The following is a 68,724-nucleotide window of genomic DNA, read 5'->3' as shown; positions in this document are numbered from 1 at the left end:
TTTTTTTTTTTCTTTATTTTATATCAAAAATTAAAAACAATTACATTCAGGTAATAATACATGTACATTATATAAAGCCATTTGAACATATATATTCCCACATAAAAAGTCTTTTTCAAATACATCAATCTTGTCATTCGTGTTACAATAATAGAAAAGAGCATTAAGCAGTACAGACATTTTTCTTTCAAACAATTTACACACAGATATTTTGCCATTCTTTGTTTAACAGCATTCCTTCTATTCCATATGCACAATTCTTGCAACTGTTAAAATGAAATTATGAACCTTGTATTTTTACCTTCTGTTTTACAACCAAATAAAAATAATGTTTCCCATTCCTCATCAACAACCTGTTTTTCAATCCCCATTTCATTTATCATTTCTTTAATTTTTCCAATAAAACATTCTAACTCTTTGCATTTGAAAAACAAATGTAGTATACCTTCATCTTCTTCATTACAAACTTTACATCTTGCATCATTTGCCAAACCTATTTTACACAATCTCATTTCACTTAATAAACAGTTTTGCCTTAAAATGTAATCAAAATTCTCTAAAATTGGACTTTTCCACCAAGCTCTCAGATTTTGCCATATTTCCTTTGTTTCTATATTGGGATATAATCTTCTCCAGTACTCTTCTGCTTTGGGTATAACAAACACTTCTTTACATAAACATGAATAAAACATCTTCAGTATACCATCTTTGAAAGCATATTGATTTTCTTTAAAGTTAATCACCCTTCCTTCATCGCTGTGCATATCCAGATTATTTTCTATCATTTCTTTCCATTCTTTTGGTATATTGTTTTTCAAGTTATTCAATTGATTTTCAATAACTCCTTTAGTTTCGTTTTCATAGTTTTCTATTATTGCATCTTTTATGACTTGCACCTGTACATAACCAGGTATCACTTCATATAAGATATCTTTAATTTGCTTTATTCCTGCATAATACCATTTCTTATAAAAAATAGTGTAATTCCCTTTTTTAATGTAATCATTTAAAAACAGCGGTTGCTTTAAAATCTCTTCTTTACTAAAAGTACAATCAATATGCTTTCTAAAATCTCCCCATGCCTTGATAACTTCTTTATAGAATTCTGGAATCCCATTCATCATATTCTCTTTGGGCTTCATCCATAATATATATTCTTGCATTTCCCCACATTTATTTAAAAAATATGTCATCGCATCTTTCCATACGTGTTTTTCTTCTTTCCAGTATTTATTTACAGTTTTTATTCGTATGCTTTTCATTCTGATAAGTGGATCGATTAAACCTAACCCCCCTTCTTCTACTTTACCAATTATGGTATTATAAGCTATCTTGGAAGGTTTCCCGTCCCATATAAAATCTAAAACAATAGCTTTTATCTTCTTATAAACACTCATTGGCAAACTCACTGTACCTAAAACATACCACATTTTTGATAAAAATAAGGAATTTAAAACTAAAACTTTCCCCTTTAAAAACAAACCTCTTAATTTCCAGAAATGTAATCTTTTTTCCATTCCTTTTAAAACTTCCTCCCACACTAAATCCCTTGTTTCATTTTCATTTTCACCAACCCTTATACCTAAAATCTTCATATTGGTTTTCTCCTCTTTAAATTGGATTTTTTCTGGTAAAGCCTTTGTTTTTCCTATTCTCATGTATTTCGTTTTTTCCTTATTAATTTTTGCTCCTGTTCCTTTACAATATCTGTTTAAAATTTCCTCTGCTTTCTCAATACTTTTAATATCTTTTACTATTAAAGTGGTATCATCAGCATATTGAAATATTTTTTGTTCTGACTCTGTTCCTTTTATACATAATCCTCGTATTTGCTTTTCATTATTAATTGCTAACCCCAATGTTTCAGATACAAGTGTGTATAGTAGTGCTGACATTGGACACCCTTGTCTTATCGATCTTGTTACTTTAAAATCTTTAGTTAAAAAACCATTTACTTTTATACAGCTTGTTATATCTGTATATAAACATTTTATCCATTGTAGATATCTTTTTCCAAAACCAAATCTCTCCATTACATTCATCATATATTTGTGTTCCACTCTATCAAAAGCTTTTTCCAAATCTACACTAATTATATATCCTGTTTCTTTTTCCTCTCTCATATACCAGATTATGTCTCTTATATTGTTTATGACATCCGTTATGTCTCTTTTTAGAACCGCATATGCTTGATTTGTTTGGATTATGTTTGGTACCACTACTTTTAATCTGTTAGCTAAGACTTTCGCTAAAATTTTATAGTCTGTGTTCAGCATACTTAAGGGTCTATAATTTTTTAAGTCTTCCTTGTCTCCATTTTGTTTATAAATCATTTTAACCATTCCTTTTTTCATACTATTAGTTAACTCCCCTTTTTCATAAATATCACTGTATATTATATTTAAAATAGGACTTAAAACATTTTTAAAAACTTTATAAAACTCAACTGGTAGTCCATCTATTCCTGGACTTTTCCCATTTCTCAACTGATCAATAGCTGTTTCTATTTCTAAATCTGTTATCTCACTCTCGCACATTTCCTCGTCCTCTTTATTTAATTTTACTGTTATTTTTTCTAATAAGAAATTTTCATCAATTAAAACTACTCCATTTTCTGTAAATAATTCCTCATAAAATCGTCTAGTTTCCTTTAAAATTCCCTCTTTGTCCTCTACAGTTTTCCCATCTTGTGTTTTTATACATTTGATTATAGCTGCTCTCTGTCTTGTTTTTTCTAATTCATAAAAGTATTTTGTACTTCTTTCTCCTTCTACAATGTCTTTAGCTCTGCTTCTAATAATTACTCCTTTACACTTTTCTTCTTCGATTTTCTTCAGCTTTTCCTGTAATTCTATTATTTTGTCAACATTTATCCCATTTACTTTACTCATTTCTTCATCCCATTCTTTTCTAATTTGATTTTCCTTGAATTTTTTTGCCTTTTGTCTTTTTTCTGATATATTTATTGAGTATTCTTTTATTCTATTTTTCAGATTATCCCACCATAAACTTGTTTCTGTTTCAAACATTTCATCATTCACACTATTGATTATTATATTTTCTATTTCCATTTTATACATTTCTATTTTGAACAACTCAGTGTTGAGTATCCACACTCCTGGTCCTTTTTCAATCTCATTAAAATTCATCGTTATCCATATAAAATCGTGATCACTCTCACTATAGGTTTTGTAGAAAACTTTGTTAACATATTGTACTTCTTTCTTCTTACATAAAAACAAGTCAATTCTACTTTGCTTTAAAATCCTATTTACAATTTGTCTTCTTGAATATTCTCTTTTCATACCATTTTGCTCTCTCCATACATCTACCAAATCACATTTCCTCATTAAATTCTGTAGTTCATTCCTTCCTCTGTCTGTTCTAAAATCCATTGAGTCATCTTTATCTATTCTTTGCATGGCAACATTAAAATCTCCTAAAATAAATATGTTTTCATTCTTATCTATTAACTTATCTATTTCCTTATAAAAGTTATATTTCTCCTTTTCCTCATTTGGTGCATGTATGTTGCATACTCTAAAACTTTTCCCATTATACATAACTTTTACAATTATAATTCTTCCGTCTGTGTCTTTATAGTCTAATTCTACTTTTTCAAAAATCCCTCTTTTTATCAAAATTGCTACCCCTCTTTTCTTTTCTATATCTCCATTACTAAATATTTCCCCATTCCACAATTTTCTCATTTCATTTTTAATCTCATCTTCCCACTTTGTCTCTTGTAAACATAATATATCACACTTTTTTGTCAAACACGTTAATCTTTCAAACTTTTCCCATTTTGACAATCCTCTTACATTCAGTGATACCACACATACATTACTCATTAGGAAAATTATTGGATAAACCAATAACCACCATTCATTCTGAGTCACTGTCACTTAAACAAATATTTCTTGCATCTCCTTTTTCAAATTTTTTCCTTTCCATTCTTTCTTTAATCTCTTCTCTTCTCATTTTCTGCCGTTGTAGAACCAGTTCAATGTTTAAGCCACTTTTACATCTTGATTTTAAATCTTTTATCTTTTTACCTTTTTCTTTTTTTTCCAGTCCATAATTCCCCCTTTCAAAATCCATTCCTCTTACCTCATTTAGTGCTCTTATTTCATTGTCCTCAGTCCTTTTCTTCTCCTGTCTCTCTTCATTGTTCAGTTCTATAGCGCCTTCATCATATTGTTCTTCATCAAATTGTCCATTATTTGGTTCTCCTTCCTCCTCGTTTGCTCCTTCTCCCAGTTCCATTCCTTTATCCTCTTCCTCATATCTGTCCTCTTCTGTATTGTTTTCTTCTCCAGTTTTGTCCTCCTTCCTTTCTGTTGCCGTATTATCAAGTGACACTTGTATTTCCATCCTTTCCATTTCCTCCTCTTTTTCACAGTTACATCTTGTCGATGCCCTCTCGCAGCCCTGGCACTGCAGAACTTCGCAGTCCCGCACATAATGCCCCTGCTGAAGACATCTTCTGCATGTGAACTTTGGGCAGTCTTTTTTCTCATGCTCTGTACTTGAGCAAAGTCTGCACATTTTCAGTTGATTATCGTGTATCACTCTGAAATATTGTATCCCTTCTTCTGTCACAAAGCCAACATTGTATGGTAAAGATTTTACTTCTTTGGGAAATTTTACCTTCACAAAGCGTGTTCCGTCTGCCACCATTGTTCCCGGATGATAATTTCTTCTTATTGGAAGTATAGGAGTTACTCCCCAATTACTCAGTTTTTGTTGTATCTCCTCATCCTGTATGTAACTGGGCAAGTTCAGAAAAGATACCATTTTTTCTGTTGCACACAGCTTTTTCATCTCACATTCCTCTCCATTAATCATCAGTCCGTTCATCAATATCTCGCATTCTTTTTCACTTTCCATTGTCAGCTCAAATTCATTGTTGTTTTTCCGTCTCAGTCCAAATAATTTGCCAATCCCGACTTTGTCTTCCACTGCTTTGATTATGTTATTTATAGTTGAGTTTTCAATTTCTCTTACCATCATTGTTAGTGTGGCTTCCTTCTTATATTCTCTTTGATATCTTGCTTGCTTCTTTAGTTTGTTCAGCATTTGTTGTTTCTGACTTAAATCCTTCCTTTGTCCTTCAATATTCTTTTCGCTTTCAATACTTGCATTTGATTGTAGTTCTCCTTTCTTTTCTTGACCACCTCCTTTTCCTTCTTTTTTCTTTGAGACAACTGTTGCCCATGTCTCCTTGCTGTTTTCTCCATTATCTTCATTTAGAGTCCTTTCAATCCTGTTTGTAGCATTTCCTTGTTCCCTGTTCCTTTTTCCATTTGTGTCCTGTCCATTCTCTTTCTCCGTTGTGTCCATTTTGTTGTTTTCTAACCCCAAAACAGTGTTACTGTTTGGGGTAGTAAAAATAATCTTTAACTGAAAAAACAATTAAAGTAAACTTTGTAATACAAAAACTAAAAATAAAAAACAAAACTGCCAAAATGGAAGAGCCTCTCTCTTACTTCTGCCACCTCACACTTCCTGCAGTGCAACAACTCTAACTTACACTAGAGGGCATTTCCAGGGTGGTATGGCCGTAAACGAGAGCAGCTGTCAAGAGTTGGCTATTTAAAAATAGGCGCAGCACCAGGAGCTGCGCGCAGCTCAGCTTGCATTGACACAGCACCAACAGAAACAACGCCCTTGTCCCCTCATTTGTTCACCTGTGTTTTTTTTGTCCCACCCCTCCCAAATAAAATGAATGCGAGAAAAGATAGCAGCAGCAGAGCTGTGACACGGGGAAGTGTATTCGCTGCCAAATGAAGGAATTCACAAATCTTACAGCACCTGGTAATCCCAGGCGGTCTCCCATCCAAGTACTAAGCAGGGCCAACCCTGCTTTACTTCCGAGTACAGATGAGATCAGGCATGTCAAAACAAGGCAAGTTTATTTATATAGCACATTTCAAGTATAAGAGAAATAAAAACAAATAATAAAAATGACAACAGAAAAACAGATAAAATGTGTTATAAAAGAATGAAAAAGAAGAGAAAAGCATAATATGTGCGATCTGTCAGCTGTAGCACAGTGCTCATTCAGTAAAGGCACAGCTAAACAGATGTGTTTTCAGTCTTGATTTGAATGTGTCTAATGTTGGAGCACATCTGATCATACTGGAAGCTGATTCCAGCAGTGAGGGGCGTAGTAGCTGAAAGCCGATTCACCCTGCTTTGACTGAACTCTTGGAGTTTCTAGTTTATATGATCCTAAAGATCTGAGTGATCTGTTAGGTTTGTATTCAGTGAGCATATCGGTAATGTATTGAGCTGCTAGGCCATTTAGTGATTTATAGAGCAGTAATAATACTTTAAAATCTATTCTGAGTGTAACTGGGAGCCAGTGTAAAGACCTGAGGACAGGTGTGATGTGCTCTGATTTCCTGCTTCTGATCAGAATTCTGGCCGCAGCGTTCTGGATGAGCTGCAACTGTCTGACTGTCTTTTTGGGAAGACCAGTGAGGAGGCCGTTACAGTAATCCACCCTGCTGCTGATAAAAGCATGAACAAGTTTCTCTAAGTCTTCACTGGAAACAAGCATCTAATTCCTGCAATATTTTTGAGATGATAGTATGCTGATTTACTGACTGCTTTGACAAGACTATTGAAACTCAGATCTGACCCCAGAGTCACTCCTAGATTCTTGACCTTATTTTTTGTTGTTTGACCCTTAGTGCCAAGGTACGCATGCACCTTAAGAACCTCATTTCTGTTCCCAAACGCAATCACTTCAGTTTTCTCTTTGTTTAACTGAAGAAAGTTTTGGCACATCCAATTGTTAATTTCATCAATGCATTGGCAGAGGGTGTCAAAGGGGCTGTAGTCATTAGGCAGTAGGCTAGGTCGATCTGAGTCTCATTAGCATAGCTGTGGTAGGAAATTTGGTTCTTTCTCATTATTTGGCTCAGAGGAAGCATATAAAGGTTGAACAGGAGAGGTGCCAGAATCAAGCCTTGTGGGACTCTGATGTTGATGTTGCCACTGATGTTGGGATGTTGTAAGTCTCTCTATCGTTGCAAAGAGAGTACGAGAATTATTTAAGTTGCTGTTTATAAGGCTTGAAAAAAAGTCTGCCTAGCAGTGTTTAGTTCCATATTAAAAGCATGAAGATATTATAATGGACTACTTGCTTAGTCTTCCACCCCATATGCTCAGCTTTTCTGCACTGTAATTTCATCATTCGAACTGCCGTTGAGTTTCTCCAAGGTGCTCTCTGTCTGCTAGTCATCTTCCTGACATTAAAAGGAGCAATGTAATTTATGACATTCTTAACTTTAGAGTTAAACAAATCAAGGAGAGAATCAACAGTCTGCAGATATACTTGGTGCTAGCTATATGGCCTTCATAAACTGCTCACTAGTGTTCTCATTTATGCATCTCTTTCTGACAGAGACCTGTCTTTAATAGCTGGAGTGATCAATACATCAAAGAAAATACAGAAATGATCAGTGCAACATCCTTAACAACAGTCAATGAAATGCATGTTGATCTAAAAGTAGATCAAAAGTGTGTCCATGATTGTGTGTGGGTCCTTGAACATGCCGAGTCAGGTCAAAAGTGTTAAAAACAGTCATCAGTTCTTTTGCAGCTTTGATTTCTGAATTATCAATGTGAATATTAAAATCCCCAGCAATGGTAAAATAGTTGAATTCAGAGGTTACTATTGATAACAGCTCTGTAAAATCATCAATAAAAGTTGGAGAATATTTTGGAGGTCTGTAGATAATGATCCATGACCCTTTAGTGCCATGCTCAGATATTCAAAAGACAAATAGTCACCAAAAGACACTTGTTTACACTCGTAGACATCTTTAAACAGGGCAGCGATGCCTCCACCTCTCCTATTGGCTCTGCAAACCCTCAAAAAGTCAAAGTTTAAAGGAGCTGTTTCATTCAGAACTGCTGCGCTACAACTGTCATCTAGCCATGAAGAATGTTCAGTGTGTCTCTTTGTAACCATTTTCAGGAGCCACTAAACTAGGTCAGAGGTCACAGAGACCTTAAGTGGAATTGAAAAGCTGAGGACTGGAAGCAACAGTTTCTATTGTTACTTTGCAATGCAGTGAACTGCGAAACTTGCATTTCCGGTCTGACGCATTCGCATGCGTATGAACGGAAGTCTATGGGGAGAAAAGTCCAGTGTGACCGCGGCTTAAGTGCAAGTAATTGGTTTCTCTCCAGTGTGGATCCTCATGTGTAGATTAAGGGATGATGATTGGCTGAAACTCTTCCCACACTGAGTGCATGTGAATGGTTTCTCTCCAGTGTGGATCCTCATGTGTTGATTAAGGGATGATGATTGGATAAAACACTTTCCACACTGAGTGCAAGTGAATGGTCTCTCTCCAGTGTGGATCCTCATGTGGTGATTAAGGTGTGATGAGCAGTTAAAACTCTTCCCACACTGAGTGCATGTGAACGGTTTCTCTCCAGTGTGGATCCTCATGTGTTGATTAAGGGATGATGATTGGATAAAACACTTTCCACACTGAGTGCAAGTGAATGGTCTCTCTCCGGTGTGGATCCTCATGTGGTGATTAAGGTGTGATGAGCAGTTAAAACTCTTCCCACACTGAGTGCATGTGAACGGTTTCTCTCCAGTGTGGATCCTCATGTGTAGATTAAGGGATGATGAGCGGATAAAACTCTTCCCACACTGAGTGCATGTGAATGGCTTCTCTCCAGTGTGGATCATCATGTGTTCATTAAGGTGGGATAATTGGCTGAAACTCTTCCCACACTGAGTGCATGTGAATGGTTTCTCTCCAGTGTGGATCCTCATGTGTTGATTAAGGGATGATGATTGGTTGAAACTCTTCCCACACTGAGTGCATGTGAATGGTTTTTCTCCAGTGTGGATTTTCATGTGTTGATTAAGGTTTGATGATTTGTTGAAACTCTTCCCACACTGAGTGCATGTGAATGGCTTCTCTCCAGTGTGGATCATCATGTGTTCATTAAGGTGGGATAATTGGCTGAAACTCTTCCCACACTGAGTGCATGTGAATGGTTTCTCTCCAGTGTGGATCCTCATGTGTTGATTAAGGGATGATGATTGGTTGAAACTCTTCCCACACTGAATGCATGTGAATGGTTTCTCTCCAGTGTGGATCATCATGTGAATCCTAAGATTGCCGTTTCTTCCAAAACTCTTTCCACACTGAGTGCAGGTGCAGGTGAAATGATTCTTGTCTCTCCTTTTCAAAATACCATCAGACTGTGAATGAGCGTTTTCCTCAATTTTGACATGATGTTCCTCCTCTTTCCTTCCTCCATTCTCTTCAATTAGGTCTGAAATAAATAAATAAAACATTAGTTTTCATTAAGTCTTAAAAACTCTCATCAAAAGCTGAAAAGTGAAAAGACACTGGAAACATTGGCTACACACACTGTAATTTTGATGCACATTAAATGTAAAATAAATCAGATCATATTGTGTTTGGTCCACATTTAAGCGGATTCAATTCAATTCATCATTATTTATCTAGTGCTTTTACAACGTAAATTGTGTCAAAGCAGCTTAACAGAAGTTATAGTAAATTGAAACTGTGTCAGTCCAGTTTTCAGAGTTTCTTACATAATTGATCATAAAAGTTATTTTGGTCATATTGATAAGACACAGATTTGAAAGCTGTAAATGGGCAATTTTTATTCGTATATATTCATAATTTCAACAAAATGTTTTTCTAAATATTGTAAAGAAGACAGGGAATACTTGTTCATTCTGTGCCTGACTGGTAAACGCATCAGAAAAAAAGTTCTGGGGTAACAGCTAAACAAATAGATAATGAACAGATACTGAACAAAATATAAAAAACTCAATACACTCTGGACAAATTTACTCCCTTGTCGTTATATTCATGGCTGCTTTTTCTCCATAGGCCTCTATTAAAACAATTTTTTTTTATTGCAAAGCCATGACAGCATATAATCATGCATTTATGATAGTTGGCGTTTTCTGTTATGACAGTCAACATTGTTTCATTGGTCTCCTCCCATGGGACAACAAAAAGGAAATGGGTGAGAGTATAAAGAAAGAGTGGGAGAGTTGAAGAGGGCAGGAATATGTGGTGTGTGTCGAAGAAAGAGAAGTTGACTGAACTATTGCAGTGAGAGGAAACGAGTGGAGAAACCGGGTCGAGACGAGCAGTGTAAACTTAACGACTGGCTGTGAGAAACAAAAAGTAAAAGTACGTATCAAAGCAACAGAGCAAAAACCGCTGTCTTGTTACTGAAGTGCTTGTGACGTCTGTGAATGAGTGCGTCACCAAAGACTTCAGTGCAGCGTGTCCTGAACAAAATCAACTTACCGATTTATCTCGCTGGCATGGAGTCAGCTGCCGAAACCATTATTTTTCTCCGTTTTCAAATCTGATGAATCTGCTGGCCTGAAATCATTTGTATTTTTACCTTTCACTTTCATTTGAGTTATACGGGCTGAGGGTTTTGTGTTTTATTGTGATTATTGTTATATTGTTTGTTTTGGACTTGCGATTGGAGCGGCGGTTTAATATTGCTCTTATCCTAAATACTATTACCTTAAACCTACACTACCTACACTGGAAAATAAGTGTTTAAGTGTCGGAGTCTAGCTATTCTGAGCGTAATTCAACTTGAATCAGGATGAATATAGGCCGAAGCAACTGTAGGGTGGTGGAATTCCCTACTAGTCTCCATGCTAATTTTAACCCCAGAGCGCAAGTTGCATCTAAGAAAGAAACGGCTCCCGCGAGGGATAACAGTGCGGTCCTTCAAGCTATTGATGCACTAAAGGATGACTTGATTGCTAAAATTAAAAGAAAAAACTGTTGCACACTCAGTTGAACTTTACAATCAAATTGACCAGCTTCAAACGGAGTTGCGCAATGCTGTGGAGCACATTAACGCCAGAGTGAAAGCAGCGAAAGAGCGAGTGACTGGTCTGGAGTCTGTGTTGGGTGGATACTCCGACTCTCTTACTACCCTGGAAAAAGAGTTTAGTATCGTGAAAATGGAGCTGGCTCTGCTGAGAGACCAAAGCGAGGATCTTGAGGAGAGGTCTCGCCGCTCAAATCTCCACATTACGGGAGTTAAAGAAGATGGGAGCATGGCAGACGCATAAGAGTTTTTAGCCGGCCTCCTGAAAGATACCCTGAAGGTCAAGAAGACTCCACTTCTGGACCGGCACACCACACTCTACACTGCAAACCAGTGGACGACAAGGAACCGCCACGCGCCTTCGTGATTATGTGCCACTACTTTTCCAAAAAAAGAGGGAATTTTAAAGAAAGCCATTGAAATGAAGGCAATCACGACAGTACATTGGGCTGTCAAAGACAATACAAATGTTAATGTCACTCTCCTGTTAACTTTTAAATTACCACTATAGCACATGTTCGTTGTTGTCTAGTTCTCAAGTATATTTTGTCCATAATGGGGTAGCTTTTTAGTAAAACATCAAAAGCTGTTCAAATTTATTTGTTTTATACTTGAGGTTCCACATGGTAAGCTAGTTAAAAATGGGAGTAGCTGGAAGTGGATGCAACTTTACATGCAAAGTTTCAATATTGTGTTGTTTCGTGTTTATAAGTTTATGTGCGATCACCTGTTTTTTTTTTTTTCTCTCTTTTTTTTCTTTTTGCTCTCTCCCCCAGACCCCCTACATACAAAACCCACAGATACCTTTCGGATGCTTCTGATAAATGTTTTCGACAGCCCTCCATAAAATGTGTGGAGTAAAGACAAACTTTATCAGTTGGAATGTGTGGGGGCTAAATCACCCAGTGAAACGAAACAAGGTGTTCGCATATCTTAAGTTAAAATCATGTCTGTTGAAAAAGGACTATTCTAAACTTAATAGAGGATGCTATACACAAATATATCCTTCTAACTTTAATAGCAAAAGTAGGGGCGTTGCTGTACTCATACATAAGAATGTACAGTTTGTTATGGAGTCAAATGTGTTGGATAAAAATGGCAGATACATAATAATCCAAGGATAACTTTTTAACATGTCTGTGGTCCTGGCCAATATGTATGCTCCTAATTGGGACAATGTACAACTTTTCAGTGATTAATTTTCCATTTTTCCTAGTCTCGACACATAATTTAGTTTTAGGAGGTGATTTAAATAGTGTTTTGCACCCAATTTTGGACCGCTCTAGCTCTTCGAGTAATACATTAAGTCAGCCAGCACAATGTATCAACTCCTTCCTTCAGACATATGATGTAAGTGACCCCTGGAGATTTAAATATCCATCTTCCAAGCAATTTTCCTTCTATTCACCTGTGCTTCAAACCTATTCCAGGATTGACCATTTTCTCCTCGACAAGCAGTTACTTCCCTTAATGTCAGAAGTAGAGTATGGTAGTATTGTTATTTCGGACCATTGTCCAGTCTCACTACAGCTATTTTTTCCAGGCAATGTAATCCCCCAGCAATGTACCGTGGTGGTTTAACTCAAGAATCTTGGCAGACGACGATTTTGTAAAATTTATTGATGCTCAAATTGATTTCTTCCTTGAGACAAACAAATCCCCAGAGATAGGTTATAGCATCCTATGGGATACTCTGTAAGCATATATAAGAGGACAAATTATTGCATATCAAGTTAGTGCAAATAAAAGAATGTTAAAGTGGCTTACAGAGATTATGAATAAAATTAATACAATTGATCAGCTATACTCAACATCACCTTCCGAAGAGCTCCATAAGACTTCTTCTGCAAACGGAATATTACTCCTTGACAAGTGAAAATGCAGAGGATCTCCACATAATGGATACAAAGTCAATCTAGCAAAGAGTCTCCTTTTCCCTATCAGTGATAGAGCACAGCAAATGTCCTTCCAATCCTTTCCATTTTCAGTACGTCCTGATAAATTTGTATATCTGGGTGTGAGTGTGACACGCAAATATAAGGATTTGTTCAATAATAATGTTAAAATGACATTAGACAAAGCCAAATGAGACAACACGGTGGTCAACCCTTCCTTTATCTTTAGCTGGGAAGATCAATTCCATCAAAATGAAAATACTACACAGATTTCTGTTTCTATTTCAGACCATGCCTGTTTTTATTCCCAAGTCATTTTTCAAGGAGTTGAATAATTGTATTTCTACATTTCTCTGGGATAAGAAAACTCCTCACATAAAAAAGAAATTCTTGGAAAGAAAGAAGGAAGAGGGTGGATTGGCAATGCCAAATTTCCTATACTATTATTGGGCGGCCAATTTACACAGACTGATATTCTGGTTTTCCAACATCTGTAATGATAAGGCCCCACTGGTTACTGATGGAACAGCACACGTCTAATCCAGTGTCTTTACACTCACTACTTTGTGCTTCGATTCCATTGAGTAAACAATATTCTACGAATAACCCAGTTATTAATGGATCACTCAGAATATGGTCACAATTCAGACTTCACTTTAATAATAAACAAGCATTGCCTTCTGCTCCCATTTTGTTAAATCCATTAATCCCTCCCTCTCTTATAGATTCAGCATTCCAATGATGGTCTAGAAAGGGAGTTAACCGTGTTAAGGACCTGTTTAAAGATGGCATATTTAGACACAGAACAGACATTGAGATTCCCCAGTCAAATTTTTTAGGTACCTTCAAGTCCGTAGTTTCGTTAAAAACACTTTCCTCCTTCACTGAACCGACCAGAAGCATGCTGGATAGATGAATTGGTAAATATGGACCCATATCAAAGGGGTATGATGTCCATGTTATATGAAGTGATCCAAAGAGCTGCCTCCCCTTCCCTAAATCGTATAAAGCAAAAATGGAAAGACGAACTGGGACTAGAAATATCAGATACAGCCTGGCAATATGCCATAGAACTGGTACACTCATCTTCTGTATGTATTAGACATGGTCTTCTTCAGTTTAAGGTGCTTCATAGGCTTCACCTATCTAGGAGCAAGCTGGCAAAAATGTATCCAGGGTCAGATTCATTTTGCCCCAGATGTGGTTTGGAGCCAGCAGATCTGAGTCATATGTTCTGGGGATGCCCTAGATTACATAGATTTTGGACCGATATTTTTAGATCATTTTCATTTATATGTAATAAAGATATGGATCCTAATCTTTTAACCTCAATTTTTGGTAGAGTGCCAGAAGAAATGTACCTGTCAACTAATCACATAGAAATCATTGTTTTTTTCTTCTTTATTGACCAGACGCCTGATTCTTCTCAGGTGGAAAAAAACAAACCCGCCATCCCACAAACATTGAATATTAGAAGTGTTATCACATCTTAAACTCGAGAACCTTAAGTACACCATCCGAGGCTCTACAAAAAAGTTTTATGAGGTTTGACAGCCTTTCCTACATCGAAAGCTCCTACATTGAACGCTCAGGGGTTATTATATTCTAAGTGAGAGTTTATCTCTAATTTCCTAATTTGTATTATCTATTTTTATTTATTTTTCTCTTTCTCTCTTTTTCTCTATGTGGTGCGGGTATGTCTGTAGCTATGTACCATGTTAATTTGTTGTTCAATTTGTGTGTGTTGTGGAACAATTGAAGACTTTTGAAAAATCAATAAAAATGTTTGAATAATAAGAATGTAAACCAATTTTTTTATGCTCTTAGCCTATCAAAAATGCACATAAAAATCGGTGGCTGGAAACGTAAGGCTAAGCGAGAAATACCGCTTCATCTTTAAAAAAGGAAAGGAGACCGACAGAAACTCAGAGTTTAGAGAATAAAACCTGCTACTGACCAGGTTAGGTTCACATGGTAAGTTACCACATTAACTGACTCTGAGTAAAAGTTTCCTCTCTTTCAAAAACAGGCTTGATTTACCCTGCTTTTTCCAGTTTGACAAACCTGCCAGTTTGAAACGCAAAACCCAGAGTTTCTCTCATTTCAGGGTTAAAATACTTTGTTTTCACTTAACCTCCTTTCTGAAACGGGGCCCTGATCTCATATGCTTTTGTTTTAGAACTTCAGTTGCCTATTGGAGAAATGACAAGGAATAAAAAACAGCAGAAAACGGTCACACTACTTGCTCTACAAACAAGTGTATGACTATACATACATAGAAAAACAATAAAATTAGAAAATATGACTTTGCAACATCAAGCAGCTTTAGGCATGGGCCAGTATAAGATTCTGACGTTATGATAACCTTGAATAAAAATATCACAGTTTCACAGTACTGTAATTACTGCTCTTCTTTTTAAATGTCTGGGTAAAAAACAAACACTTTTCCCCTTTAAACACAATATATTTTCACTTGAGAAACTTTGAAAGTATGTTGGAGCAGTAAACATGTCAGGCTGAATCATTCAAATGCATCATTGACTTCTGCTGTCTTCATTTGTTTCAAAAACACATATTTCTTTACAATTTAAAACAGCATCTTTGTATATCTTTTCTGCTGGAAATACTGTTGTCCTGAAAAACTTAAAACAAAATGAAAAAAAAAAAAACATAGGAACGGTACAGCAGAAAATATTTGCGGTTTTAAAACCTCGACATTTTTTAAACTGTGGTATACCTTGAAAACTGTTATTGTCCCATGCCTAAGCAGCATAAAACTGTTTTTAGGATCTAAAAATTATTTCTTTAAAAAAAGTCTCTAGCAAAAAGATTCCAATGGCTTGAAGAATATGGTCAATACTGACGAACTTTACACTCAAATGTTTGCATATCATCAACATGCTGTAATCCATTTCTTAAACAGCAAAAGTCATTTTTAGACTAGTTTGTTGGCCAGTTGTAGTCAGTGCAATGCTAAACGTTATTGTTCCACTATAATTTGTTCATTTTGTCTTACGTCGTCCCACAGCAACATCATATAGTTTAGAATACTGTACAATGTTTTATAAGAATTAATTATTTTAGTGTCTATTTCATTCAGCATATTTAATATTGGGGGCATCCACGCTTTCTGACATACTGTAAACCAGGGTTTCTGCAGGTTTCACCAAGTTAAATTTAAGTCTTTTTAAGACCATTATGAATGAAATTTTAGACTCATAAAGGGCTAAAGGCTAAGGAATTTTTCAAATGGCCCAGATGGAAAAGACTTTTAATTTGCCCCATCAAAATAATATTTTAATTTAATAATACAATAATAAATTAATAATAAAAAAATAATACTCTAGATAATATTTAAAATCTTTTGCTAAGAAATCAGTAAAAACAAGCAAGCTTTACTCATATCCATACACTTTTTCCAAAATAACCTTTATTTAAATAAAAAAAATAAACTAATGTTTTAAAAGTTTTAAAAACTATAATAAACTAAATCTATGCACAACAATCTGTCCAGGTCGATGTCCTCAGCAGTAAATACATGGAGCACATTTAAACAAATGTTATTGTGAGGAAAATAATTAAACCATTATGATAAATAGAGTTAAAATGACCTTTTTGAATAAAAAGCGAAAAGTTTTATTGAGATGGATTGTTGGTGATTGTATGGGTTTTGGCCAGATTGGGAAGCAAAACATGAAGGGAAGGACGAGGAGCATGAAAGGAAGATTAAGACTTGTTTAAAAAAAGATTTAGGAACTACAACAAAATATTTCAGTAAATTAAAGACTTTTTAAGGCCTAAAATTTAGATTTTGGAATTTAAGACATTTTAAGACCCCACGGAAACACTGTTTTAACACAATAGCCCTGGTAATTAGATATTATAATAATGATGTAATTCTAACTCAGATACTATCTGTGAGAACTAGTAACAACTACTAAAAACAAGTTTAAACCCATAAAGAATTTGGAATTGTGATCAACGTGACATATGCAAATGGGAAGTACTAAGCCGACATTATCACTGTAATAGCAGATATCTTCTATGAGAATACTGTAGGTCAAATATTGTCAGCTCAGTTAAACTTTTTTAATTTATTGTTTTTATTTATTTTATATAGCCCCAGTGATCAAGGACGCTTTACAAACAGTAGGAGAACAATAAAAGCAATAACCTTAAGAAGGTAGAGAAAATGGGAGACTAATAATACATAAAGCGAATGATAAAAGACATGAGAACAAGTAACAAAAGAAACTCATTCCTGTCTTTCAATGAGAGCTTATGTGCATTTAGGAGAACTAGGCAGCACACTCAGGGCTGCAAGATGGATTTAATTTAGTATTATTATTAAAATATATCTGAATGAGGATCTTATGACTGAGTTGGTCTTTGAGAATGAAAACTAACCTGTTTGTTCTTGCAGATCTTCCTGTTTGACTGTGAATGTTTCTTCAATCTTCACATCTTCACTCTCCTCTTTAATAAACGCCATCTTTATAACAGTGTGGAGATCAGTCGCTTCAGCAGTTTTTCTCTGCGTTTGGACACTTTATCCTGTTTAAAATGAACAAAACAATAAAAAAAAGTTCTGTTTAAATAAATAAAACAATGAACAGAAACAAAATAACTTCTCTTCAACACTTGCTTCAACTGTTTCTTTATATGAGAGTAATTAACAAAAAGAAATCAGGTAAGTCTGAGCAAGAAACAATGGCCACAAATGAGCTGATTAAAACTAGTACTAGATTTCTTATATATAGTGATGAAGACTTAGAATGAAATGACATTATCCCATTTAATCAATTCAACCTTCATTCAAACCAAACCCTTATTACACACTTTACTGTTGCTTTATTCAAACTTTATTCAGGTATGTTCTTAATTGTTTTGTTTGTTTTATTTATTTTATTATCTGCTTACAGAACGTTGTAGCACTTTTTTGCACAAGACAAATTTCCTCTCTGGCACAAATAAAGTTTATCCTATCTTTATTCAAACAATAGCCCTCATCACTGTAAGTAAAATAGTACTAAGTTGTATAAAGGGTTAAATAATATTTTCAACAACACGTACACAATTAAGCATTAGATAAAAAAATGAAACTTATAATAAATCGCTTTATATCTGTGTAAAAGCTTTAAAACAAACCTTTCTCCAGTTGAATCACAGCGCTGGAGTGTCGCAGCCTTATGACGTCCCACGCCAAAATAAAAGTCTTTTTGTTTAGCTTTTTTTTGCCACTTAGTCATGACTTATTGATACATTTCTCTCTCGTTTTCCACTTTGTACTATATCTGCTCTTTCTCTCTCTCACACACAGAGATATTTGTTGAAGCTGATCAAAAGCTTTAAACATTTTTAAGACAATTTTGAAAAACTTTTTTAATCCACTTCATGATGACGTGCATGTCTACAACACATTACTTCCTATTAATATCTGAGTGCAAATCTCATCCTCGTAATTATGACCTTTCTATTTTCACAACTTATCTAGGGGTTTTTTTTTCATATGAATTGTCGTCTCTTATTATCTGTATTCCACGTTTCCTGACATTCTTTAGCAACATCTTCAGTAATAATATTTAAATTTACCTTTACTTACAGAAGCATTAAAGGGGTAGTTCACATACAAATTACAATTCTGTCATTTACTCATCCTCTACTTTTTCTAAACCTGTTTGAGTTTCTTCTGTTGAATGCAAATGAAGATATACTGAAGAATACAGCGGCAAAAAATAGCCACTATGGGTCAACGTTGCTGGACTGAGACAAAAAAAAAAATAATAATAAAAAAATCAGCCCTGGCATTTAGAGCCAGAGTAGCCCACTGCATATAATCAAAATGCTACCCATCTGTCCACACCATTGAATATGTTTACAACTCCTATTCCATAAAAGCACAAAAGCCATACACACAAGTCTTCACACAAGTAATCAACATTTTGTAATTTTGTGAAAATAAGTGATTATTTTCAATATTCTTTGACAACATACCGTGTTTTGTATTTGTCGGACCATCACTATTTTGCTAGATCTTTTCCTTCAGGTAGGTTTTTAAGGGTAATTTTTGCATTTTCTTTTAACGGTTGCATTTCTTCATCCATAGCTTTAACCCATTCCCTTGCATTTACCGATGTCACCACCTCTTTGTATGTTTGTGGTACATTAAACATGTATAGTCTATAAAAAAAAATCAATGTTGATCGCATCACCTTCAAAACCACAAGCATAATTGCTTATATAAGCTTGCAGGATATCTTCTAACTTCTGGTTTATATTCCACTGGGTTGTCTACAATGACCTCTTCCTCAGCACTTTAAACTCTCCAGGACTCTTCCTGATCTCAAAATCATCCTCAACAACTGGAATCTTTGATTCAGCATTTGTTTCAGATACAAACTAAACAAGTTTGTGTTTCTAATAATCTGTGTTTCTGTTCTATATCTGCACAACTCTGGTTTGCACTCATTGCCAAATGTCCTTAATGTCATTGTATTGTATTGTTTACAATTTTTTATGTATATTTTTAGACTTCATTTTATTTATGTATAATTTTTTTTAGATGAACTTTTATGTATAATTGTATTTATTGTAAATTCTTTCTTAAAAACTCTACTTTTTGTATTAATATTATATGTTAGGCACCTAGGGTCTGAGAGTAACATGATTTCGATTCTCTATATGTACTCTACATGTGGTTTAATTGACAATAAAGCTGACTTTGACTTTCTGTACTTTCTTGATGAAAGGGATAGCTGACAATGTATCCTGGACTGTTCTTGTCAAATCCTACAAAAATGGCCTTCTCACACCTCGAATACAACTTTCCTAACTTTGCTTTGTCATTTCTGTAAGCGTAACATGTTAACCCACACTTCTGCATGTTGGGCTGTCTGCTGGTTAACATGAAAAATGGTGTCTGTTTTGTGCAGTTGTTAAAACACTATAGCTGCTGTGTGAACTGCATATGTCCACAGTGTCTTCAGTAACCCACTCTCTATTATCAAGATAGGCATCTAGCCATTTCAAATAATGTTCTCCAATTACCTTCAGCAGTGCCATTTTGGTGTGGAGAATATGGTGCTGATGTCTCATGTCTAATTCTACTTTTACTTAGTATTTGACACTCTCTCTGTGAATTCTGTACCATTGTCGAACCTGATGCGCTTAACCCGTTCCATATGGAGCTACATCAGCCAGGAATTTTTCAGTAGCGGTCACTGTGTTACTTCTGTTTTTCAGAATGTATAGAAAAACTAGTCATCTGTGAAGGATAATGAATATTTATGACCATTTTTGAACAATGGGTCTATAAACCCTGCTAAATCAGTGTGCACCATTTCTAGAGCTGCTTAGGCTTTTGCATCTGGTCCTCTATTTCTAGTATGGACAAACTTTCCCTCTGTGCAGACTTCACTATGTGGGATGGCTTTATCTCTCTTACACTTAATTACCATATCTGTCCCAGAAGCAATGAATTGCAAAGCTTCATTTTCTGGACTTGTGGGGCTCATGTTCTCATGAAATATGGAATAGGCTGAAACTTATTTGGGCTACAGTCCCATTTGCCAGCATAAAAACAATATTTATCAACCAAATAAACAAACAAACAAACTTTAATCCCCTTTAAACTAATAAAATTAAATAGTAGTAAAGAAGCTTTTACAAATTACTAAAAAAACTTAATCCAACATTGAACAATGCATCCACACATGTTTAAATTTGATACATTTATAATGTTAGCATTCAGATATTACTTCAGTGTAAATTCAGAATGTGCAACTTACCTTTTCAGTCTTTAATGAAGAAATGGTCTCTGTAGACTTTTCTTTGTATGTTGTTGTTGGTAATAATCCCAATGTAGGAATCTACAAATGTAGTTTGTCCTCAAGTTGTTCTCTTTACTCAGCAAAATAAGCCAATGAAGATTCTGTTAGGAACCCGGAATATATAGATAAAATCCCTGCCGAGCTACTGGATCTGGAATGTGATTGGATAAGACTCAATTGGCCCCCATTAATGCTGGTATAAAGATGCAAATGAGCAGGAGCAGTGAAGACTCAAGACACATTACTGTGGGGGAGCGGAAGTTCAGCAGCTTTTTTTAAATAGAAATGATGACGTATTGAGAAAATAAGTTGACTTTAGCCATCTTCATTTGTTTCATTTGCTGTTGTTGTATAGGACTATTGCTGGAAGCTTTGCGAATACATTTCATGCTCCCTTGTTAAAGTATTTATTCGTATTTTTAAACCTATTTTTATTATGATTCATGTTGTGGCTGCTGCATTTTGTAGTTAATGTTGACACACTTATGTTGAGGTATTTTGATTTGAAACATTTCAATGTATTTTTCCCAAGCCTGGTTATAAAGTAATACAAAAGTTGTGTGTTGTTTTTAGTAGAAACTTCTCAGAGTCTCTTGGCTGAAGACTTTGTTTAAAGATGCAAATGAGCATTAAAGACTCAAGCCACACTGATGTCTCAATACACACAACTACATTCACTTATATAATAGTTATAGAAGACTCATACTTTTATACAGTGGGTTTAGTTTTTCATTTATTCATCATTCATAGAAAACATTTCCAAACTTCACAGTTAGGTTTTATTTATTTGCTCAGTCAATACATTGCTAACTATTAGCAATGTTTTAGTTATTTATTTATCACTGAACTTGTTCTTTATGTGACTTTAGAGTCTTTTATTTCTCTTAAAGCACATGCAGCTTATTACTGGTTTCTGTAAGACTGTCAACACACTCTTAACAGGTCGATTATTTCTGTCCAAAAACGTCTGTAAATTGTAACTATCAAAATGTAACTTGTTTCTGTGCCAATTTAGTTTTTTCCTTCAGTTTTTAGTTGAACAGAACATGCGTGAGCAGCTCAGCTCTCTCGAAAGCCTCTTATTCACCTGGTATGTGAGTAAGAAAGATGTTTTCCCCTTTAATTATTACTTGTGTTTGTGCATACAAATATGCATAAACATTCACAAAAGCATATATAAGATACCCTGTGACAAAACCTTTTCCTTTTAACACAGTAAAGCGATCACATACTGTTGATTTTTTGCTACTTTTGGCCTCAGTAGATAATTGTTTGTACATTAATCACAAATGGATGAGAAACACTGTAATATCAAACTCATTTGTGTTCATTCCAGGTGCTGTGAAATGTTAAGTATAAGCTGCAGAGGTAATCAGGTGTGAGTAAAGTGCCATATATCTAATCCAGTCCTCCAGCATCTTTTTTGCTTCAAATTAAAGTCTTTTACACTAGGTTGGGTTTATTTGATTTTGTCAACTTCCAGAGCTTTAACTCTTAAACAGGAGAAGGAGGGAAATGCACTCACTCTGCATAGTGACATTCTGAAATCCAATTGAAACTAGCTTAATAGACACAGGAATCAATGCAGTCGAATCAATGCACAAAAAATAACAACACATTAAAGATTACCAAGAAAGATCTCACAACAAGAAAGATCTGTCTTGGTACAGGCACAAATCAAGCAACAAGTAACACAAACAAATCAAGAAAACAAGTTATAGTCAGGAACTTCCACTGCACAGCAGCTTCTAAATGCTCCCACTCTGTCTAAGATATGCTCATATATATTTCAAGCTTTGGTCTTACCTTTGTGGAGTCCACTATTAAATCTGTCATGCATCTATATATTTATAATTAGAAAATAATTACATCACAAGTAAATTTATTGTACAGGAAGTTTATACAAGGTTATTTAATGATAAGAGTTCACTTTCATATCCAAACAATGCAAAACTTTTAATGTGATTAACCTGCTCCGCCTACACCAACTACAGCATTTCTCAGACTTCTTTTTCATCATGGTGTAATTACAGTGGTGGACATCTCATAAAACAACAACTGCACTTACTCCTGTAACTTGTTTGCAACAATGAAATTTAAATATCTGTGTCACATATTCATTTAAATAAATGGATCATCATCATGTGCAGTCATCTTTATTAATAGCTGCCTAATAGACCAGACCATTAACTGAATAGGACCGTTTTACATATAAGAAACCTGCTAACGGGTATAGCTGTTCATGCCAATATAGCCTTAAGCATATTACATGAACAGGGCCTGCCGTACATCTCTTAAGACAAAGAAGCATACACTGCGTAAAGCATGTGCTGGATAAGTTGGTGGTTCATTCCACTATGAGAAATACAAAAACTAACAGAAGGACTAAGCGAACCCTGATTAATAAAGGGACTAAACCGTAAAGAAAATGAATGAATATATGAGTAATATCACACGAGTAGCAGTGGATGTGGCCTTCTATTAGTTTTTGTATTTCTACTTGTTGTAATGTCCTGTTGATGCAATAACAAAATAAAATAAAAGCAGTGTGATGTGGCTGTATATCAACAGTGGTGGAAGGCTTGCATTATAGTGTACAATAGGCACTTGAGAACGATTGTCCCTCTATCTGTTGTTTCAATCCCCTGAGATCTTTGCTCATCTTCAGAACGCAAATGAAGACACTTTAGATGAAATCAGAGAGCTCCCTTGTCTGTCATAAACAGCAAGAGTCCCGAGATGCTCAAAGTCCAGAAAAGGAACCAAAAACATTGTCAAAACAGTCCGTGTGACTTTAGTGGTTCAATTGTAATCGAGTTCCAAGAACATTTTGAGAGCAAGAAAATGTTGAAAAAAGCAGCCAAAGTAGGAACTGTTGACCCATATAGTGGCTGTTTTTGCTCCTGAATTCTCTTCATTTCCATTCAGCAGAAATACTAAAACAGGTTTGGAACCAGTAGAGGATGAGGAAATGACAGAATTGTAATTTTTTATGTGAACTACCCCTTTAATGCTTCTTTAAGTAAAGGTAAATTAAATATTATTACTGAAGATGTTGCTAAAGAAGGGCAGGAAACGTGGAACACAGATAATAAGAGACAACGACTCATGTGAAAAAAAAGAAACCATATGTAGGCCTATAGTTGTAGAAATAGACAAGAAGAGGTCATAATTATGAAGATGAGATTTGGATTCAGATATTAATAGGAAGTAATGTGTTGTAGACATGCAAGTCATCATGAACTGGATTAAAAAAGTTTCTCAAAATTATCTTAAATGTTTAGATTAAAGGTTTTGATCAACTTTAAATACTGAAGTGTGTGTGAGAGAAAGAGAGAGAGAGAGAGCAGATATAGTTTAAAATGATAAACATGGGAGAAATGTATCAATAAGTCATGACTAAAACAGTAAGTGGCAAAAAAGCTAAACAAAAAAGACTTATTTTGGCGTGGCGTGTGACGTCATCAGGCGGTGTCGCTTCAGCACTGTGATTCAACTGGAGAAAGGCAGAAACTAACTGCAGAAACTGTACATTAATTAAACCTCCTGATCTTTTAAAGAAATAAAAAAACAACAGAAAATCCTTTAGATTTACATTTTAATATGTTTGAATTAAAACGAGCAATCAGTAGCGCTAGACAAACTGCCCCTGGTAAAAATGAAATATGCTATAAAATGTTGTCACACATGTCGGATGCATCACTAGAAATAGTATTGAATTTATTCAATCAAATTTGGGACACAGTTCAGTTACCTTTAGTATGGAAACAATCTATAGTAGTACCTATACTTAAACCAGAGAAATTCCATCAGATCCATCTAGCTATAGACCCATTTCATTGACATCTCACTCATGCAAAGTTATGGAAAGAATGATAACAGAGAGAATGACCTATTTTTTAGAAAGCAAAAACCTTTTTTCTCCATATCAGAGTGTGTTCTGTAGAGGCAGAAATACAATGGACTCAGTATTATGTTTGGAATCAGACATCAGGAAAGCACAGACTAATAAAGAAGTTGTTATAACTATCATTTTTGATGTAGAAAAGGCATAATGTACGAAATGCTATGGAAGGAGGAATTGCTGATTAAGTTAAAATCTTTAGCAGTCACTGGTAAAATGTATAATTGGGTCACGAATGTCTTATTTGGAAGAAAGATACAAGTTAGGGTAAGAAAGGAATATTCAAATGAATACACAGTGGAGAATCCAACTCCTCAAGGTAGTGTTTGCTGCCCATTGTTGTTCAATATAATGATAAATGACATTTTCTCTCAGGTTGAACAAAGTGTAGAAAAACTGTTGTGTGCAGATGATGGGGCATTATGGATTTGAGGCAGGAATGTGTCATTTGTGTAAAAGAAAGTACAGAATGCAATATTTGAGGTGGAAAAATGGGCAAATAAATGGGGATTCAAACTATCTGTTGCAAAAACTCAGGTCATTTGTTTCTCAAGATGGCATAAAACCGTATCACTCGCTTTAAAACTGTATGGGCAACCGCTAGAACAAGTAAAAACTGTAAGGTTTCTTGGGGTTTGGTTCGATAAAAAGCTGACATCATCTGAATAAAATCATAGACAAAGGTAAAAAGGTTATTAATATACTTCGTTGCCTGTCAGGGCAAGAGTGGGGAGCGAGTAGGACATGATTACAAAATATATACTGGGCCCTCATGGGGTCTGTCCTTGAGTATGGGTGTATAGCTTACATGTCGGCAGCAGAATCAAACCTAAAGAAATTTGATGTATTGCAGGCTCAGGCTCTTAGAATCTGTAGTGGATCATTTAGAACCTCGCCAGTTTCATCAATGCAGGTTGAAATGGGAGAAATGCCCTTAAGCATTAGAAGAATGAAATTAATAATGGCGTATTGGGTTAATATTCAGGGACAAAATAATTACATCAAGCAATAAGTATGTTATTAGAATGTTGGGAGCATGAGAAAACCAATTTCATAAGTTTCAGATGGATAGCTGAGGCAAAAGCCAGAACTATTGGATTAGATCAAATGCAATACTGTAAGTCAGTCCAGCCTGATCTCATGAGAAAACGTAAGTATTTTACGTTTTGTCAGTTTAGTGGCTAATTCGTACGAATTCGTACGAGTTCAGTCGTACGAAATTGTACGATTTTAAAAAGGAGGCGTGGCACCTAACCCCGCCCCTAAACCCAACCGTCATTGGGGGATGAGCAAATCGTACTAAATTGTACGAATTAGATCGTACGAATTTGTACGAATTAGCCACTAAATCTAAAAGTTACGAATTGCCGTGAGATTGTGTTGGTCAGTCCCAACCCCATATATTCTGCCATGGTTTTTTCCATGACCTAATGTTGACCTCAGTATACAACAGGAGTTAAAAGACAACAATAATAATCTTCCAACTAAATGTATAGTGCAGAATTATTTAGAGAAACATTATAAAGAATCAATATTTTTATTTACAGATGGATCCAAAGACCCTGAAATAGGTCATACAGGCGCAGCAGTATATCCCAGTTAATCAATCTCATATTAAGAAAAGAATAACTAATAATATATCAGTATATACAACAGAGTTAATTGCAATATTAATTGCCCTGCAGTGGATTGAGGAGAACGACATAAATAGTGTAGTAATTGCATCAGATGGTTTTACATCACTTGAAAGTATAAGATCTGGAAGGTCATCATTTAGAATGGATATTCGTAATAACCTGCTCTGTAGGACATATTATATTAAAATGATGGGCAAATCTGTATATTTTATTTGGGTTCCTGCCCATGTAAGCTTGGAAAGAAATAAAAAGGCGGACATGCTGGCCAAACAAGCTCTCAGAATTAGTGAAGTAGATCTAGAAGTCCCATTGAGTAAAGCAAAAGCTAAAATCATAATAAGAACGTATGCACAATCAGTACTGCAAGTATACTGGGATAACATTGAAACAGGTAGACATCTATATAATATATATAAACAAGTCGGTGCTGGGAGGAGGGAGAACAGAAATCGTAGGGAAGGAAGTATTATAACTATTATGAGAATAGGTCATACTGGACTCAACCATACTTTATATAAAATAGGGAAACACCCTACTGGGCAATGTATGGATACACTGTAATCAACAATAAACAATAGAACATGTTTTATTCCACTGTAGTAAATATAATAAAGAACGACATGATCTTATTCAATCAGTTAAAAAGAGCAAACTTCATGATTTCACATTGGCAGGTTTATTAGGGAAAAATCTAGTGAGGTATATAATGACATAATCAAACTTGTTACAGAAACCCATTTAGAGTAAAGAATATAGAATAATATAATCAGAGGAATTAATTGTTAGCCCACTCCACCCCCTCCCCATTATTTATTTATTTGTTTATTTTTTTCAATCTCCTCCTCCCTCTTCCTCCCCCTCTCTCCCTCCCCTCTATTTTTACACTTCAGTTATTATTTAAACAGTTCCATACTCCATTCCAGTCGGTGGCGGTAATGCACCTACAAGTCTGGTTGCCAACCGCCAGTAAAACCCAAAGAAGAAGAAAAAGAAACTGATTATTTAAAGTTTCAGGTTTTTCATCCGATACAAAATTATGTACCTGCTGTTGACAATATTATTTTAACCCTTTATACAACATAATACTATTTTACTCAAAGTAAGGAGAACTATTGAACAACGTGTGCGTGTGTGTAATAAGTGTTTTACTGAAGGTTTAATTTATTAAACAGCACAATGTCATTCCATTCGAAGTTTACATCACTATACATAAGAATTGTAGTACTAGTTTTATTCAGCTCATTTGTGGCTATTGTTTCTTGCTCGAACTTACCTGATTTATTTTTGTTAATTACTCTCATATAAATAAACTGTTGAAGCAAGTGTTGAAGAGAAGATATTTTGTTTCTGTTCGTTGTTTTATTTATTTTAAACAGGACATTTTTATTGCTTTGTTAATTTTAAACAGGATAAAGTGTCCAAACACAGAGAAAAATTATATTTAAAAAGTCATGACTAGTTAGTGCAACTAAAACATGTAGTAGTAATGAATACTTTTTACTTGAAGGGCACCTATTTTACCCCTTTTTCAAGATTTAAGATAAGTCTTTTATGTCTGTAACATTTCAGCCCAAAACACCTATCAGATTATTTGTTATACCTTTTAGAATGTTGAGATTTTCTGCTTTAATTGTCTTTAAATGTTTAGAGTAAAGGTTTTGATCAACTCCAAATATGTGTGTCTGTGTATGTGAGAAAGTGGAAAACGAGAGAGAAATGTATCAATAAGTCACGACTGCAACAGTGAGTGGCATAAAAGGTTAAAAAAAAGACTTTTATTTTGGCGTGGCGTGTGACGTCATAAGCCTGCGCCGGTCCCGCGCTGTGATTCAACTGGATAAAGGTTTGTTTTAAAGTGTTTACACTTATAAACTGATTTATTGACGTTTCAGTTTTTTTTCATTCAGTGCTAAATAATGTACCTGCTGTTGACAATATTATTTGAAACCTTTTATACAACACATAACCCTATATACTCACAGTAATGGGGGCTATTGTTTGAATAAAGATAGGATAAACTTGTGCAAAACTTGTCTTGTGCAAAAAAAGTGCTACACGTTGCTGTAAGCAAACAATAAAATAACGAAAACAAAACAATTAAGAACATACCTGATTAAAGTTTGAATAAAGTAAATGTGTGTAACAAGTGTTTTAATGAAGGTTTAATTTATTAAACAGCATAATGTCTTTGCATCCTAAGTATACTTCACTATATAAGAAATGGAGTACTAGTTTTCATCAGGTCATTTGTGGCTATTGTTTCTTGCTTGGACTTACTCTGTTAACCTGATTTCTTTTCATTAACTCTCATGTAAAGGAACTGTTTAAGAAAGTGAGAAGTTATTTTGTTTCTGTTCATTGTTTTGTTCATTTTAAACAGGATAAAGTGTCCAATCGCAGATGAAAAACTCCTGCTGAAGTGACTGATCTCCACACTGTTATAAAGATGGCGTTTATTAAAGAGGAGAGTGAAGATGTAAAGATTGAAGAAACATTCACAGTCAAACAGGAAGATTTGCAGGAACAAACAGGTTGGTTTTCATTCTCAAAGACCAACTCAGTCATTTGATCCTCATTCAGATATATTTTAATAATAAGAATACTAAATTAAATCCATCTTGCAGCCCTGAGTGTGCTGCCTAGTTCTCCTAAATCCACATAAGCACTCATTAAAAGAAACAGGAATAAGTTTCTTTCGTTACTTGTTCTCATGTCTTTTGTCATTCTTTTTATGTATTATTAGTCTCCCATTTTCTCTACCTTCTTAAGGTTATTGCTTTTCTTGATCTTCTACTGTTTGTAAAGCGTTCTTGAGCACTGGTGCTATATAAAATAAATAAAAACAATAAATAAAAAAAAGGTTTAACTGAGCTGACGATATTTGACCTTCAGTATTCTCATAGACGATATCTGCTATTACAGTGATAGTGTTGACTTAGTACTTTCCATTTGTATATGTCACGTTGATCACAATTCCCTTTTTTCCATCAACTTCTTTATGGGTTTAAACTTGTTTCTAGTAGTTGTTACTAGTTCTCAAAGATAGTATCTGAGTTAGAATTACGTTATTATTATAATAACTAATTACCAGGGCTGTAGTGTTTAAACAGGGTTTCCGCGGGGTCTTAAAATGTCTTAAATTCCCAAATCTAAATTTTAGGCCTTAAAAAGTCTTAAATTTACTGAAATATTGTGTTGTAGGTCTTAAATCTTTTTTAAATAAGTCTTCATTTTCCTTTGTTCATGTTTTGCTACCCAATCTGGCCAAAGCCCTTATAATCACCAACAATCCATCTCAATAACTTTTCATTCAAAAAGGTTATTTTAACTGTTTATCATAATGGTTTGATTATTTTCCTCACAATAACATTTGTTTAAAAGTGCTCCATGTATTTACTGCCGAGGACATAGACCTGACAGATTGTTGTGCATAGATTTAGTTTATTATAGTTTTATAACTTTTAAAACATTTGTTCATTTTTTTTTTTTTACATTTTAAAGTAAGTTTATGTTGGAAAAAAGTGTGTGGATGCAAATAAATCTTGTTTTTACACTATTTAATTTTTTATTTAATCTAAAATACTGTATTTTTTTATTTTCATTTATTATTGTATTATTAAATGTAATTTTATATTTTTAAATATAATTACATAATATATAATATAATTATATATAGGGAAAATAAAAGTCTTCCATCTGGGGCATTTGAAAAATTCCGTAGCCTTTAGCCCTTTATGGGTCTAAAATGTTAACCCTGGTTTAAGGTATGTCAAAAGCGTGGATGCCCCCAATTTTAAACATGCTGTATGAAATGGACACTGAAATAATTAATTGTTATAAAACATTGGACAGTATTCTAAACTATATGATGATGTTGTGGGACAGCGAGAGACATCACAAACAAATTATAGTGGAACAATAACGTTTAGCATTGCACTGACTACAACTGGCCAACAAACTAGTCTAAAAATGACTTTTGCTGCTTAAGAAATGGATTACAGCATGCTGATGATATGCAAACATTTGAGTGTAAAGTTCATCAGAATATTGACCATATTCTTCACGTACCAGCAGGCGGCGCCATTGGAATCTTTTTGCTTGAGACTTTTTTTAGAGAATGAATTGTTAAATCCTAAAAACAGTGTTATGCTGCTTATGGCCCGTTTCCACTGAGTGGTACGGTTCGGTTTGGTACGCTTTTATAGCCGTTTCCACTGTCAAAAAGCGTACTGAACCGAACCGTACCGTACCACTTTTTTGGCACCCTTTCGAAAGGGTACCAAACACGAGAAAGGGTACCAAAAGGCAGAGCCACACGCGCAGCTGAACTCTATTGGTTTACAGAGATACGTCATTCGCTTACGCAACAAGCCAGAATGAAAACAAAAAAAAACACCATATTTAAAATACACGCACAGCTGAGAGATTACAGCGGAATTATTTATACATATAATAACGAGCCATGGTCGACCCGGGCTCAAACAAACCTTGTCGTCGTCTTGATAAACAGCCACAAAGCCATGGAGTAGAGCAGATTTACCCTGTGCCCCGTAGTTTTTTTACGAGGCAGTCTGAGGCGCGAGCGGTTTCGCTTTCTTCCTTGCGCTCGCCCGCGCGTCTAACATTATATCTGAAATAACAAACTTCTTGAGCTGATGATAATAACCTGCGCTTGATTATTGACGTGCTTTTGAAATCCGATCCTGTCAGACACTGACAAACGCGCCAGTGAAGCGCAGAAAAAACAAAGGAAAAGCCGGAAAAAAGGAGCACATTTTTTCAGCAAACATGAACAAACTGCCTTGTTTAACTATTATTGTTTTTATCACCTTTTGGACTAATATGAACTCAGAATGATGGAATTGTTCTCTAACAGAGGCTACATGTGCTGCTGAAGATTAAAGACACAGATGAGAGGTTTACACTGACTGTAGGCTATATATTGTGTTGTTTTTGAACCTAAATACGGATGAAATGTCTGTTGTGTGTAGTTCTTCTGTAATTGATAACATATCGGAAACTGTATGGGGCTGTTTGTGTTTATATATGTTCATTTATTTAGTTATTTAATATAATTACAGACGTTACAGTAGGCTGTTTCGCACTGTCATTGATCTGCAGTTATAATCAACTCATGTTCATTGAGAAGTTAGTAATAAACATTTCTACACAAGTATTTATGTGTATGAAGCATCTGTGTTGTGAGAAGTGCTTTTCATATATGTAAGTGACCCATACAGCTTTATTGTAGACATTTCCTCCAGCGAGAATGACGTCGACTGAAACTTTCTGTCATACACCATGCCCACCAAAAGGGTACCCTTGTTAGTGGAAACGCAAGCCTGATAAAGGTGACCCGTACCAAACCGAACCGTACCATACCAGTCGGTGGAAATGAGCCATTAGGCATGGGATGACAGCAGAAGTCAATGATTCATTTGAATGATTTAGCCTGACATGTTAACTGCTCCAAAATACTTTCAAAGTTTCTCAAAAGAACATTTTTTGTGTTCAAAGGAGAAAAGGTGCTTGTTTTTTACCCAGTGATATTTTTATTTAAGGTTTTCATACCGTCAGAATCTTATACTGGCCCATGCCTAATGCTGCTTGATGTTGCAAAGTCATATTTTCTAATTTTATGATTTTTCTTTGTATGTATAGTCATGAACACACTTGTTTGTAGAGCAAGTAGTGTGACCGTTTCCGTTTTTATTATTCCTGGTCATTTCTCCAATAGGCAACTAAATTGGAGGTTCTAAAACATTAGTATATGAGATCAGGTTACTACTATGACATAAATTACAATTGTCGTTGTTTGTTATTGTATTCTGGTTATCCTGAGATCTGATGCTGAGTGTTCTTAGGGGTTTTTTACACTTCAAATTGTTAACTCTGGGTCATTGTAATCCTGCATGAACAGAATCCTGTGTTATCTGTAGTCATGTTCCACACAGCTCATGCTACATGCTATACCAGAGGGCTGTTCCATAAACCAAGCTTACAGAAAAAGCCAGGCTTATTTTGGTAAGTCAGGTTTATTAATGGCAGATTCGGTTTCATAAATTAAATTTACAATAGTTCAAACTCAGTTACTTTGCCAACTTTTGCTAAGAAACTAGCCTGGTCCAGGGCAGGTTAAATCTCAGGTCTTAAGTCTTAAATTCACGCTTAGTCAAAGTAATTTTAACATTCACCTGCTGTAATTTGATGCCATTTGAATTCATTTTATAGTCACTTAATAGTAAATGTGTATATATACACAAAACATCTTTAATACATATAATACGATAATACACTTAAATTCAAATAAGTTATTGCAAACAAAACAAATACAAACTACAACATTTCAACTACATTTTTTTGTTTTTTTCCCCTGATTATAAAAAAAAAAGTATTTAATATTTTCCCCCAACATATTCATTTGGGTGTAATAATATTTGGACTGTAATTTTTTTTGTGTGTGTTAAATTAGTTCAAATTTTGCTTTGTTAGTTAATTCATTGATTTTCCTTCAGCTCAGTCCCTTTATTTATCAGGGATCACCACAGTTGAATGAACCACCAACTTATCCAGCATATGTTTTAAACAGTGGATGCCATTCCAGCTGCAATCCAGTATTGGGTAACATTTGCATAAGTTATATACAATAATGCAAACTCACAAATATAAGAGTGAATTACGCATTTACATTTAGTCATTTAGCAGACGCTTTTATCCAAAGCGACTTACAAATGAGGACAAGGAAGCAATTTACACAACTATAAGAGCAGCAGTGAACAAGTGCTATAGACAAGTTTCAGGTGTGTAAAGTCTCAGAAGCTAAGCATTGGTAAAAAATTTTTTTGAGAGAGAGACAGAGTACAGTTAGTGGTATAGCCAGAGAGGCAGTTGCAGATTAGGAAGGAAAGTGGAGACTAAACAGTTGAGTTTTTAGTCGTTTTTTGAAGACAGCAAGTGACTCTGCTGTTCTGATGTAGTTAGGGAGTTCATTCCACCAACTGGGCAGATTGAATGTGAGAGTTCGGGAAAGTGATTTCTTCCCTCTTCGGGATGGAACAACGAGGCGACGTTCATTCACAGAACGCAAGTTTCTGGAGGGCACATACATCTGCAGAAGTGAGAGCAGATACGAAGGAGCGAAGCCAGAGGTCGCTTTGTAAGCAAACATCAGAGCTTTGAATTTGATGCGAGCAGCAACTGGCAGCCAGTGCAAACGGGTGAGTAGCGGAGTGACATGTGCTCTTTTGGGTTCATCAAAGACCACTCGTGCTGCTGCGTTCTGAAGCAGCTGAAGAGGTTTGATAGAATTAGCTGGAAGCCCGGCTAGTAGAGAGTTGCAATAGTCCAGTTTGGAGAGAACAAGAGCTTGAACAATGAGTTGAGCTGTATGTTCAGATAGGAAGGGTCGGACCTTTCTGATGTTATAGAGTACAAATCTGCAAGATCGAGCAGTTCTAGAAATGTGGTCAGAGAAGTTTAGTTGGTCATCAATCGTTACTCCAAGGCTTTTTACCATTTTGGATGCAGTGATGGTTGCTCCATCCATCTGGATTGAAAAGTTATGGTGAAGAGTCAGGTTGGCAGAAACTTCAAGCATTTCCGTTTTCGCGAGGTTAAGCTGAAGATGATGATCTTTCATCCAGTGTGAAATTTCTGACAGGCAGGCTGAAATGTAAGCTGGAACCGAGGGATCGTCAGGGTGAAAGGAGAGGTATAGCTGGGTATCATTAGCATAGCAGTGGTAGGAAAATCCATGTTTCTGGATGACTGTTCCTAAAGATGCCGTGTAGATAGAGAAGAGAAGTGGCCCAAGAACAGAGCCCTGAGGTACCCCAGTGTTTAGATGCTGTAGGTTGGACACCTCTCCCCTCTAAGACACCCTGAATGACCTGTCCGAGAGGTAAGAACTGAACCATTGAATAACAGTGCCTGCGACGCCCAGTGACTCAAGCGTAGATAGCAGGATCTGGTGGTTTACAGTGTCAAAAGCAGCTGATAAATGGAGCAAGATGAGGACAGATGATTTAGAGTCTGCTTTAGCCAGTCTGAGATCCTCCACGACCGAGAGCAGGGCAGTCTCAGTTGAGTGGCCTTTCTTAAAGCCAGATTGCTTGTTGTCCATGAGGTTGTTTTGAGTAAGAAAGTCCAGGACTTGATTGAACACTACTTTCTCCAAAATCTTGGCCATGAATGGAAGCAGGGATACCGGTCAGTAGTTTTCAAGTAGCGTTTGATCCAGGTTGGGTTTCTTTAGCAGTGGGGTTACCCTAGCCTGCTTAAATGAAGTAGGGAATAGACCAGAGTCAAGAGATTTGTTAATTATGTGAGTCAGTGTTGGTATGACTGCAGGAGAAATGGCTTGCAAGAGATGAGAGGGAATGGGATCAAGCGGACAGGTGGTTTCATGGCTTGATAGCACGAGATTGGACACCTCAGACTCAGAGAGCTGGGAAAAAGAGGTGAGTGTGTGTGGTGTTGGTGGTGTATCTTGTGTGTTTGTTGTAGGTGCAGCAAATTGAGCACTGATTTTTGCAGTTTTGGTGCAAAAGAATGTAGCAAAGTCATCAGTAGTGAGTGTGGAGGATGCGGGTAAAGGAGGAGGATAGAGGAGGGAGGAAAATGTTTTAAAAAGTAAGCAAGGATTGGTGGCACTGTTGACTTTCTGACGGAAGTATGTCTGCTTTGCAGAAGTAACCTCAGCCGAGAAAGAAGACAGAAGAGTTTGGTATGTTATGAGCTGTTCAGGATTTTTAGTTTTTCGCCAAATTCTCTCAGCAGCCCAAAGTTTTGAGCGATGCTCACGGAGAACATCAGAGAGCCAGGGTGCAGGAGGACTGGCCCGGGCTGGCCTGGATGTAAGAGGACATAGTCTGTCTAGACATGATGCTAGCGTGGAGCAGAGTGTATCAGTGGCACTGTTCGTATCAAGTGCAGAGAGTTTGCAAGATGGAGGTTTCAAATTATGCGTACTTAATATGAACATGCAGGATTTGTCTCAATCAAGTCTTCCAAGCAAGTTAAAAATGTGTAAATCTAGTGGAGGATAGACATGAGGGAACACAACATGATTAATCTAGAGCGAGTGCATTTGATCATTTGCATTTAAAGCCACAGGCACAAAAAGAGCTTGGTTATCCTCTGACCCCCAAAATTAAATCTTCTGTAAGGTATATGATCTGATTTTGAGTTGAAACCTCAGACACATTCTGGGAACACTAAAGACTTACTTTACATCTTGTAAAAAAAGTTCATAATAGCCTCACCATTTACTCTTCCTTGTGTGGTTTTAAATCTTTGAGTTTCTTGATTCTGCTGAACACAAAAGAAGATATTGTGAAAAAAACGCTGGCTTACTTTGTGTTCCAGAAGAAAGGAAATGTTTAAAACCACATGACGGAGGGTAAATGGTAAGGTCATTTTAATTTTGGGGTAAAAAAATCCATTTCATGCTTGATGCTTTGTGCCTTCATACTAAAATTCACTTTTTCTTTTATTTTAAAGACCTGATGGTGCTGAAAGAAGAGACTCATCAATGGAATAAAATGGAAGAGAAACAGCAAGAAATAACAACTGATGAAAAACCCACACTGACTGAAAAAACTTCACCCAGAAGACCTCAGAAATCCAAATCTGAGTGTAATTTCAGCAGTGAACAGTGTAGAAAGAGTTTTAGTCAAAAGCCAAACCTTGATGTTCACATGAGAGTTCACACTAGGGAGAAACCTTACAATTGCGAACAGTGTGGAAAGAGTTTTGGTCAAAAAAAAAGCTTCATAACCCACATGAGAATTCACACTGGAGAGAGGCCGTACACATGCCAAGAGTGTGGACAAAGCTTCTATCATGCAGGAAACTTTGCAGCGCACAGGAGAATTCACACTGGAGAGAGGCCCTACACATGCCAACAGTGTGGAAAGAGTTTTAAGCAAAGTGGCAACCTTAAAGTTCACATGAGAACTCACAATGGAGGAAAAAAATTTACTTGCACACAGTGTGGGAAAAGTTTTGCTCGAAAACAAGAGCTTGACACCCACATGAGGATCCACACTGGAGAGAAACCATACACATGCACAGAGTGTGGTAAACGTTTCACATGTAATAGCGCACTCAATAACCACATGAAAACTCACACCGGAGAGAAGCCGTTTCCATGTGCTCAGTGTGGAAAGAGCTTCACAACCAAAGCTAGCCTTATGAACCACTTGGATGGTCACACTGGAACCATAGTGTTCACATGTGATCAGTGTGGAAAGAGTCTCACACGCAAAGACACCATTAAGCAACACATGAAGACTCACTCAGGAGAGGATCGTTTTAGATGCAGTGAGTGTGGAAAGGGCTTTAAACAGAAAATAAGCCTCAGTAATCACCTGAAACTTCACAATGGAGAGCAGAGTGCTCAACATTGAGAGCTTGTCCACATAAACACAGGGTATATTCAAAATGGCTTTGCATGTAGTTTTCATGTAGTTTGGCTGTTCATTCATGTGAAGTTAATTTATAAACTATTTTTGAGAGGATCACATACTTATGATTGTTCCATGGCTGGTCCTGCATTAGCTAACACATGATTCACCAATCAGATGATTCCTGACTCACTATAAATAACCAGAGATTCTTACCTCAGTTATCTTCGTCTTGAGGAATCCCCCCACTCGCCCTCATTTCTAGATTTGGCGACACGGTAGCCCAGTCGTTAGCACTGTTGCCTCAACGCAAGAATGTCACACGTTAATGTCCCCACTGAACAAGTTGACATCTGTGTGGAGTTTTGCTCATTCACTTGGTGCTCGCGTGGGTTTCCCCAGGGTTCCTCCCACAATCCAAAAACACACAACCTAGGCAAACTGAACATTCTACATTGGCACCATAGTCGAGCTATTAGTAAGCCATATATCTCCCTTAAGCCATCCCTATATCTGTCGTTAGAACAGAAAAAAGTCGTGGGAGTTCATCGAGATCTCCCTGAGTTCAAACTCCCCTCTCACCCTGTTTACATAAGGGAGCCCAGGGCTCGAGGATCCAATGAGCTTGGAGCTCTCTCGCAGAACAAGTGTTAACTATTGAATTCATATCAAGTTACTGAAAATGAAACCCTTTGGACACCTGGAGATTTTAAACTCAATTATTGAAAAGGGGTGAAGATTTTGACAACTGTTTCATAGTGTAGTTCAGGGATCAGATCAGATTGTAGTGTAGATCAGAGTTGCTACCTGACTGCAAGAACGCAATATAACTCTATATGTTGATAGATTGTGTGCCTTGTTTCATATGCAAACGAGTATTTGCATCTGAAAAGGTGTGAACCAAATGGCCTACAGGAACTCAAGAGTTGTGACCCAACCAAAGCAGTTGGGTAATCTCTGAGAGGTTTACATACTTTGTTATAAATTAGTGTCTCACAGACATTACTTTTGGTTAAGTTACTTGAAGACGGACACGTTAACATCACTGCTGAGGAACTGCACTATTCATCAACTTCAATAAAGTCTTCTCCATGTAAGAGCTTTGGTCAGCTTGCTTATTTTATGTATTAGTCATCTAAAACACTGACGAGCCACCCAAGAACGGTTAAACCAAATACAGCAAAATCTGACAATGTGTTTGAACTTTATTATGAACCGATATCCCTATTTGTGCTCATTGCACACACTGTAAAAACTGCAGGGTTCCACACAAATCTTTCATGTCACAACACAAATTAAATGAACTTAACACTTTTAACACATTTCTGTGGATTGAACATAAAAAAATTGTTGTCTCAATGAAATCTCAAGAATTGTTTAATTAAAAATAAAATTAATTCATTAATTAATAAATCATTTTAATTAAGTAGTTTGAACAAGTCAAAAAAATTAAGTAACACTTTATAATAACTACACACTATGAATCATTTATTAAGCATTAGCAAATAGTGACTTGATTATTTAAGCATTAACATTATTAAATGTTAGTAAGCAGTTTATAACTGCAGCTACAAATTCTCTATTATTGACTTATAACCACATTTATAATGTGCTTAATAATTGTACTTTCATAATTTGTAACTGCTTGATTTTTCATTACTAAATTCAGTATTGCATTATTTACAAAGCATTTGTATTTAAGAGTAGTTGAGGGTTTTTAAGAACATTCAGAATGAAATAGTAAATGATTAATAAACTATTGAAATTAACATTTATATATCTGATTATTCAGGCATATAGTGATGGATACTATCTCTGTTAATAAATGCTTTATTAACTCAACTTCATGCAGTTTTGTGACCTAATCTAAAGTGAGGATTATTCATGCTTTATAAATCCATTATGAATAACAATTAAAGGCTCAGAATCAAATGAACAATAATCTTTGCAATCTTATCTAAAAAGTAAAATTGAGGTTTAAACATTGCTGAATAACAGGAGTGTCAAAATACGACATAAAATTGGATAAAACAACAACAGCATAATAATTTAACAATATAATAGGATGCAATATTTAAACTGTGCAGTAATTTTATTTTATTATTTTATTTTTTATTTTATTTATTTTTTTAACACAGTTTCACTTGTGTATCTTTAAACAAATGGGTATGAATAAAGTAATTTATGTCCTTTCTTTCATGATTAGAGTTTAAGTGAGCCTTTAATTATCAATTATAAGGGATTTATAAAGCATGAATAGTCCTCACTTTAGTTTGGGTCACAAAACTGGATGAAGTTGAGTAATAAAGCATTTATTAACATACAAATAACTATTAGTATATGCCTGAATAAAAAGAATTATAAATGTTAATTTTAATAGTTTATTAATCATTAACTAACTCATGAATGATCTTGCAAAACAACTATGCTTAAATAACTGGTTTGTAAATAATGCAATACTTAATTTAGTAATAAAAAAAATCATTAACGAAGTATGAAAGTACAGCGATTAAGCACATTATAAATGTGGTTGTAAGTCAAGATTAGATCATTTGTAGCTGCAGTAATAAACTGCTTACTAACATTTATTACAGAACAAAGGAAAAATAGTTTAAGAGTGAAAAGAATAAAGAAATATCTAGAAAAAGAAAACAAAGCAGAGTGGAAAAAAACAATGAAATATTTTTTAAACAAATGTGGTCATTTTAACATGGGAGATGGGATTTTATGGATGAAAACAAAAGCTTGGATGACAGAAAACGTACCTGAATTTTATAGAGAAATTTTAAGTGCGTGGGGGAACTTTTTAACAAAAGTGCAATATAATCCACATGGAAGGGAAAACATTTTAAACCAACCTCTTTTCTTGAACAACAACATTTTAAGTCAAGGGAAGGTTTTATTTTTTAAGAAATGGATAGAAGTTGGGATTTTAAAAGTAAGAGACATTTTATATGAATTTAAAGAAGGCTTTTTAACTGAACAATATGTTATAGACACAATGGAGGAGGCGAAAGAGGAATACAACAGAAGGGAAATTGAGAAAAATCTTGACATAATTAAACAGGCAATTCCGAAAGAATGGATACAAAGCATAGACAATTTTGAAAAAGAAAAAGAAACAAATCAAGTGTATGTGAAAATAGGAGAAAAAATACACGATTTTAAAGAATGTACTGTGAAGAATATTTATTGTTTTTTTAGAGAGAAAGTTTTTAAAGAACCAACAGCAAACAAATACTGGATGGAAAAATACAATGTAAAAGCAAATGAAATATGGGGGAACATGAAAGGAAGGTATGTAGAAACAAAAGTCGAATGTCTAGAATTTTAATAAGGCACAAAGCAATCTTTTCAGATGTCATTTTAAACAAGATAGGGATGGAACAAAGTGGAATGTGTAAAGTATGTCAACAAGAAGAAGAGGGTTTTTTACACATGTTTTTATATTGTCAAGAATTGGAAAGTTTTTTAAAAGATTGTAAAGTTTTAATTAATGGACTACTTGGAGACTGGGATGAAAATGAAACAGAATGGAGCAGAGTATTGATGTTGGGATGGAATAAGAATAATGAAAATAAGAAAATTGTCAACCTATGTATCATGCTGATGAAGAATGCAATGTGGGAAAGAAGAATTGTGGCAAAAAAAGAGAAAATTGTGATGGATGTATGGGCAATTTTAAGGAGGAAAACGGAAGGATATATAGAAAAACTGTATATATATTATAAAAACGAGAAAAATTTAGGAAAACTGCACAAAATCTTGACGGACAAAGCATGTCAAGTTTTTAAGAAAATGAACTGGAATTTACCACAGTTTTAATGTTTTGATTCCAAATGATATTTTAATGTGTACTGTATTGTGCTTTACCGTGTGTAATTGTAGTTGAAATTATTTTAATAAAAAAATAAAATAAAAGGCAATGCCAGATCTCATCTGAACTCGGAAGCAAAGCAGGGTTGGGCCTGGTTAGTACTTGGATGGGAGACTGGGAATACCAGGTGCTGTAAGCTTTTTGAATTCCTTCATTTTGCATCGAATAAACTTCCCGTGTCCCAGCTCTGCTGCTGGTGCCCCGGAGCAGAAACAGAAAACAAAAAAAAAACAAAACAGGTAAACAATTGAGATGACAAGGGCGTTGTTTCTGTAATAAAAAAAATTGAAAAACGCCTGTCATAGAAAAAGAGGCGGGGTTGTGCTTTTTATTGTGTTTCTATGTTAATTGTAGCAGCTTTTGCTGAGACTTTAGTTAATGAACATTTAGTGGACTTCTGATCTAAATCAGTCTAACATGTACAATTATACAGACAAAAAAAGGAGCGGCAATGATTCGGTTGTTAGATTTGTTTATGGATCTTGAACAACCCACCAGCTTTATATGTAAGCACCATTTTTGTCTTTGTACACAGTCTCTTCTCTGTTGGCACCATGCAGGATTCAAAATGGCCTTTCACGTTAGGTATCTCGTTATCCTTTTAGTCATAACAGATAATATGCATGGCAATGCAGGAAGTTAATGACATGCAAACACATCTCAAGAAGGTTTTCACAGCTACCGTGTTTCATCCACCAAACATTGCTCCCAAATTGAAGTGAGACTTTCAAAGACAACCCAGACTGGACTTGAACCAACAATTCCAAGCCCCGAAGGTTGATGCCTTATCCATTAGGCCACTGGGCCATATCGCCAATCATTTGTCATGGATTTTTGGTATGCCTTCAACAAGATGCCAACGCATGGAAAACTGCACTTTAGGATCTCGATGCCAGTTTGCATTCCGTCAAATAAGATGTGTGCAACTAATGGACAAACATTTTCTTTGTGCAATCATCCACATTCGTGTCTCATTGGTCCTGGGGTATGGTTCTCGCGTATGGTGTGACTGGTCTTGAGTTTCAAATTCCAGACAAGGCCACTCTCATTAACTTGAAATCACAACCTTGCTGCAGCTATTTTCTTCTTTGCATTTCATCATCATCCACCTAACAAGAGACCATTAGTTGAAAGCCACGAGGTACTTGAAGTCAAGATCTCCATTACCATAGCTTAGCGGAACCATTTAGATTTGTAACGTGACAGTGAGATTCAAGCAAGATTGGATGAATCTTTATTTGAAGTGTGCAGCAAGTCTGAGAATTCGAAGCTAACTATTGTCCTCAGATCATCACGCCTAAGTTTTGAGAAGACCAGTCGGATTTGTTTCACGCAACTTAAATGTAACCCAACGAAGCATCTCAGATGGGACTTGAACCCACAATCCCCAGCTTCGAAGGCTGATGCCTTATCCATTAGGCCACTGGGTCAACACTAGCCTTTGTCATATCTGATGTATGGCTCAGGAAGTTCTTGTTACTCAGAAAAACAGTACTTTAGGATCCCTATGCCATATTGCATTCAGACGATCTGGTGTGCACACCTAATGACAAAACAACTTCTCTGAGGAGTTTTTCGCCCCGGCCACCTCCTACAGTAGTCTCCACCGCCCCCTCCCTTCCCTAGACTACAGCAGGAGAAATGCCCACATCAGCTCTGACCCCCGCAGGGGTCGCCCCGAGCTTCGACTCCCGCAGGAGTCATTCACTGCCCCTTCCTGGCCCTTACTTATCGATTTTTATTTATATATATTTATATATATATATGTATGTATATATTTTACATTTATACTCTCCTTTTCTTCTTTCCGGCGTCGAGATCCTCCGCCTGGCAATTATTTGCCCTCTCTCTACTTCCTTACAGCGTTGGGTGCTTTTGCTACCTTTCTACCGTTTCTTTTATCTCCTCCCTTATCTCCTTATCTGTCAATTCCCCCAATAATTTCCTCCTTCCTGCGGCAAATTTTCTCCGCTAACTGTTTTCTTTCAGCATTGATTCTGCTTTTTACTTCCGCTTAGGCCCTCAATCCCCAGCTCTAACTCCCGCAGGAGTGACTAAAACGAGCTTCAACTCCCGCAGGAGTTCATGCCCCCCCTGGCCCACCACACACCATCTCATGCAGGAGTCTTCACCGCCCAATACCTTTCCCCACTCCCGCAGGAGCCTGCCCACCCCAGCTCTCACTCCCGCAGGAGTGTATTTAAGCTTGACTCCCTCAGGAGTCAATACAGCCCTTCCCACGCCTCCGCTTGGACTCACGCAGGAGTCTATTTTCCCTGCTCCCGCAGGAGCCTCTCTTCCTAAAATATCAATATATCCAGCAGCCGGATATGGCATTGTTACATCTGCATTTTGGGGGGTTCTTAAATACGCGGCTGCTGTCCCGAGCTATATATGGCATTTTGGGGAGTTCTCGAGATCTACCTGAGCTCAAACTCCCTTCTCGCCTTGCAACGGGAGGGAGCCCCGGGCTCGAGGATCTTATGAGCTCAGGGCTCTCTTCCGGGACAGCATGCCAAACAAGTTTATAATTAATCATCAGCTAAGTGTGAACTCTAGAAGTGAAGTTTAGTTATAAACAAGTTTCGAGAGAATCACGTGCTTATGATTGCTAGCAGCTGGATCCGCATTATCCAATTCTCAATGCACCAATCAGACGACTCCTAAGCTACTACAAATACCCTGGGTTACGTACCACTGCTATCTTCGTTTTGAAGAATCCACCCCTACTCCTCCTTCTTCCTAGATGGGTGACACGGTGGCCCAGTGCTTAGCACTGTTGCCTCACAGCAAGAATGTCTCTGGTTCTAGGCTTTACCAAACCAGCAGACATTTCTGTGCAGAGTTTGCATTTTCTCCCCGTGCTCACGTGGGTTTCCCCCCATAAGTTAATTGACTAATCCAAACCGGCACTATAGACATGCTCCTAGTAATGGTTATCTCTCAAGAGCAATCACTGGCTGTTCATTGGTTATTACAGCGGGGGAGTTCTCGAGATCTACCTGAGCTCAAACTCCCTTCTCGCCTTACAACGGGAGGGAGCCCCGGGCTCGAGGATCTTATGAGCTCAGGGCTCTCTCCCGGGACAGCATGCCAAACAAGCTTATAATTAATCATCAGCTAAGTGTGAACTCTTGAAATGGCCTTTCGCGTTAGGTATCTCGTTACCCTTTAAGTCATAACAGGTAATATGCATGGCAATGCAGGAAGTTAATGACATGCAAACACATCTCAAGAAGGTTTTCACAGCTACCGTGTTTCATCCACCAAACATTGCTCCCAAATTGAAGTGAGACCTTCAAAGACAACCCAGATGGGACTTGAACCAACAATCCCAAGCCCCGGAGGCTGATGCCCTATCCCTTAGGCAACTGGGCCATATCGCCAATCATTTGTCATGGATTTTTGGTATGCCTTTAACAAGATGCCAACACATGGAAAACTGCACTTTAGGATCTCGATGCCAGTTTGCATTCCGTCAAATAAGATGTGTGCAACTAATGGTCAAACATTTTCTTTGTGCAATCATCCACATTCGTGTCTCATTGGTCCTCGCGTATGGTGTGACTGGTCTTGAGTTTCAAATTCCAGACAAGGCCACTCTCATTAACTTGAAATCACAACCTTTCTGCAGCTATTTTCTTCTTTGCATTTCATCATCATCCACCTAACAAGAGACCATTAGTTGAAAGCCATGAGGTACTTGAAGTCAAGATCTCCATTACCATAGCTTAGCGGAACCTTTTAGATTTGTAACATGACAGTGAGATTCAAGCAAGATTGGATGAATCTTTATTTGAAGTGTGCAGCAAGTCTGAGAATTCGAAGCTAACTACTGTGCTCAGATCATCACGCCTAAGTTTTGAGAAGACCAGTCGGAATTGTTTCACACAACTTAAATGTAACCCAACAAAGACAACCCAGATGGGACTTGAACCCACAATCCCCAGCTTCGAAGGCTGATGCCTTATCTATTAGGCCACTGGGTCAACACTAGCCTTTGTCATATCTGATGTATGGGTCAGGAAGTTCTTGTAACTCAGAAAAACAGTACTTTAGGATCCCTATGCCATATTGCACTCAGACGATCTGGTGTGTACACCTAATGACAAAACAACTTCTCTGAGGAGTTTTCCATTGTCATGTCTTTTTGACCTAAGGGTATGAATCTAGCTTTTGAGGGTAACACTGGATTGTCTTGCACAGTCAACTTAAAAGGAACTGCATCAAAGACAACCCAGTTGGTACTTTAAACCCACAATCCCCAGCTTCGAAGGCTGGTGCCTTATCCATTAGGCCACTGGGTTGTTTTTACTGCCTATGAACTGTAATATGCCTCCAGGGAGTTGCTGACACACGTAATAAAAACAACATGAACAAAGAGTAGATTGGATCGGTCTCACAGAATTTTTTGTGGCACTGCAGACTGCATCTACAGGGCTCGTTGGTCTAGGGGTATGATTCTCGCATTGGGTGCGAGAGGTCCCGGGTTCAAATCCCGGACGAGCCCTATGCCTGTCATCACAAAAAGGAGCGGCTATGATTCGGTTGTTAGATTTGTACATGGATCTTGAACAACCCACCAGCTTTATATGTAAGCACCATTTTTGTCTTTGTACACAGTCTCTTCTCTGTTGGCACCATGCAGGATTCAAAATGGCCTTTCACGTTAGGTATCTCGTTACCCTTTTAGTCATAACAGGTAATATGCATGGCAATGCAGGAAGTTAATGACATGCAAACACATCTCAAGTAGGTTTTCACAGCTACCGTGTTTCATCCACCAAACATTGCTCCCAAATTGAAGTGAGACTTTCAAAGACAACCCAGATTGGACTTGAACCAACAATTCCAAGGCCCGAAGGTTGATGCCTTATCCATTAGGCCACTGGGCCATTTCGCCAATCATTTGTCATGGATCATTTGTATGCCTTCAACAAGATGGCAACGCATGGAAAACTGCACTTTAGGATCCCGATGCCAATTTGCATTCCGTCAAAAAAGTTGTGTGCAACTAATGGACAAACATTTTCTTTGTGCAATCATCCACATTCGTGTCTCATTGGTCATGGGGTATGGTTCTCGCGTATGGTGTGACTGGTCCTGAGTTTCAAATTCCAGACAAGGCCACTCTCATTAACTTGAAATCACAACCTTTCTGCAGCTATATCCTTGTTTGCATTTCATCATCATCCACCTATCATGAGACCATTAGTTAAAAGCCACGGGGTACTTGAAGTCAAGATCTCCATTACCAAAGCTTAGCGGAACCATTTAGGTTTGTATCGTGACAGTGAGATTCAAGCAAGATTGGATGAATCTTATTTGAAGTGTGCAGCAAGTCTGAGAATTCGAAGCTAACTACTGTGCTCAGATCATCACGCCTAAGTTTTGAGAAGACCAGTCGGACTTGTTTCACACAAATTAAATGTAACCCAACAATGACAACCCAGATGGGACTTGAACCCCCAATCCCCAGCTTCAAAGGCTGATGCCTTATCCATTAGGCCAATGGGTCAACACTAGCCTTTGTCATATCTGATGTATGGCTCAGGAAGTTCTTGTTACTCAGAAAACAGCACTTTAGGATCCCTATGCCATATTGCATTCAAACGATCTGATGTGTACACCTAATGACAAAACAGCTTCTCTGAGGAGTTTTCCATTGTCATGTTTTTTTGACCTAAGGGTATGAACCTAGCTTTTGAGGGTAACACTGGATTGTCTTGCACAGTCAACTTAAAAGGAACTGCATCAAAGACAACCCAGTTGGTACTTTAAACCCACAATCCCCAGCTTCGAAGGCTGGTGCCTTATCCATTAGGCCACTGGACTGTTTTATACTTACTGTGAACTGTAATATGCCTCCAGAGAGGTGCTGACACACGTAACAAAAACAACATGAACAAACAGTAGTTTGGATCGGTCTCACAGAATTTTTTGTGGAACTGCAGACTGCCTCTACAGGGCTCGTTGGTCTAGGTGTATGATTCTCGCTTTGGGTGCGAGAGGTCCCAGGTTCAAATCCCGGACGAGCCCTACGACTGTCATAGAGAAAGAAGTGGTGGTGTGCTAACTAAGGTGTTTCTGTGTTAATTGTAGCAGCTTTTGCTGTGACTTTAGGGAATGAACATTTAGTGGACTTCTGATCTAAATCAGTCTAACATGTACAATTATACAGACAAAAAAAGGAGCGGCAATGATTCGGTTGTTAGATTTGTTTATGAATCTTGAACAACCCACCAGCTTTATATGTAAGCACCAATTTTTTGCTTTGTACACAGTCTCTTCTCTGTAGGCACCATGCAGGATTCAAAATGGCCTTTCACGTTAGGTATCTCGTTACCCTTTTAGTCATAACAGGTAATATGCATGGCAATGCAGGAAGTTAATGACATGCAAACACATCTCAAGAAGGTTTTCACAGCTACCGTGTTTCATCCACCAAACATTGCTCCCAAGTTGAAGTGAGACCTTCAAAGACAACCCAGATGGGACTTGAACCAACAATCCCAAGCCCCGGAGGCTGATGCCCTATCCCTTAGGCCACTGGGCCATATCGCCAATCATTTGTCATGGATTTTTGGTATGCCTTCAACAAGATGCCAACGCATGGAAAACTGCACTTTAGTATCTCGATGCCAGTTTGCATTCCGTCAAATAAGATGTGTGCAACTAATGGTCAAACATTTTGTTTGTGCAATCATCCACATTCGTGTCTCATTGGTCCTGGGGTATGGTTCTCGCGTATGGTGTGACTGGTCTTGAGTTTCAAATTCCAGACAAGGCCACTCTCATTAACTTGAAATCACAACCTTTCTGCAGCTATTTTCTTCTTTGTATTTCATCATCATCCACCTAACAAGAGACCATTAGTTGAAAGCCACGAGGTACTTCAAGTCAAGATCTCCATTACCATAGCTTAGCGGAACCTTTTACATTTGTAACATGACAGTGAGATTCAAGCAAGATTGGATGAATCTTTATTTGAAGTGTGCAGCAAGTCTGAGAATTTGAAGCTAACTACTGTGCTCAGATCATCACACCTAAGTTTTGAGAAGACCAGTCCGACTTGTTTCACACAACTTAAATGGAATCCAACAATGACAACCCAGATGGGACTTGAACCCACAATCCCCAGCTTTGAAGGCTGATGCCTTATCCATTAGGCCAACACTAGCCTTTGTCATATCTGATGTATGGCTCAGGAAGTTCTTGTTACTCAGAAAACAGTACTTTAGGATCCCTATGCCATATTGCATTCAGACGATCTGATGTGTACACCTAATGACAAAACAGCTTCTCTGAGGAGTTTTGCATTGTCATGTTTTTTTGACCTGAGGGTATGAACCTAGCTTTTGAGGGTAACACTGGATTGTCTTGCACAGTCAACTTAAAAGGAACTGCATCAAAGACAACCCAGTTGGTACTTTAAACCCACAATCCCCAGCTTCGAAGGCTGGTGCCTTATCCATTAGGCCACTGGACTGTTTTTTACTTACTGTGAACTGTAATATGCCTCCAGAGAGTTGCTGACACACGTAACAAAAACAACATGAACAAAGAGTAGATTGGAACGGTCTCACAGAATTTTTTGTGGCACTGCAGACTGCCTCTACAGGGCTTGTTGGTCTAGGGGTATGATTCTCGCTTTGTGTGCGAGAGGTCCCGGGTTCAAATCCTGGACGAGCCCTACGACTGTCACAGAGAAAGCAGTGGTGCTGTGCCATCCTAGGTGTTTCTGTGTTAATTGTAGCAGCTTTTGCTGTGACTTTAGTGAATGAACATTTAGTGGACTTCTGATCTAAATCAGTCTAACATGTACAATTATACAGACAAAAAAAGCAGCGGCAATGATACGGTTGTTAGATTTGTTTATGGATCTTGAACAACCCACCAGCTTTATATGTAAGCACCATTTTTTTTGCTTTGTACACAGTCTCTTCTCTGTAGGCACCATGCAGGATTCAAAATGGCCTTTCGCGTTAGGTATCTCGTTACCCTTTTAGTCATAACAGGTAATATGCATGGCAATGCAGGAAGTTAATGACATGCAAACACATCTCAAGAAGGTTTTCACAGCTACCGTGTTTCATCCACCAAACATTGCTCCCAAATTGAAGCGAGACCTTCAAAGACAACCCAGATGGGACTTGAACCAACAATCCCAAGCCCCGGAGGCTGATGCCCTTTCCCTTAGGCCACTGGGCCATATCGCCAATCATTTGTCATGGATTTTTGGTATGCCTTCAACAAGATGCCAACGAAAAGGAGCGGGGTAACATTTTATTTTGATGGTCCCCCTTTAGATAGTCTGCTGACCATAAGTTACTTTTCAAGTTCTTATCCGTTTACTTTCATCTGGGTAGTATCTGTAGATTGTCTTTTAAATGTTCTTAGGCAATCAATACAATGTCTACAGCATGTAAACATTTATTAAACTTTCGGTAAGATAAGTGTTACCAATTTAGGTTCTAGATGTTCAACAGTGTATCAGTAAATATGCAACAAATCCTCAACAAGTTTTCAGAACATTGACCACCAAGATGTTTGTTGTTATTGTCTGCATGTAGTTGTTATCCAGCTTATGAATAGACTTTGAGTAAACATTCAGATGCCTATAAGTAGCAATGCAAGATATTTTAACTTGAACTTTAATCAAATATAAAATTAGGGTTAGGTACAATCTAAGAGTGTTCAATTAACTATTTGTTGCATTTAACCTAACTTTCAGTAGACAGTTATTTTACTTTAAAGGGCACATAGTTTACCTCTTTTTTATGATTTAATATTAATATTATGGTTCTTCTGAGTGTGCCAGTTTAGGTTCAGTTTAAAACACAATTCAGATTTTTTTATTATAATGTGTTAAAAAGTGTCATGTTGGGGGCGTGTCCACAGTTCGCTGATTTATGGGTGTGTTGCTTCACATGTAAATTAGTTTCGGCTTCCTGCCAACGTAACAAGGGGCGGGGCCATGAGCTCACCTGCTCTGCATTTGCAACAGAGTCTGACAGGCAGACAGAGAAGGAGCAGGAGTGAGAGGTTCAGCAATCACTCGTACATGTACGACTCGGACACAGACCAAGCAGAGAGTACAAAATCATATGTGTCTTTGTACAGTTTTACAGCCAACTGTGTGCTAGATTCAAGTGCCGAGCTTGTACACAGAAACTAATAACCACGCACACTGAATTAACTTTGACTGAGGCACCGGATGCGCCGCTCGAAGCCGCGATACGGCACACCAGACACTCTCTGTGGCGCGGCAGATACATGAAGTGTCCCGAATCATCGCGCCACGCATTTTTTTATTCTAAACATAGGTTTCTATCAGGGTACACACAACGGCAATTCAAGTCTGCAGTGGTCCGAGGCGCCTAGCCGTCGACTTGAGTGTACCCTGATAGAAACCGATGTTTAGAATTCTAAAACGCATGCTAGTTAAGATCACAGGGAGCTTCTGGGATCGCGAGAAATGCAAACGGCTGAAGTTTGCTGAAGGTAGACTCAATGAGAAGTACACATGTTTGCAAACCTACCTAAAGATACAACCAATAATTCAGATTAGAGCGATAATGTGGAGAATATTGCTCTTGTGTTGAGCCAAATGAGCCTTGCATTCAAAAATAGAGCTAGCGTGTTCCTTTAGTGATATCGCTTCGACTCACGCTGAAAATGGCGGACGTGAATCAACAAATTGAGGATATGATGATGTGCCTGTCAGTCAATATTGGTGGGCGGTTGGACCGCACTCCTACGTAAAGTTGCGGTCGGTTTGAAAACCGCTCCAATTGGTCCATCGTTTTTATGTTGTTAAATTGAAAAAAAAGCACTGGGTGTGCTTATATCACCCCAATATGATGGTCTATACACCATACATGCACATATGTCTGTCTAAACAGCTTGAAAAGTAGATTTTTTACAATAGGTGCCCTTTAAGGTACATTTATCAGCTCATCTGTTGTCACACTGGGCCCATCAAAATGAAGTGAAAACCTAAGAAATGCTGTTGAATGACTGTAAGGAGTCTGTAAATGTTCAGCAGATAGTCAACAGACAGGTAGAAGCGACACTGATGCAAGTATTTGAAGACAAAAACACAACAGCACCACATATACAAGAACATACAAATAAATACCAGAGTCATTAGTTTGTCCAACTGCTTTTAATTTATTGCTGTCAAAACAATAATAAAATAAAAAAATGAACAGCCCAGGTAATTAAGCTGAAGAAAACATTTGGTTCAGGACAATTAAGAACAATTGTTGTTACATCCACAGCGGAATGAACCGCCAACTTATCCAGCATATGTTTTTATGCAACGGATGCCCTTACAGCTGCAACCCATCACTGGGAAACATCCATACACAATCATTCACACACATGAACTAAGGACAATTTAGCCAACCCAATTCACCTCTACCACATGCAAACTCCACACAGAAACACCAACTGACCCAGCCGAGGCTCAAACCAGTGACCTTTTTCCTGTGAGGCAAACGTGCTACCCACTGCACCACCATGCAGCCGCTATATACATTTTTTTTTCTAAAATTCATAATTTTTTCAGGCTCAGTTCAGTAATTTAACTATTTTGTGGCAAAGAATTGATTTTTTAATTGTCTTTAACATAGTCGGCTGAAAAATAACAAATTTTAGAAATACAATTTAGATGACGAGGTGACATGGTGGCGCAGTGGGTAACATGTTTGCCTCACAGCAAGAAGGTTGATGGTTTGATCCTCGGCTGGGTCAGGTGGCATTTCTGTGGCATACCATGTTGGCGTGGGTTTCCTTCAAGTGCTCCAGTTTCCCCCACAAGTCCAAAGACATGTGGTACAGGTGAATTGAGTAAGCTCAAATTGTCCGTAGTGAATATGTGTGAGAATGAGTGTGTATGGATGTTTCCCCGTAATGGGTTGCAGCTGAAAGGGCATCTGCTGTGTAAAACATGTGCTGAATAAGTTGGTGGTTCATTCCGCTGTGGCGACCCAGGATTAAAAAAGGGAAAAAATGTAATGAATTTAGACGGCATTTAAAGGTTTTTGCATCTGATCTCAATATAATATATATTTTTGGCATTATAAGCTGAGCTTATTGTGCTGCACTTTTTTGCTTCTACATTTTAACAACAGTAAACAGAAACATTATTGAACAAAGAAACATACAATAAACATGGCCTTAACAATAAGCGACATAGCAAATCTACTCTAATCACTTATTCAGACAAAAAGGCAAAAGTGGACCTTTCCTTTTCATTGATAGGACTTTTATGTGAACATCTCCAACAATGAGCTCTCCACACTTTTGAGCAAACTCTGTTCATTTTCCTGGTGTGAAGCTGATGCTGTTAAATTGCTCCCTGTTAGCAAAGTACAGCTCTGCAATTGAAGCGAGTTGGGCCACTGCATTTCGAGAGACACCTTCTCTCTGGAATGCTCTGGTCATGGTTGCTCCACGTCTTGTCAGCTTCAAAAGCCTTTTCTAGCGCTGTAGGACATCACGAACATTATTAGCTGAAAAACTATTTAAAACAATTAATACCTTCATGACCAAATAATCACAATGCAACCACCTATCCTAAGCCTAATGAGCACGTAAAATTATAGAAAGAAGTATCATTAACACTGGCACATCTGTGTGTGTGTAAGAGCGTGAAAAAAGTACATTTGAGACAGAGAGATAGAATGTAGGTGTGTGTGAGAGAGCATGTACAAGAGTGAGTGTGTGAGTGTGTACAGGTGTGTGTAATTGTGTATAAGACTTTGTGTGAGAGAGAGAGAGCATGTACTTGTGTGTGTGTCTGAGAGAGAGAGAGAGAGAGAGAGAGAGAGAGAGCGCATGTACATGTGTACTTGTGTGTGTGTGAGTGAGAGCATGTACAAGTGTGTGTGAGTGTATAAGAGAGTGAGCATGAACTGTATGTGTGTGTGAGAGAAACAGCATGTTTGTCAGAGAGAGAGGTTTTCAAAAACACATTGAATTGTGGATTGCATAGAGAGGAGACAATTGAAACAAATGACACACCAAACTGTTATTTTAAAAAGAAAACAAACCGTATCATTCATTATGATGTAAACAGAAATAACTACCATAAAATTAAAACTGGACCTCGTTTATCTTGTCATATTTATTCTTCTTGTTCTTCTTCTTCTTGTTCTTTCTCTGTTTCTTGCTTTAGTTTTTCTTCTCTGAGTCTCTTCTGAACTGGAACTGGAAGAGGTGTCATCACAGGATTCGTCTGTCACTGATGACTCTACATCCGTTGATGCGTTCTCATCACTAAATAGGTCAACAGCACTGGATTCTTCACGTCCAACTGATGTATCAGGAATCAGATCATCTGAATGTAAAATCAATACAAATGCAATATCCACATTTCTATGAAGTTTTTTTGCAATATACTATTAGAAACAGCTTAAAATACACTTAAAGAATAAAAATATGAAAACCGCTAACAACCAGTCTAATCTCTACAAACTAATACATACAGTGTCTGTATTAACTCATACATTATACAAAACAATATGTTCAGCTTTTACTTTGCTGCTGCATTGGAAGCTCCACTACTTGCTGGCGAAGTTCACTGTTCAAGGCTTCCAGCTGATTAACTTTATTTTGTAACACTTCTGCCTTGTTCTGCCACATCAGTATTTCTTGCTTTATTGGTTTCGTTGTATTCACTGGAAGTAAAACAGGGTGACAGTTATATTTCATCTTTTGTATACAGTGTTAACATTTATATAATTATACTGTATGAAGTTAGCAGTTTAAAGAGGTAACAGATAGGCTTACCTTCACCCTCCACACTTCCTAGGTTGTGTTTTTTTACGGGTGTTGTACTGAGACATCTATAAATATAAAAAATCATTTTAGAAGGTGGCAAAACATTTAAGGCCATCGGGCAGTTCATTAAACAGTGTTGTGCTGAAATGTCCTGAAAACTTGTCAGACCAAGCAGTTATTTACGTTTTGGTTTTATATTTGAGCAAAGTTTTATGGGAACTGAATATAATTATCAATAATAATACTTTAATATAATGTAATCATTTTTATTTTAAATAATAATTATATATATATATATATATATATATATATATATATATATATATATATATATATATATATATATATATATATATATATATCCACACTCACACACACAGTCTAAAAATGATTATTAAGCGTATAATATATACCCAGTCTAAAGATGCATTATTAAAGCATGCAAAACTACACACATTTTCATGACAGATGTGATTAAATTGAATTTTTTGCCTATATCACTTTCTGTACTTGAATGTCCAGTCTGCATCATTCTCATGGTCACTAAACCCCATCTCACCCTCACTTTCATCTGCAGGAAGAGCCAGTTCTGTCCTTTACTTCTTTCATTTACCATAGAACATGGTGGTGTTCGCTAATACACTGTTCCCTTATTCATATCTATCATATCTAAAAGTAGTATTGCCATTAAAACTAGACTTTATCCATAATGCAAATGCCATTAACACATGACTAATCAACATTATATTACTAGCATTCATGTTGTTATTGTTACAAATTAATAGTTCACAGCTGACCTTGCTAGCTGGCTAACCCATTGCAATATTGCATGTTCCACTATTGCACAGTGCTGCCATTTGGTAACACACATTTGATGGATTTAGAAAAAAAACAAATTTTATTCAAATAAATTAGAGTTGTGAATATGTCATCATGACGTACTGGAGGTGATGTTTCAGATTTATTTGTGGATCTGACATCATTTGATTCTTTGTTTTTATTGACGTTTACATTTGCATTTAGCAACTACTCAGAATAAACGCCAGGCTGTCAGAAATCACGCTACAGAAAAACACAGGTTCTCACCTAAAAATAGTGATCAAAAAAACATTTTTAGAGCTGCTTCAATAGCAAAAGGTGAATCAACAAAAAAACATTAGGCACTATGTTAAACACAATCTTTATGTAAAGTATAAATCACACACAGGCAGTTGTTATCGCAGAATAATGCCCAACAGACTTGTGATGCACTGTTTTATAAGACTGATCGGCTTTATTCTGCGAAAACAACCACCTGGAGGTACTTTATCGCATTTGATCTAATTCTACGATCAAGAAAATCAAATTTGTATAACCATAACCCTGTAAGAAGTCTATAGTCTTTGGTACGTGCCTTTGATGTACCCCTTGGCCACATTGTCCCCCGATAATATCAACAGACTGGACTGTCTTAGCAACTGGCTAAATGTTAAGCAGGACTAGGCAAAATGATTTCTACTTTATAATTAATGTTCTTAACTCGCAGCAATACAACTTTACAATGAGTATAAATGTTTGTATTTAATACTTTATTATCATTTTCCATATCTGCAATGCCTGTATTTTGGATTTTTTTTTGCAGAATCCAGCATGGAAATCATGTTTGTTTGTTATTGGCATTGATTGTTTTGAAATTAAATGGCTCTTACATGCCTGTGTTTTTATTTCTGTAATAAATATGACGTTTCGTGATTAATCATGATAAATTACTAATAAAAAGTGTGATTAATTAGTTAATTTTTTAACCGACAGCCCTATTTTTATTAACATTTATATCATTACATTATCAACATTAATATATTAATTTGAAATTAAGTTTTGTCTTAAAACCCTGTTGGAAATGTCAGTTTGTGTTTAAATATTAAATATAATTTAAAATAAGACAAAAATTCAATGAAAAAAAAAGTCTTCAGTTAAAGAAACACACTTTTAGAGATTTGAAGAGAAAATGATTCTAAAGATCCTCAAGTAAATCAAAAGACTAAGAACTGTTTTGTTCATGTTCAATTGTGTTGATTTTGTAAATCAGGGGTCACCAATCTCTGTCCTGGGGGGCCGGTGTCTCTCCAGGGTTTAGCTCCAACTTGCCCCAACACACCTGCCTGGGTTTTTCAAGTATACCTAGTAGACGTTGATTAGCTTGTTCAAGTGTGTTTGATTAGGGTTGGAGGTAAAATCTGCAGGACATCGGCCCTTTAGGAACAAGTTTGGTGACCCCTGGTGTAAATGTTCTATAACTATAGTTTTCTATAGCATCCATTGAAAGGTATGGTGCCAGGTACACTGACATCTTTTAACAGACTAAACTTTGTTCAGATGCAGAACTCTGTTCAAACACCTAGCTACAGCACATATGATCATCTCCCTCCTCACGTCACTGGAGAACTTCTAAAAGTTTGTGACAGAAGACGTGACCGAGGCTCTGACAAGAAACACAAATGAGCAGAGCTTGCAAAAAATGGAGCATCTGTAAACACTAACCATTAGGAAGTGGAGAAGATGCTTGGCATGTACCTGAAGATGGGCCTAATGTAAATATTTGCAGTCTGTGTGTATTGACAGACAGGCACACGGTACACCCCTGTTTCTGATGTGATGTACCACAACAGATGCCAATCTCTGTTGACTTCATTACACTTTGTAAACAACTTGACCGTGTCAGAGATGGAAAAGAAGGACAAACTCTGGAAACTCAGACCATGGCTAAATTCATTTAGGGAGAGATGCTGCTGGTGGCACCTGAAGAGCACAACTCTGTAGATTAAATGATGATTCCTTTCAAGGAGAGATTCAGTAACTTCAAACAATATATGCATGACAGGCCACACTCTTCAAACTGTGTTCAGAACTGGAGTCTCTGGCATGCTCTGTGATTTTGATGTGCACCAAGGGAGTGTAGATGGAAATGACAAGCCAAATGTGAAGCTTTGGCTGTCAGCTGATGTGATGAAGCTCGCCTCCACACTTACAGAGGATTTTTGTCAAATGCTGTTATTAATAAAAGCTTATTCATAATATGGATTATTACTTATGATATATACTGTTATGGGGCTAACAATAGCCGCTTTTCTACTGTCGTGCTGAATCAATCTTTATGCTGAATCGTTCCATTCTGTGCAAAACAGGACCAGACAGCATGGATACGGTTTCATTTTACACTGTTGTGCTGTGACAAATCTCTTTGAAACATTACACAAAACACATCAGTAGTTGCCTTGGTTCATAAAAGCGAAAGCATGACTAAACACTATGCTGCTCTATCAAATAGTGGTGCTAAATATAGGTAGATGTCATAGCACCTTATTTATTTAGAGGTCATATGTTGCGCGGCTCCGGCTAAATTTTGTTGGGAAAATGACCAAAATGTAACGTGATGATTGAACATGATTGGAGGAGGAATAAATTATATATTTAAAATCTCTGAACATAACAGACAATTAAACAATGATAATGCAACAATAATAGTGCATTTGCATTGGTGTCAGAAATATATTTTTGGACAGGACTTGTCAAAAGTGAGCGGCACTTTCACTAATAAAGAATATTCACCTTATTCTCCACGACAACAAGGGTGGCGCCATTAAGCTCATTTTGTCATCTTACTTCCGGTTTCTAAGGCGCTAACGTTAGCCGCAAGCTTCTATGGCCAAAATGTCAAGCATTGCATGTTCAGTTCGAGGCTGCCACAACAATTGGATAAAGAGGAGAAACCAAGTACACCAACAGTGTTACGAACACAGTGTGACCCGGTCGGAGTGTTGTGGTGCACCTTACGATTTACATCCGCCGTCTAAAGAAGATGAGCACCTGAGGCAATGGCTGAAGGCGCTCAATTTAAAGCAGCCACCCAAGCGCCCTTACGTGTGTTCTTACCATTTCGTTTATGGGAAGCCGACTGACAGACACCCTTACCCCGAGAAACAGCTCAGCTACAAAGCTCCGGTAAAAAAGCCACGCCGGGTGCTGAAAAGGTTGTCCGATACAGGTAAGCCAATTTGTCTAGTGATTGTTCGCCTAATGTCAGATTTCTGAAATGCAGTCTATAAACACATTTAAGCTCAGCAATGATGAGTTATTAACGTTACAAGAAGTCTTGTATGATTACAGTTGGCCACATGACATTATATTTCATATTCATGAGTAAATTGCATAGTGAAGGTGTTACAGGAATCATAGATGTTAGGAGGCCAGCTAACTTACCAATCTAGCACTGACGTCTAGAATAAAAAGAGACAAAATTTGGGCTGTGACTATACATCTATTAGGCTTTCAACTCAAGTATACCAACATCTAAAATCATTAAACATAAATGGTTTCAAATAAACAACTTATTACAAACATTTAAAAGAATAACTTAAAATAAATCAAAGGAATTACATTAAAATACATATTGTAGTGTTTCTTTAACTCTACTATACATATTCCTTAAGTCCATTTTCTCAAACTACATTTCTTATTCAGATATTAATACTGACCTGTATTAACTATTGAACTAACCGTTACACACAATGTTCTATGGGTGGAATAATTTATTAATTGTCATTATGTATTTGATGTACTAAAGTAAAAATGATTACATTTATTTCCACAGATCCATCAGTGGCTGCCAGTAATGCGGTGGACAGCTGTGAGGATTACCTTTTGTGCATGCCCATGAACTGTGAAGCAGAAACACAATGGGAGGATCTATCCATCTCTGACCACATCTACATGAAGTCACAGCTCAAACTGAAGCCACCTACAAGTGATTTGGGAACCCAGTGCAATGAGTCAGTGCCACTGTATGTAACTCTACTAAGAAAAAATGACCTTTGTCAGCTCTACATAGGGTTGACATTGGATGCATTTCTATGAGGCGCCGTGTAGGATTTAAATCAAACTTTGCTTATCAACACACACATAAACACGTGCATATACATCTATAAATTACTCCCATATACACCTATACTTTTAGATGTTCAAAACAACATATATGAAACTTGTGTATATACATATAAACTTGACACACGCATACACTCACACACACACACGCACATACATATAAACTCCATTTAAGCAAACACTACGACACACGCGCACATACATATATACTCCATCCATGCAAACACACCCACATTAACACACGCACATCCATATATACTCCATCTATGCAAACACACCCACACACACACATACAACTCCCAGCATGCATAAACACCCGTTAAACAGTCGAGCAAACATCCAAAACAAGATACACCAACGTATACAAAGTTGTGCATATTTGCAGGTGATTTATATGTGGATGTGCGTTAACTTTTCAGTGTGAACGGAAGGCATTAAGTAATTTTTTTTCTCATGAAAATCAACATGAATTTCAGAGTGATCTTGATAGCCGTGATGTTTGTCGGTGCTTTATTTACTTGTGCTAATTGCAATGAAGATGATATAGTCAGGCGAATAAAAGTGAAACTAGATTATAAAACTGCAGCACATTAAACACACGCGTCTTTAGTCTACCGCAAAACACAGAGTAGACGCGCACTACAATTGAAAGCACAGATAGCGTGACCGTCTCTCTCCGAACCGCAGATGGCGTGACCGCAGTCTTGAACTGCGGGCCTTGATGGCGAAACAAATTGCGCAATTCAGATTCTGTTTGCAGTTCAGCTGAAGGGGACACATTTGACTCCACTGAATTAGATATGGATCTTATTATAGTCGGCGAAGCAAGAACATTTCGCAAAATGTTAATTGCGACTGTAAGGTAACGCTATCACTGTTCATCATGGTCATTCAAATGGAGAAACGTGGCAAAATAGCTTACTTCGTCTTATTTTCTGATTAATGGCAGCTGGCAAACCAACAATGTGCATTCCTGCCACCTTCTGGACTGAAGTGTGGACCCAAAATAACCCATTAAGGATTGCGACACCATACAGAAAATCATATTAGACAACAATGTATTTATTCTAATAATAAATAATATTACATACTTCATATGTGATCGTGTATTGATTAAACCTACTGCTTTCATTTATTGTAGGATTTTTAATAAACATTTTGCTGGAGCAGTCATGTCATGTTTTCAATAATCAAAAGACCTAATACCTCAATTAATCACATTATTTATATTTCATAAGCTTGAAGATAGGATAGATTTCACTACAACACAGCTAATTGAAATGACCTGATACAGGCTTATAATTATAAATAATGATATATTTCGTTTTGGCTGTGACTTTTACACTGAAACGACTTCTTTTTTATGAACTGAGATAACTTCCTGTTATACTGAAATACCTTCCGTTTAAAGTGAAAAATTCATGCGCACTCACATATGAAATCACTTGCATATATGTATATACACAAGTCACTATATATATATATATATGGGTGTGTTTGCATAGATGCAGTTTATATGTATGTGCGCGTGTGTGTGGGTGTGTTTGCATAGATGGAGTTTATATGTATGTTCGTGTGTTAGTGTGGGTGTGTATGCATGGATGGAATATATATATGTATGTGCGTGTGTTAATGTGGGTGTGTTTGCATGGATGGAGTATATATGTATGTGCGTGTGTTAATGTGGGTGTGTTTGCCTGGATGGAGTATATATGTATGTGCGCGTGTGTCGTAGTGTTTGCATAAATGGAGTTTATATGTATGTGCGTGTGTGTGTGAGTGTATGCGTGTGTCAAGTTTATATGTATATACACAAGTTTCATATATGTTGTTTTGAACATCTAAAAGTATAGGTGTATATGTGAGTAATTTATAGGTGTATATGCACGTGTTTATGTGTGTGTTGATAAGCAAAGTTTGATTTAAATCCTACACGGCGCCTCATACATTTCATTCAGTTGCAGAGCACCTTACAATTACATACAGCAACAGCTTCCAGCTTCATCCTTGGGATCAGCTCCTAATGACTCTGATGAAGTTGCGTCTTAATTTACTGCAGAGTGATCTTGCTGAAAGGTTTGTTGTTTCTCAATCCATTGTAAGCAGGGTGATTTCATGTTGGATTGACATCATGGAGGAGAACATGAGGGATTACATACCATGGCTTCCCAAGGAAACAATCCAAGCAACGATGCCTCAGTGCTTCAGAGAACAATTTCCAAATACAACCTGCATTATTGACTGTTCTGAGACACCACTTCAAAAGCCACACAACCTTGACTCAAGAGGTGAGTCCTACAGCCATTACTATGGGCAGAACACAATCAAATACCTGGTCTCCATTGCACCATGTGGACTCATCATGTTCATCTCACCTGCGTATGGAGGAAGGTGCAGTGATAAATTCATAACTGCAAACTCTGGTTTCCTTGAATACCTTCGTCCAGGATATGAAGTTATGGCAGATAGAGGCTTCATGATGAGTGATCTCCTCTATGAAAAAAAAGTGAAACTGGTTATTCCAGCATTCACTAAGAAAGGCATGCAACTCTCGGAGGAAGACACCACCAACACTAGGCGCATTGCCAATGTACGTGTCCATGTTGAGCGGGTAATCTGTAGACCGAAAACCTTCAAAGTCCTCTCTCAAACAGTTCCAATCAACCTCACTCCTAAAATTGACAAAATTTTGAGAATTTGTGCAGCCCTGTGTAACCTACGTAGCGACATAATTTCTGATGTAGAGGATGAATAAATGTTGATTTGTAGGCGCATTTTGTTTGTCATTACATTTTGTTGTTTTGTCTTTAACAGTTTTGTGTATATAAAAAAATAAGCAGTTATTTTAATAAACATTTACAATGATGAGATGTTACATATTAACATGTTAGCTATAACAGATACTATTGAAGTCAATGGTTACAGATTTCCAGCATTCTTCAAAGTATCTTCTTTTGAGTTCAACAGAACAAAGTAAGTGTAACAGGTTTGAAACAAATAAAGTGAGTAAATTATGACAGAATTTTAATTTTGAACTGTGATTTTTTTAACTATCCATTTAAGTTTGACTAAAAAATAAGACATGAAGTTTGCTAAATATTTTTTAATACATATTAAAATTAAATGGTTAAATCATACCTCTACAAGAAGATCATCAGCTGTCTCTAGTTTCCTGGTAAAAAGCAAACAAACTTACAACTTAAACATTTAAACTGATTTTACGCGACGTATTACATTACACATTTTATAATAATAATAATACACATATTATCACAATCTTGTTTTATCAAAACTGATATAAAACCACTAATATAAAATGGTTAATTTAAAATGATCGTCTTCACCTTCTACACCCCAGCTTATTAAAAATGCAATTCTTATTTGCAAAGCTGCAAGTATCTTGTGGAAAGCAACAGACGGCCTGCTTGAAACTCATCTGTCACCTGAGGGAGCATATACTTAAAATAAAAGGTTTTTAGTCTAGCTACAGCCTTGCTACAGAACTGCTCATTGTATGGGACTTGTAGTAGAACCTGCTGTGATAGAACCTAGATCAGTAGCTTACAGGACCTCAAACCTGTACAAAACATGCCAAGCTGCACTTGCATATAAAAGCCACGTAGACCAGTTGGCTGTAGCTGAGGTATGCCATCCACCATCCTCACATCATACTTCTGACTTCTGAAGAGGTCCTCCAGAGACTCGTCACATTTAAGAAGAGGGGATTTGATCTCCAACAGTTCATGCAAGTTCAAAACTCCATCAGGGCTTGCTGACAGCCAGGGCTCACTTGCACACACAACTGTCCCTCTGTGACTGACAGTAAATCCTGAACTCTCTAGCCACTGTATTGCAGATGCTTCACTTTCTAAGCCATGGTTAGTTGCTGCATTTCCATGGAACCTGGGGTAGAGGTGCTCTCTGATAAATGTTTGAGGGTTACCTCTGATGGGGACCTTCTTTGCTGTGCTCGCAGTGATTCTAAGCTTACGAGAGTCATGCCACAAGTGAGAAGAACTCTGCTCAAGTTTTACACGCTCCAGTGCTGTACACTTGCTAGGATCAATGGCCACTAAGCTGTCATAAAACAACAAACAGCTCTGACAGTTTTTCGTGCCATCATGGTTAGCATGTGGTGAGGATGCAGGCTGTTCTGATTCCTCTCCCTGCACAGCACTCACACATTTGTGCAGAAGGCTTGACGCAGGTAGCCGAAGATGCTTGAGTCCCTCTCTGAGTTCTTTCTGGGTACTAAATAAGGGAGTGGGAGGGCAGTTTTGGGCATTACCTCTGGCATCTGCAGCACATCAGTGGCTTGGTGGTGGGAAAACTTTATGTCCATTAACCGCTTTGGGCAGAGGTTCCTCTGGGTCCCCATATTCCAGAGGCGCTGCTCATCTGTGCAGGCAATGCCAGTGAGGCCACTGAACACAGCATTTTCAACCTGACACCAAACATAATTACTGACAAATTTATATTCTTTTGTATTAAGATGTCAAAATGTTCACGATTATCTTATTTCAATATAATTCATTACAAATTACAATTCATGTTTACCTACCTTATTGTTTTTTTTCTGGTGATAGCATGATTAGACTTTTTACACTTAATGTATGTGTACCAAATCTTACCTTTTAGTATATACAGCGTGCATAATTACTAAGCAAGTTCAATTTCTTATAATATTTTATATCTTTAAAACACAATTATTTACACACGCATCTATCTATCTCTCTCTCTCTCTCTCTCTCTCTCTCTCTTTCTCTCTCTCTATATATATATATATATTTAGTCTGCAGATGGTAACAAAGTCAGCAGCTGTATGTTATGATGCAAATACGTTAGCATACTGTTATACATTTATAGCTTAATTATGTTAACACAAATGTGACAAGACATGACCATACATAATAAATCATGACATTGTGTATTATTTACTAACCTTCCATAATATAGAGGCTGCGTGGCTACAGGACCTTCCTAAACCAGCTATGCACAAACATTCTGTAGTCTCCACTGATCCCTGTATACTAAGTAGCACCCATGCTGAGTGGCATGGACTGCTCGACTGGCTGGGGTGCACATTTGCTTTTAAAAAGACGAAGTCACCCTCGCTGTGTAATAGAACACGACCCACTTTCCCACTATGCAAATATTGGTAGGCTTCGGTACTTTTATAATTGTTCATAGACGCTCCATCTACTCCTTGTGACAGGACAAAGTAATTAAAAATATCCCCGTAAGTTACCTTTGCCCACTTTTTCATGTCGTCTACCCACATTAACGCTGAAGATGGATGGGGCAATATGAGACCATCTGATTGTTGTAGTGAGGATTCGCCATACTCCCAGCTAAAAACATTAACTGAACTAACATTAAATGGCATTTTTCTAAAATTACAGCTAACTATACACTATGTAAAAACTTTTGAAACGATCATCTGATGTACTGTGTCAGCGTACTGGAAGTTCGATGACAAAATGCGGAAGAGCGAAGAATTAAAAGTGGGCGGGGTGAAATAAGGTGAATACTGTAACACGGGGAGTGACAGAGACAACTGAGGTTAGGATCCACGTGCAGGTTTATTCGTTGTTAGAGAAGCAATGGTCAACACAGGTGCAAACAGATGTATATAGGCAGTCCAGAATCGTAAACAGTCACAGGCGAGAGGTCGGAAGGCAGGCGGCAGACAAGGATAAATAAGTAGACAAGGCTAGGGTAAATACACGGTGAGACAAGACAAGGAAACGCGTTGTAAAGTCACTATACAGTAGACAAGACTCGGCAAAGGCAGGGAGTGAGTGTGATGTATAAATAGTGTGTGTAATCAGTCCAGAAGTTGCAACAGCTGTGGGAGTCTAATCAATGGAAATGGGGAAGCATGTGTGTGTGTGTGAACAGAGTGCATGTGTGAATATGTAGTCCATGAATGACGGATTTGTAGTCCATGTGTGAGAGAACCAGCGACCTGGGAGTATGATCGCTGGTGATCGTGACAGAGCCCCCCCTCTAAGAGTGGCTTCCAGACACTCCTAAAACTGATCAGGCGGGAGGTGGAGCGGAGGCGGAAGAGGGGGAGGGATGGAGGGCCAGGACCATGTAGAGGAGGAGGACCTGGAGCATGGAGCTGAGGAGGCCCTGGATCATGGAGCTGCGGTGAGCCTGGAGAGTGGAGCTGTGGAGGGCCTGGAGAGTGGAGCTGCGGAGGGCCTGGAGAGTGGAGCTGAGGAAGGCCTGGAGAGTGAAGCTGAGGAGGGCCTGGAGCATGGAGCTGAGGAAGGCCTGGAGAGTGAAGCTGCGGAGGGCCTGGGGCATGGAGCTGCAGAGAGCCTGGAGCCTTACTTTCAGCAGACATCGGCGGGTCATATGAACCTGGTGGCCATTCAGGAAGCTTAGGCGGCGACCATTCAGGGAGCTCAGGCGGCGGCGGCCATTCAGGAAGCTCAGGCGGCGGCCATTCAGGAAGCTCAGGCGGCAGCGGCGGCGGCGGTTCAGGAAGCTCAGGCGGCGGCGGCCATTCAGGAAGCTCAGGCGGCAGCGGCGGCGGCGGTTCAGGAAGCTCAGGCGGCGGCGGCCATTCAGGAAGCTCAGGCGGCGGCGGCGGCCATTCAGGAAGCTCAGGCGGCGGCGGCCATTCAGAGAGCTCAGGCGGCGGCGGCCATTCAGAGAGCTCAGGCGGCGGCGGCCATTCAGAGAGCTCAGGCGTCGGCGGCCATTCAGAGAGCTCAGGCGTCGGCGGCCATTCAGAGAGCTCAGGCGTCGGCGGGAATTCAGGGAGCTCAGGCGGTGGCGGCCATTCAGGGAGCTCAGGCGGCGGCCATTCAGGGAGCTCAGGCGGCGGCGGCCATTCAGGAAGCTCAGGCGGCGGCGGCGGCGGTTCAGGAAGCTCAGGCGGCGGCCATTCAGGAAGCTCAGGCGGCGGCGGCGGCCATTCAGGAAGCTCAGGCGGTGGCGGCCATTCAGAGAGCTCAGGCGTCGGCGGCCATTCAGAGAGCTCAGGCGTCTGCGGCCATTCAGGGAGCTCAGGCATCGGCGGCCATTCAGAGAGCTCAGGCGGTGGTTGTGGCTCTGGCAGTTCTGGCGGCAGTGGCTCTGGCAGCTCTGGCAGTACTGGCAGCAGTGGCTCTGGCGGCGGCAGTGACTCTGGCAGCGGTTCTGGCGGTGACTGAGTGTCTGGCAGCTCTGGAGAATTTGGCAGCTCTGGCAGTGACTGAAGATCTGGCAGCTCTGGAGGATCTGGCAGCTCTGGAGAATTTGACAGCTCTGGCAGTGACTGAGGATCTGGGAGCTCTAGAGGATCTGGCAGCTCTGGAGGATCTGGCAGCTCTGGAGGATCTGGCAGCTCTGGAGGATCTGGCGGCAGTGGCTCTGGCAGCGGTTCTGGCAGCTCTGGCGGTAGTGGCTCAGGCAGTGGCTCTGGCAGTAGTGGCTCTGGCGATGGTCTTTCAGGAACTGGAACTATGGCAGGAACAAAGGCAGGAACAGACTCGAAACAGGAAACCATCTTGTGAGCCGGAGAACTGGAAGCAGCCATCTTGTGAGCTGGAGGACTAGAAGTGGCCATCTTGTGAGCTGGAGGACTAGAAGCGGCCATCTTGTGAGCTGGAGGACTAGAAGCGGTCATCTTGTGAGCTGGAGGACTAGAAGCGGTCATCTTGTGAGCTGGAGGACTAGAAGCGGCCATCTTGTGAGCTGGAGGACTGAAAGCGGCCATCTTGTGAGCTGGAGGACTGGAAGCGGCCATCTTGTGAGCTGGAGACAGGAGTATGGGTGTTGCCAGCATTAATGTGTCCGTGGGATGTACAGCAAGCCCTGTTGTCTTCTGGTCCTGCTGTACATTGCCCCCTCCCAAAAAATATTTAGGGGTCTCCTCCACCTCGCCCACGGTGAAGGGGGACCCACTCATTTGTAGTGCCAGTTCGATATACTTTTCAATTGTCCATTGGGGTTCGCACAGTGGCATGGCTGAATAAAGTGGCTCAGATAATCCGCCGTGGAAAAATATCATTAAGCATACATCGTTCAATTTAGTTAAATGAGCCAGATTAATAAAGTCTTGCAGATATTCTTCAATTGACCGGTCTCCCTGACGCAGTCACATGATTTTAATCCCCGCTGGATCCATGTTTGGGTGGCCGAGTCTTCTGTAACACTGGGAGTGACAGAGAATCAGAATCAGAATCAGAAAGAGCTTTATTGCCAGGTATGTTCACACATACGAGGAATTTGTTTTCGTGACAGAGCTTCTACAGTGCAACAGGATTACAGAGACAGGACAAAAAACAGATAATAAATATATTTTTTTAAAAATAGAAGTAAGTAGTGAGTGCAAATATACAGATTGACAAGTGTATGTACATGTTTATTACTATATACAACGTTATATGTGCAGCTGTTATGTGCAAATTGGCATGTAAAGTGTGTTGTTAAATAAGTGTATATGTGTATAAAAGTGTATAGCAAGTAGTGATGTTGGTTCCGCAATTATTATCATCAAGTGTTCATGAGATGGATTGCCTGAGGGAAGAAACTGTTTCTGTGTCGGGCTGTTCTGGTGCGCAGTGCTCTGTAGCGTCGACCAGAAGGTAAAAGTTCAAAGAGGCAGTGTGCTGGGTGTGAGGGGTCCAGAGTGATTTTGGCAGCCCTTCTGCTCGCTCTGGATAAGTACAGTTCTTGGGGAGTAGGAAGGGTTGTACCAGTGATTCGCTCAGCAGTCCGAACTATTCGACGTAGTCTTTGGAGGTCGTATTTAGTAGCTGAGCTAAACCAGACAGTTATTGATGTGCAGATGACTGATTCAATGATGGAGGTGTAGAACTGTTTCAGCAGCTCCTTTGGGAGGTTAAACTTCCTCAGCTGACGAAGAAAGTACATCCTCTGTTGAGCTTTTTTGACAATGGAGTCAATGTGAGTGTCCCACTTCAGGTCCTTAGAGATGGTGGTGCCCAGGAACTTGAATGACTCCACTGCTGCCACAATGCTGTCCATGATGCTCAGTGGGGGGAGAGCAGGGGGGTTTCTCCTGAAGTCCACTATCATCTCCACTGTTTTGAGCGTGTTGAGCTCCAGGTTGTTGTTACTGCACCAGACAGCCAACTCCTTAACCTCCTGTCTGTAGGCAGACTCGTCACCGTCCTGAATGAGGCCGATAAGTGTGGTGTCGTCTGCAAACTTCAAGAGCTTCACAGAGGAGTCTTTTGATGTGCAGTCATTCGTGTACAGGGAGAAGAGCAGTGGGGAGAGGACACACCCCTGGGGGGCGCCAGTGCTGATTGTGCGGATGCTAGATGAGAATTTTCCCAGCTTCACCAGCTGCTGCCTGTCCGTTAGGAAGCTGTTGATCCAATGACAGACAGAGGTGGGCACAGAGAGCTGAGTTAATTTGGGCAGGAGAAGTTTTGGGATGATAGTGTTAAACGCCGAGCTGAAGTCAACAAACAACATCCTCACATAGGTCCCTGGTCTGTCTAGGTGTTGCAGAGCATAATGCAGTCCCATATTAACCGCATCATCCACAGACCTGTTTGCTCTGTAGGCAAACTGAAGAGAGTCCAGTGAGGGTTCAGTGATGTCCTTCAGGTGAGCCAGCATCAGTTTTTCAAAGGACTTCATGACCACAGATGTTAGTGCCACCGGTCTGTAGTCATTTAGTCCTGTAAGTTTGGGTTTCTTTGGGATGGGGATGATGGTGGAGCGTTTGAGGCAGGAGGGCACTTCACACAGCTCCAGTGATCTGTTGAAGATCAGGGTGAAGATGGGGGCCAGTTGGTCAGCACAGGATTTTAAACAGGCTGGTGTTATAAAATCTGGGCCTGGTGCTTTTTTCCTCTTCTGTTTCCGGAAGACCTGGCACACCTCCTCTTCACTGAACTGTAGGGCAGGTATGAGGGAGGCGGGGGGTGGTGGTGGTGTTAATGGTGGCGTGAAGAGCAGTTCAGAGTGGGTGTGGGGGGTTTTCTCAAACCGGCAGTAAAACTCATTCAGGTCGTTTGCAAGTCGTTCATTGTCTACAGTGCTGGGGGATGGTGTCTTGTAGTTTGTGATGTTTTTCAAACTTTTCCACACAGATGCTGAGTCGCTGGAAGAGAACTGACTCCTTAGTTTCTCAGAATAGTTCCTTTTTGCGACTCTGATCTCCTTTTCCAGTGTGTATTTGGCCTGTTTATACAAGGCCCTATCCCCATTTCTGTAAGCAACCTCCTTGGCCTGACGTAGCTGTCTGAGTTTTACAGTGAACCATGGTTTGTCATTATTGTATGTGAGTTGAGTCCTGGTAGGAATGCACACGTCTTCACAGAAACTGATATAAGATGTTATAGTCTCTGTGAGTTCATCCAGATCATTTGCAGCAGCTTCAAAAACACTCCAGTCAGTGAGGTCGAAACAGGCTTGTAGATCTCGCTCTGTTTCGTTAGTCCATCTTTTCACAGATCTTAATACAGGTTTGGCTGTTTTCAGTTTCTGCCTGTAGGTTGGAATGAGATGAATCAAACAATGGTCAGAGTGTCCCAAAGCTGCTCGTTGGACGGAGCGGTATGCATCCTTTATTGTAGTATAACAGTGATCCAGTATATTTCTGTCTCTTG

At 38.1% G+C, this 68,724-nt stretch overlaps 3 protein-coding genes and 2 non-coding genes across 5 annotated transcripts; 4 read left to right on the top strand and 1 right to left on the bottom strand.

Moving 5' to 3' along the window:
* Nucleotides 1–7,818: 7,818 nt before the first annotated feature.
* On the bottom strand, nt 7,819–17,314 carry LOC130222351 (gastrula zinc finger protein XlCGF8.2DB-like). The gene is made up of 3 exons (XM_056454936.1): nt 17,184–17,314; nt 9,111–9,315; nt 7,819–9,026 (listed from the first exon to the last, which is right to left on the bottom strand). Exons 1-3 carry the CDS (start codon nt 17,266–17,268, stop codon nt 8,177–8,179), a joined length of 1,140 nt encoding a protein of 379 aa, XP_056310911.1. The 5' UTR covers nt 17,269–17,314; the 3' UTR covers nt 7,819–8,176.
* Nucleotides 17,315–27,931: 10,617 nt separating this feature from the next.
* LOC130222364 (gastrula zinc finger protein XlCGF8.2DB-like) lies at nt 27,932–36,572 on the top strand. Its single transcript, XM_056454948.1, has 3 exons — nt 27,932–27,989; nt 28,527–28,677; nt 35,648–36,572. The coding sequence occupies exons 2-3, from the start codon at nt 28,593–28,595 to the stop codon at nt 36,553–36,555; spliced, it is 993 nt and encodes a 330-aa protein (XP_056310923.1). The 5' UTR covers nt 27,932–27,989; nt 28,527–28,592; the 3' UTR covers nt 36,556–36,572.
* An 8,295-nt stretch (nt 36,573–44,867) lies between these two features.
* On the top strand, nt 44,868–44,939 carry trnap-ugg (transfer RNA proline (anticodon UGG)). Its single transcript has one exon. It is a non-coding gene; the product is annotated as a tRNA-Pro (tRNA).
* Nucleotides 44,940–48,050: 3,111 nt separating this feature from the next.
* trnat-ugu (transfer RNA threonine (anticodon UGU)) lies at nt 48,051–48,122 on the top strand. The gene has a single exon. It is a non-coding gene; the product is annotated as a tRNA-Thr (tRNA).
* An 8,786-nt stretch (nt 48,123–56,908) lies between these two features.
* si:dkey-56d12.4 (uncharacterized protein LOC799220 homolog) lies at nt 56,909–60,906 on the top strand. Its single transcript, XM_056454922.1, has 3 exons — nt 56,909–57,242; nt 57,849–58,101; nt 60,086–60,906. Exons 1-3 carry the CDS (start codon nt 56,909–56,911, stop codon nt 60,891–60,893), a joined length of 1,395 nt encoding a protein of 464 aa, XP_056310897.1. The 3' UTR covers nt 60,894–60,906.
* The last annotated feature ends 7,818 nt before the right edge of the window (nt 60,907–68,724 follow it).

Source organism: Danio aesculapii, chromosome 4 (assembly GCF_903798145.1).
Source record: "Danio aesculapii chromosome 4, fDanAes4.1, whole genome shotgun sequence".
NCBI classification, from domain to species: Eukaryota; Metazoa; Chordata; class Actinopteri; order Cypriniformes; family Danionidae; genus Danio; species Danio aesculapii.
This window is presented reverse-complemented; position numbering and strand designations above follow the sequence as displayed.

Coding starts and splice junctions, on each gene's coding strand:
- LOC130222351 (XM_056454936.1), bottom strand. CDS start 17,268: ATGGCGTTTATTAAAGAGGAGAGTGAAGATGTGAAGATTGAAGAAACA. Junction 9,316..17,183: donor AGATCTGCAAGAACAAACAG/GTTAGTTTTCAT, acceptor TATTTATTTCAG/ACCTAATTGAAGAGAATGGA. Junction 9,027..9,110: donor ACTGGAGAGAAACCATTCAC/ATGCATTCAGTG, acceptor GAAACCATTCAC/ATGCACTCAGTGTGGGAAGA.
- LOC130222364 (XM_056454948.1), top strand. CDS start 28,593: ATGGCGTTTATTAAAGAGGAGAGTGAAGATGTAAAGATTGAAGAAACA. Junction 28,678..35,647: donor AGATTTGCAGGAACAAACAG/GTTGGTTTTCAT, acceptor TTTATTTTAAAG/ACCTGATGGTGCTGAAAGAA.
- si:dkey-56d12.4 (XM_056454922.1), top strand. CDS start 56,909: ATGTCAAGCATTGCATGTTCAGTTCGAGGCTGCCACAACAATTGGATA. Junction 57,243..57,848: donor GAAAAGGTTGTCCGATACAG/GTAAGCCAATTT, acceptor TTATTTCCACAG/ATCCATCAGTGGCTGCCAGT. Junction 58,102..60,085: donor ATAGGGTTGACATTGGATGC/ATTTCTATGAGG, acceptor GGCGCCTCATAC/ATTTCATTCAGTTGCAGAGC.